Source organism: Megalops cyprinoides, chromosome 25 (assembly GCF_013368585.1).
Source record: "Megalops cyprinoides isolate fMegCyp1 chromosome 25, fMegCyp1.pri, whole genome shotgun sequence".
NCBI lineage: Eukaryota > Metazoa > Chordata > Actinopteri > Elopiformes > Megalopidae > Megalops > Megalops cyprinoides.
In genome coordinates, this window is record NC_050607.1 from 12,449,177 (window position 1) to 12,506,241 (window position 57,065).

General features: G+C 40.9%; 3 protein-coding genes across 3 annotated transcripts; all 3 read left to right on the plus strand.

The window, feature by feature from the left end:
- Positions 1 to 17,957: 17,957 nt before the first annotated feature.
- rergla (RERG/RAS-like a) lies at positions 17,958 to 21,491 on the plus strand. Its single transcript, XM_036519716.1, has 5 exons — positions 17,958 to 18,438; positions 18,560 to 18,616; positions 19,328 to 19,401; positions 19,974 to 20,122; positions 20,744 to 21,491. Exons 1-5 carry the CDS (start codon positions 18,387 to 18,389, stop codon positions 21,024 to 21,026), a joined length of 615 nt encoding a protein of 204 aa, XP_036375609.1. The 5' UTR covers positions 17,958 to 18,386; the 3' UTR covers positions 21,027 to 21,491.
- A 13,626-nt stretch (positions 21,492 to 35,117) lies between these two features.
- Positions 35,118 to 42,677, plus strand: LOC118771708 (interleukin-17 receptor A-like). The gene is made up of 12 exons (XM_036519714.1): positions 35,118 to 35,391; positions 35,950 to 35,974; positions 36,469 to 36,621; positions 37,510 to 37,634; positions 38,006 to 38,126; positions 38,630 to 38,677; positions 38,816 to 38,961; positions 39,383 to 39,457; positions 39,856 to 39,925; positions 40,698 to 40,802; positions 40,970 to 40,999; positions 41,215 to 42,677. The coding sequence occupies exons 1-12, from the start codon at positions 35,293 to 35,295 to the stop codon at positions 42,675 to 42,677; spliced, it is 2,460 nt and encodes an 819-aa protein (XP_036375607.1). The 5' UTR covers positions 35,118 to 35,292.
- Positions 42,678 to 45,033: 2,356 nt separating this feature from the next.
- On the plus strand, positions 45,034 to 54,412 carry il17ra1a (interleukin 17 receptor A1a). Its single transcript, XM_036520265.1, has 12 exons — positions 45,034 to 45,392; positions 47,961 to 47,985; positions 48,362 to 48,508; positions 48,769 to 48,890; positions 49,261 to 49,387; positions 49,682 to 49,729; positions 50,221 to 50,375; positions 51,008 to 51,082; positions 51,307 to 51,373; positions 52,222 to 52,362; positions 52,735 to 52,764; positions 52,938 to 54,412. Exons 1-12 carry the CDS (start codon positions 45,294 to 45,296, stop codon positions 54,410 to 54,412), a joined length of 2,511 nt encoding a protein of 836 aa, XP_036376158.1. The 5' UTR covers positions 45,034 to 45,293.
- The last annotated feature ends 2,653 nt before the right edge of the window (positions 54,413 to 57,065 follow it).

Genomic DNA, 57,065 nt, shown 5'->3' on the forward strand with positions numbered 1-57,065 from the left:
TCAATAGTCAGTGCTCAAGACAGAAATCTCAGCAATGGTGATCCAACAGGAGTACCCCTTGAGTAACCCCTTGTTATGGAGCTGGACCTTGTAGTTGTAGTCAGTTTGCTGTACCACTGAGCAAGGCACTTCAAGTCAAGTCAAAGTCAACTTTATTGTCAATTCTCCAACATGCACAGGACTAACAGAGGATTGAAATTGCATTTCTCTCAGGCCCACGGTGACAATACAACAGTTCGACATAACACAATGACACGGAGAGACAAGAACAAGAATTTTCACAGAAAACAAGCTACAAATAGACAGAGAGGAGCCGCTGTGTCTGTGTCCATCTTAGATGCATAGATCTTAATCCACTTAATGTGGACTGAGGATAAATATTAGACTGAATAAATAGGCTGTATGTAAAATGTGAGCTATGTAACCTGCCCTGGGTGAGGACACATACTAAGCAGAATATTACTGCAAATATCACATTAGGTGCACATCTGTAAATTTTATGGTTCTGAAAACACTCAGAGAGGTGTGTTGCTTGTGAACATTCTGATCGGCCGCTGGTTGCTCTCCTCCACGTGTTCTGGCCCGCAGTTTGAACAGGGGGCCTTGAATAAACCCAAAGGCAAATAGGATAGGCCAGGATAACTAAAACAGACACACACATGCACATGCGATAAAAGAGGTTTAGTCCTTTATTAGTCCTTTACCGTGGATCAACGTCTGTTGCATAATGTCTCTCCTGCACACCATCACTGTCGGTAAGCGGGGGGGAAAATGAAGGCACCAGAAGTAATTTCCACAATGAGTGTTTTAACTACGTCATGAACAGGGCTCCATTCGGAGTGGTACATCACTGCGGTCCGCTTCCCTGTTTTCTCCATGGGTGTGCAGAGGAGGCTCTCGGACCAGCGGCAATTGCTTTTATCGGGGCGATTGCTTTTATCACTGCTATTCACATGCAAAGAGAACGCGTGCGTCCAGCATCGAGCCCCGTGTCACGTCCGCCTTCCTCTCTCCCATACAGCGCACAGCGCTTCCATTTGCAATCCTGCATTGTGACCAAGCGTTTGAACAGGTCCGCGCTCAGGGGTGTGCTCAGAACAGAAGGAATATTAATTTGTCCTCGGGTAAGCTGAGGACAGCTGATGTGTTTTAACATGGCACTTCCTGCTGGGCTTTGACACCCAAGACCAGTTCAGCTCCAATTAGAGGAACATTTTGTTCTCTCGGTTTGAGCAATACTGGGAAGTGGCCTATGTTTGAGGAACTTGACAAAGAACGAGAGCTCAACCCATTCGTGACGTTTTTAATGTCCTATTTTAAATTGCAGTGAACCCAGTCATCAGGGTGAACTCAACCAAACCCTCAGAGGTGGAATGGAAACAGCCGTCACAGTTCACGCTTTAATTTGTCAATAACATAGGTACTGGCATGTCAACAGAACATGAGAGAGTGGACATGCTGTGCACAGTAAGGAAGACAGAGGCCCTGAAGGAAGGAGGATTGTGGGAAAGAGAGGAAGGGAGGGGTTATTGTGAGAGGGGAGGGGGATTAAAAGAGCTAGAAATGAAAGGGTGTGTCTATGCTCACGCAAACATTATATTTACTGAAGTTCTGAGGAAGATTTGAGAGGAGAATTCAGAGACAATCGCTACGCAATTAACCAAACCTAGATAAAGTGGTCCTGTCCATTAACACAAAAACCCCATTTACCACCTCCTTTCTGCGTGAGCCGTTCATGGCATCTCTCATCCACCCCATCTCCAGCCTTTCTTTTCCCTGTTCATGATGCTCAGATGGTGGGGTCAACAACCTGGGCCCATGGCCAAGGGCAAGTCCATCAAAGTCCAAGCAAAATATAAATACCACTGTACCCACATCAACTGCAAATTTTTCACTTTGATTACATGGAAATTCATATCCACTGAATGTTCCTATATCACTAGAGCAGCATTATCACACTCTCAAATACCACTGGAACGTGATGTGAATGCTATGTGCTGAGTCGGGAATGTACACCTGTATCAGTAATACAGTAAGCGAGGTTTAGATTCAACACTTGAATATAGGTCACCTGCACAGAGCTTACCTGGGTGATTATGACCTTTGGTGTTGTTCAAAGCTCTCTGCCCAGCACGACAAGGCCACGTGCAGCACCAGCTGCTTCTAACCTCCCATTGAAGTCCTGAGTTCAGTTCTCCACTCCCCCAGGAGCCTAGCCCTGAACCCCATGGAGCGCTTGTGTAGTACATGTATCCTCCACAAGATGGCAGCACCCCCAGACTCAACCACTACCACCAGTAGAAATAACATTGCAGACATCTGATGGGTTTGTATCTTTACGAGATCAAAGCATTCCAGCTCACAATAGTTTTGACCCTAGCGATGAGCCAGGATTAGCTGACCCAATGCCAATACATTGTTTGAAAAATATTAAACTGATCTAAGGTCAGGGCTATGGTGCAGACTATTGACATCCATCCCACGTCCATTCCCTGTGGATTCGGCATTCATATTTACTCCTTACTGAAGGTAAATCCTGATGTGCACTATCTTGATTTAGGTTGAATAGCATATTTATTTTCCCCTTTTATATAAACTCATTGGTATTTCAGTGGTGGATGAATACATTGAACTCTGTTCTCTCAATTTCCCAGGTAATCTGCCTTCCTCTCCTGAAACAAGAACAATCATGAAAGGTCATTCATCTGCATTCTAATACTATAAAAAATGCACAACGGCAGCGTGCATTGGACATTCAGGCCCCTTGTAAATTGCGAACCGAGTATTCATCACAGATTCCTTGTGGGATTGCAGCAAACAGACCACAGTGAATTCCAAGTCTGTCATTTTCCTGAGGTGGGTGAGTGAATATTTTATGAGGCACAAATAGAGAGCTCTGTATTTGTCTTGCTTTCCAGACACGTTTGCAGATCTTCGCTTTGTGACGTGGCCACTGGGGGGCAGTGAAGAGCTCCATTCATTACCACCAGAACATGGTTTCTTCTACGTTAGTCACTGCTAAGAACAAACTTAAGGTTCCTTCATTTTTCCGCTATGACTGAATGCAGTCTACTCCATACTAAGTCTTACTAGCCATGTTAGTTTCCAGCGTTCACGTCAATGATCATTTTTTAAATTTTCATCTTGAAATTTCAGCATCAATCTCTGAGAGAATTAACCTTATTAGTGAAGCATTAAAGACGTCCTTTCCAAAGACATCTGCGGCAGATATACAATCTACATTCAAAGAGAATCCTTTCAGAGTGGTTATAAACAAACTGCCCATCTGACAAAGGACTCTTTTACTGGTACCTCTATCATATTTTTAGGTTTCTGGCCAATAGGCTGATAACATAGTGGATCCATGACCTAGTGAGCCCAATTGTTCCAAGGGCCCATATACCCAGAGAGCCGGCTTGAGGACAGTATTAGGATGGTCACAAGATACAGGTAAGCTAAATTTGAAATCCTTTCATTGGCAGACATGTAGAGGGGAATGGGCTGAGCTTGTGTTTGTCTGACCTGACTGGGCAGTCACATTCTGGACCGCTCGGGGCAGTTATGGCCTCCCCGCTGAGGAGTGAGATCATTCTGCGGGAACAGGACTGTTCTTGACCCAAATGGCCCAAGCTTGTTTTTGTATGGCTTCTCATTAAAGTAGAAACGTGGAAACATGTACGGGTGCAGAGAAAAATGTAAGAGTAGTAATGTTTTAATGAGTTTTCTTAAGATAGAGCAATGGCTAGGGGGAAGAGGGTAAGATGAGACAGTTTTTAATTTCTTTGTTTGTTTAGTCATGGCTGCCAGGGGAACAGATCATTCTTTCTGGGGATGAGGTTTAGGTGTACTTCACATAGCTATGCATCAAGGGACCCAAAAATATTCCACAGTTTACAGCTGATTGACTTATTGATTTTTTTTTTGGGGGGGGGGGGGGGGGGGGGCTTAAGATAAATTGAGGATTGAGGCAGGCCTTTGTTTTCAGTGCATTGACAAAGGCAAAGACTTCCAAAATACACAAGCCCAGTGTGGTTTCAGCCCACACATTTGAGCTGAGAAACTCAACCTCATGGACTTGCTGTCTGAAACCAGCCTACACACACACACACACACACACAAGTACATACATGCGTGTACAAGCATGTACATGCACATATATGCATCTGCCTAACGATATATGTCAGGAAGCAGAAACTGCCATCTGTAGTCCTCATTGCTCGATTAATGCCTGTGACAAACAGAAACATTTAAAGCATTAGCATGTCCATCACATTTCAAACTATCACAGCCACTATTAAACTGAAACAAAAAATTAAGTAGAATTCAGATGATTTTGCCAGAAAACATTTGCTCCTCTCAGGCAGACACATCGTGTACCCTCTCCCGCAACATCTGATCAACACAGATAACAGAGCTACCCTCGCATAGCCCTCATATAGAGTACACCAACCTGACACAAAATATGTTTTATTCCACTGACTTTATCTCCACTGGGCTGTTTGGACGGGAGCCACCAAACACACTACATCAAAATAAAATATGATATTGCTGTCCAAACCATCCATCCCACTCATCCCTCACTCACGGCCAGGCTTCTTCTTTTATTCTCTGTTATCAGGCTGCAGAACACAAAGTCAGTACAGCATCGGTCTTAGTCACAGCGGTTGTGAGTCTGCATTTGGACGTGTGCTCTCTCAGCCAGTCTGAAACACGGCAGAGGAAGGCAGCATTAATGAAGCCCTTTCAAAACAATCCTAAAAACAAGGGCGAAAGATGGTTCCATGCCATGTCCTGTCATTACCCCCACTTTTTCATCCACTCTAAGTTCTCAGCAGCTTGTTAAATGGCAGTTTTGGGGGTATTCAAGATTTATCCCCTGACCCCCCTCAAAAGAAAAAAAAAATTCCATTATTGAAAGACTCACTGCCAGCACCCACCTTACCTTCAAAGTATTTGCATGCACAAAATGCAACGAATGTCAAACTTCATCCCCACCCACCAGATGCATCTTCTTGTATGTCATTTATGGAATCACCTAAGGGAACAAACCGGAACCTAGAAGTTAAATTCACAAAGACCTTGATGAAAATGTTGATACAATGAGCGACCATCCATTTGTTATTTTTCTAATGTTTGAGATGGCGAAGTATACAGCCAAACACCATACACTGCATGCTGAAGCTGATGTTTTAGATACAGTATTTTTCTGATCAAGATGGTGGAAAAAAATTGGGTGAAATGGAGTCGGGTTCATTTTTTTTCCTCATAGAACACAAACAAACGCAGTATTCACATTCTCGCTCAATTTACCATGAGAACACGAGCTCCCAATCTATTGCTCAAACGATAAGTAGGGCTTTGCATGGCTGCAATCAAACTGTAAACCACCTTTCGTATCAGAGAAAATTGCCCAGTAGATGCTGTTATGATATGCCAAGGGGTTCAAGACAAGAGACCAGTCAATGGTCCCCTAGTTATCTTACACAAGGAATGAAAAGTAGTACCCCACAGAGATCAACTTTTCTGATAAGGAGTCCCCCAAATATTGTTCCGGTCTGTAATGTCCAAGGCACTCTGTTTCACAGTGGTATTCCACACCAAGGACATTTCTAATGGTGGTGAAGATGTAAATATGTGAGTTGCATAACTGTACAGATCGAACATGAGTGATGAGTGATATCACCATCATTAAATACACATGTTGCATATTTGGGAATGAAGCCAAACAATTCAGGCAAAATAGCCATATGGAATAAATCGTACATATCAAGATGTTGTACTGTATGACTAATGATGTCTCTAGAAAGTAAGTTCATGTCTTGGCTAATTGCACTCAATGAATGCCTGTCTCTCGCGATCATTTTCAGGGTTTTTTGAGGCAACTGAAATTACAGGGGGCCAGTGGGAAGAAATATGATGTGCATCAGTATAAAATGGCACTTATTTCACATTGTAGCATTGAAACATCTGAGGACTCTCTGGAATCATTTTCTTTTAGTGCCTGGCAAAGCTACTGAGTCATCATATCACGGCAATGATTCAACTGCAGAAATGAAGAATATTCATTCGCTTGTGAGCAAATAAGTGAATTATGAACTTACTTGTCACTTACAGTGACAGCTGGGTGAGACGGGGTGGGTGCGGACTGAATGGGATTGTGTAGCTAACCAACCAAAGGAGAATTGAATCGGCGGCCATTTTGGGATTTACAACTGGTCACCAGGGTTAACAGACACCCCTGCTGGTAACTGCAATGTGATCTTCAATGACAGCAATGAGCAAGGACCTCAGTTTGCATCCCAGTGTCTGCACCTCCTCCAGCACAGTGTCCCTGTGACTGCGCTGGGGAATCCGGAACACTGCCCGCTGCTGGCTCATCACCACTCCCAGCAGCAATCTGGAATTCCCACCAGGTCTCCCATCCAAGTACTTACCAGGCCTCGCCCCATTTACAGTAGCATCCACAATCAGGCAGAGGAAATTTACAGTACATCTTGGCGTGGCCACTGGAAACCAGAAGGCAAAGTTAATGTGGTATTTTACGTCAATGTTGTATCCAATCCAGAAAGCAACACTTCAAACTACTACACACTGTTATCCATGGCTACTTTCAATGACTAGAATACGTGCAGCAGCATCCCAGTTGGGATTTGAATCCAGGCTAAGATTCCTGGTCTCTAACTGTCCTGATCTCCCCTAATGGTTCTTATCTCCGTGCCATACAGACAGCACAATTGGGTGCCCACGTGCTGAAATGGAATTTTTCGGAGCCTGCTGGAATCAGATCAAAGTAGAGATATAATTGCCCTTGAAAATGTTTACCCTTTTTCTTTGCTTCTGATTGGCTATGAGCTCATTAACACATTTTTTGAGGGCGATCTCATTCTCCGGATCCCCAGAGAACAGCCTCTAACTAGTAATGAGGAAAGTTACAATACATGAACCCCAAAACAGGTGGGTGGAGTCATCCTGTTATTAGTGACTCACTTACCGACATGAAGGAATTGTGTGGTTTTGCTGGGGGGGAGCCTTGATTTGCTGATACAGTCAGTGACTGTTGGATCTGGTAGCTCTGCCCATTACAGGGTTTATGAAGCCTTGCTCTTGCACTACCCTGCAAACATTCCTCGGTGAGAATGGAGGCCGGAGGAGGATGTTCCTGTCAGGCTGAACAGGGCGACCAACACCTCACCGCAACTCTGAACCACCTGATGCCGCATTTCTGCTCTAGATCAACCTCCTTACTTCAGCACTGGATGTTCTCAGTCATGAAACAGGCTGAGAGCTCATTGCCACTTCTGGTTTACATCTCAAGTTATCACCTTTGGCATTTAGCATGAAGTCTTTTTGATTTTTACCAAGGGGCTATTTTCAGTGCTAAGAGTGGGCGCTCTGAGCTGTATGATCACAAGATTCATAGCATCTCCTGAACGGCCTGTGAGCCGAAAAAAGCATGAGTGTACCACTCTTGCTGTCTTCGATGACCCAATCAATTGATTCTTTGTGCGCTACAACGTGTTGAAGAACTACATCCGACTGACGTGTGACACTCTCCCAACATTCCTTGTGCATCGTGGTAATGCTATCATCGAACAAATCTCTTTGAGCTCGTGTTCTTGTGACGGACTTGGAGAGCCTGTGGATAAATAAACCCTGAGTTTACATTGTGTTAGAAACCCTTGGGGGGTCACAAGTTCAAGCAGATTATGCAACGCTCTAAAGGCGATGGAGAGGCCGGTAGCGGCCAGGACATTGTCTTAGGTGCAGAATGCTGCAGGCAGCGACTAAATCACTCTGTTCCATCACAGCTTTGTGATTTAAAGTCCACAGGCGGAGAAAAAGCTCATACAGCGTCGCTCTTGTGGCTATAAAGCCTCCACTTAACTCTGAACTGCAATGTTCTTCATGAATTTACCCCTTTCATTTTGTAATGTGTACCAACATATAAATTATTTTGACACAGGTGACATTTATCCCCTGGCATTTAACAATGTCAAGTGTTACATAAAGAAAATGAAAGGGAAAATGTGACCATGAATTACTGACCTCTCTTAGTTATTCGGCAGATACATATTTCCACTCAATCAAAGCATGAAGGTCGGGTTTGATGTGGTTACAGTGGTAGTATTATTTGGCTTGGAGCTCAACGAAGACATCGCACCTGGCTGTAGGCCGAGGTTGTTGACCCCCCCCATTTGGACAGCATAAACAGGGAAAAGAAAAGGGGAGATGGGGTGGAGGAGGAGTGCCGTGAACAGCTGATGCAGAAAGGAAATGGCAATTGCAATTTTTGTAGTCCGGTTTGTCTCGGTTTGGTTAATTGCATAGGGATTGTCTGTAAATTCTCCTGAATCTTCATTTGCTACTTCAGTTCAAGGAGGATAACTGCAATTCCCAGTTTAACATATTTTACATAATGACACTGATTGTAATTGGTGTTATTAACTTTACGATTATTACTGTAGTTGTCATTATTGAAGAATACATACTGTTTTGTCTGAAAATGAAACTAAGAGCGAGAATCTGTAGTTCAGCTGCTGCACTAAAGAACGACAGTGTTTTGTGTAGGAAGAATGTAAATATGTCAAAGGAAGAAGCAGTACAGACCTGTTTCAGATATGTGCGAACCTGTTCACCTCTTCAGCCCCAGTCTTGTGGGTATTTATCTCCTAAGCTACCCTTTCCAAAGGGAATATCGCTAACTCAATTTAACGCTGGCCTACATCTGCCTGCCAACTATTCAGGTCCTTTATAAAAGAATAACGGAGTGGATAAACGGGTTGATTCAGTCGGAGGACGAAGGTGGTGGAAGCAAGCGAGATGAATCAAATCTCAATTATGAATTCACTGCAATGTTTTCTGTGACATCATTTTCATTATTTTCATTTTTCTAAGCAGCATGCCTCATAGACTGTCAAATGGTTATCCCTGTTTGAAACAAGATGTTATCCTTTATTTCTGTCTTTGCATTTAATTTAGAGATTTGAAGATCCAGTTCCATTGATGAAACAAGCTTGTAAACTTAGATATTTTAAGAGCTTATGGGTTTGATACTATGGGTGGTGCTGCATTTCCTGCCTGTAATCCTATTAGGCTGCTTAAAATGCATATTTTAAGTTAAAACCATGGAGACATATACATAGCACACCTCTTGTGCATTTTAACACATCAAACAAACACAGTACAGTCCAGCAACAGTTCATAGTGCAGTCATTGATGGCCTACATATTCTAGGTTTACCTAACCATTAGCAATCGATAAGCAATCATACACAGAGTAAATATGAGGTCTGCTTATGGTCTTATCAGACCATACTGCAACAGAGAAGCATCCTTCCGTTTATCTGGATCAGAATTATTGGCAACTCAAATCTACTTACTGGAATCACCTCTAGGGGGCAACCCATCTTACACCCCTTTCCTCTTTACCAGTTTCCAGGTGGTGATGGAGCAGCTCATGGCTGTGCAGCCCTTGGCCTGTCTCTTGTCTCGGTTCTGTCTACGCTGTTTATTTCACAGCTCAGTTGCTGGTTTATTCAGATGTGCTATACCCCATTGCTATTTCAGCGTTATAAGCACAAGAGGAGATCCAGTTACATAATCAGTTTTGATAAGGCCCCTGCTAGCAGGCAGCGCTTATTTTATTTTATTTACTCTGTAATAAATTGTTTCCATAACCAGACATGACCCTAAAACAGTTCCATTTATAGCCACGGAGCCGCTGATACGAAGGCAGGCGATTAATCAAAGGTGACCTACTTCAACTGCCCCCTGCCGGCTTCATTCATCTTCGTTGAGGCCGGCTATCACCTGCCACCGAGGCCCATTTGTTTCCATTTCTGGGGGAGCTGGGGGGGGTGCCGAATCTCCAGCACAAGACCAACAGCATGCATGCTCAGACTGAACCAACCACGGCCCAACAGCGCCAAGCTCAGCTTCAACGCAAACCAGACGACCAAGAATACACTGGGGAGATCGAAACCGCTGTAGGAGTGCGCACAGCTGATTGTGAACACGACAGGTGAAACCGTATTGACTTGGGGGTAAATATTTTGATTACTTGATTAATTGGCTCCAGTTTGGATTGTGACATCATGACCATCAGTGGCCATCAGTCAAACTTAAAATAACAGGGACATATGCATAGAATAGTGATCACTTAAAACAAATCAACAAACTCCGTGTCTACATTCTTAACAATCTGATTGAGACATGCTGGATACATATTGACTTATCCATCATTCAAAGGCTTCATGGTACTCAAATATAAACTCACAAGCATTTGATTTCATTTTTTTGCATTAAAATAAATATCTGTTCCGAGGATAATACATTCACCAACAAACCACTGATACGTCTGAGCAGCTGCACTTTCTACAGCAAAGATCCCTACCATCTCATATGAATGATGACTCCAGTCATCCAAACCATCAACTTGATCTTAAGATATGCATTTGAGACAGGTAAATGATAAATGTTTTCCAGGGTACATTATGTACGGTATATTCACCACCCACTACTCTGACAGATCTTTGACAGGTACGCCTTTGATACCATCAGGTATTAATTACAATTGGAAGGGAACAAACGTTTCTCATCTAAAGCATTTGAGCAAAACCAAATGCATCCAGTTGAAAGGTCTGGGATTTATCTATCCATTGGGTTTTTTATTGTTTTATTTAATTTTTTCTACACCTGGAACCAAGGATTCTGTTCCTATTGCATTTTCAATAACCATACTTGAAATACAGAGGCTGCAAATTGCTTTTAATTTTTGTTAATTTGCAATAACACAGTCACAAAAGTATAATCAGTCAGTACCTTGCAACAACAGCTAAGATTTTTCTGCAGGCAAGTTCATTCCTCATTCTCACAAGTATAAATGCACAAGGCAGAAATTAACAGGTTATTTTTTCCACAGCATCTTTTTAATATGTAAGAATGGTTAAATTTGAATGTAATATTACATGTTGTCCTGTCTCTGAAGTGTTGTTATTGTGTCCTGCTGTGTTGCTTTGCTCACATGCTACTGTACTGTGGGGAGCAGTCGACCACCCATTGACCTTCGCACCAACTGACCTTTCTGTTGATGCGCTTGCTGACGTCAGATGCTCCCAAATGCAGACTGAAGCCCGATCAAGCGCTGAGCAGATCAAACACTGCTGTCAGATCGAGCCACTGACAGCCAGGGAGCCCTTCAATCCAACCGCTATGGTGCTTTATCCCCGACCTCATGAGTAACGTCACTCAAAGTACATGAGAGTAAGTAAAGTAATGAATTTAACTTTTTTTTTTTATTTTGTACCTCAAAGTTCAGGATAAAGCACTACGCCAGTTAGGCTGAATTTCCCCAGAGTAGTCAATTAATTTCAGCCTTAGTCATCTCACCAGAATAGCAGAGACGTCTTGATGATATCTACTTCCTTGTCTCATTCAGTCACTGTGTTTATACTTGATGGCTTTTACATAATGCTTGTTTGGCTTGGCTTGGCTGATGTAGTGTGTGTTTAATGTTTGGATGGTCACATAGTTCCGATGCATTACACTTAATATGGTCTTTCAATTTTCTGAATGCATGTGTCTACAGTATAAGATTAGATAGTACCGGATAAATTTTAATGTTCATGGAATTCCTCAAGAAAACATACAGTATGTGTGTGTATGTAAATAACTTAAGCCAAGTCATATTAAATAAAAGTGTCTGTTTTACAATACCTTAAAGAAACTCCAAAGTGCATCACGTGTCATTCTGTGCTGACTTCCTTGTGTTGGAATATGTCTCCTCTATGAATGGGTCTGTGGAATTTCTACATGACAGCAGACATGGCTAACGATAGCTCGGATGATATGGATTCCCTGCTTCTCATAATTATGAACAAGATGGCTCACTGAACCCAATGAAGCAGCTCTTCACCGTAGCCAACGAGGCATGAAGCATGCATACAGTGTTATGCTAGTTACACTGGACTTCACATGCTCGTCCAGTCAAACTCCTAATTTCCGTCAGTACTTTTTACAGCAAATACAAATACCATTGGTTTATTTCTGAAAAGGCTGCCTTTTTATGCCACAGCGTCACAATCGCATCTAACCATTCACAACCATGACCTCCCACCAGCCATCTGTGGTACTTTTATGAACAGGAATAACAGAGAACAGCAGGAGGAAAAAAATTCACTGCCTCCCAATTACAGTGCTAAGCTAAGCAGGGAAAGACAGATGAAGTAAAGTTCAGCAGAGAAATAAAACAACTAGACTCACGACTGTAAAATCTGGGATAAGGCTACCAAGCCTGTTTGGTTTCAGTCACTTTCAACCCATCATCCAGTTTGGAAGATTATTACAGTAAGGAACTGCCTAATTGCACCATGCAGTACTCAAAACAAGATGATGGTAGCACTGGTGATCTGTGTAATAACTTGTTGTCTGGAGCTTCGCTGGCCCGGTATAGCATCACTGGGAGTGTTTACTGGGAAAGAAACTCAATGACAGCATGATGTCACTAAGTTCCAGTCACTGACTGCATCGTCATCAACAACAACTGAAAGTTGCTTTATCCTTGTTACAATTCCCTATCATGCCGCATACAAGAGAAAGTGTATTAAAGCCTGCAAAATACAGCACTTAGGTAAACGCATGCTGCCAGCAACACACCTCAGCAAGCTCTATTTTAGTGTAATGCAGTCATTCTATTTGAAAAAAACTGATACATTTGATAAATGGTTAAACATGCCTTATCTGAATATAGTGGTGGCGCGTACAACACCAACAGAGATGGTGTTTTGTTGTTGCTGCTGTTGTTTCAGTGAAATCTCTGCATCTACAAGTTCCTTTACATTGATCATCAAATTTCACACACTGCGCAGTCGAACTGAGCCTTCTGTCCAACAGAAGTATGGTCAGTCTCCATTGAGAAGTCTTACCCCCACATACGACACCCCCCCCCCCCCCCATCTTAGAATAAACACGTGCTGCTGTTTCAATTAGGGTGACTAAAACACAGCCAGGGCTGGATGAAAATAGAAGCCTGACATTTTGCTTAATGGATTCAAGCATCTCTGAGTGGCTCTCTGCGCAGTAAAGGGAGTACTGAGAGTAGCGGCACAGCGCTTGGCATTTGGCTGGTTCTTTTTCTTCCTGCCATGGAAGAGGAAAAAAAAAAACATGTGGTGCTCTTGTGCTGCTGTGTGCTGTGTGACTCTCAATGTCGTCCTGTCAGAAGCAGGGTGACAAAACATGATTATAAGGTATACCAGTGGAGCTGCTGGTGGGTTATTGGCCTCTGCTAACCACCCTCACAAAGGCAGACTGATTGAAAACAATGCAGAGACACTTCAATGTGAAACATGGCAGGAGGAATACAGAGGTTGCCGGGGGGGGCGTATGAGGGAAAGTACGAAATGTGCGACTGCCTATGAAAAATCACAAGGAGCAAATAAGACTTCATTGGTAACTCTGAGAGCGGAGCAGTCTCAAGGGCCGCCATCAAACTTTATTACTTCATTTCATTTCATATTTCAAGGCTGCACTTCCTGCAAATGGCAAGCGGGACCCGAACGGTAGTTTTTTATGATTAATGGGGGTAAGAAATGGGGCCGGATGAATCGGCCGTGAAATGGAAGCGAGCTGACCCCGTTCTGGAAAAGGCAAAAACCTCATTACTGCAAAAAGGCCTCCACAGCCTGATCAAAGTAATGAAAATGAAAGGCTTGCCATTTAACTGGAGCTATTTTTTGCTGTGTCAGAGCTGCCAGAGCCTGGCCCATCAGACCACTCAGAATTCTTCAGTGAGCAAACCCTGTTTACATTACAATGACCTATATTTACCAGTCCTGCTCCAATATCCAAGGCATTGAGAAAATTAGATGTGGTAAACCCGAATTGAAACAGCAAATGTTAAACAAAACATTGATTAAATAAGTAATATTTATCAGTTATTACCACGCAGAAAGTAAGAAAATGTACTGCACAAATGCAACAGTATTCCAATTCCAACAGTAATTTTTATGACTCTAAAATCCGTCCAGATGGATGTGGGAAGCACTTGTAAGATCATTCACTTCAATGTGATAATATACTGATAAACATACTGATATAAATGAGGTTTACCCTCTGAACATTTATTAAAAATTCAGATCTACCCATGCAAATTATTCTGTTGCTATGGACTGCAGCCCTTGAGAATGTATTCATTGGATGAGTGTTACCATTTGATGCTTGTTGCTTGTCCAATAAATGTCTGACCCAGTTTTGCTTCACTTCAACTCTATTGAATTTAGCAGCAGACATATTTACTTAGACTTAGATATCTGTTGGAAGTGAGATTTCACACCTTTGTAATTCATATTATTAGATATTAGTAATGCTCCCATTTTTTTCTTCATGCGTCATCCATCTTGTACTTCCTTTCAAGATGTTGCCCATACAAATTAACCCTCTATAGGCTAGGATCTAAAAGGACTGGTCATTCCAAAGTTTTCTCAAAACTTTTTTTCAGATTGCCCAATGCCTTCTTCCATTTTCTCCCAACAGCTGCAACCCTCACTGAAAATCCCAGACGTTACAAATACATGCCCTTATCCAAAACACAGATACACACCACTTCTCTGCACACCACCATCCCCATGCCAAGCTTTCCCAGTTCACTTTGGAAGACTACATGCAGGCGGCACATGGGTGCCCAATCCGGGGTCGCTTATGGGCGAGAGGGCAGATAAGCCCCTGGCCAGCCTATACACCACTATATCCCATATGGAATGAAGCCAGTTTGTTCAGCCACTGTGGGCTTCCAGTCAATGTCAGCAGACGACATGGCCAGGACTGAAGCCGTGCTGTAGGGTTCAGTCTGCGCTCAGAAGAGTTGCTATTACTGTCTGTCCGAAGCCCCCATCACTGTCTCATCACTGAACAAATTCTCTCCTCTCAATAGAGAAATGAGCAGTGCGTGTTACTTGTCTTTTATTTGGCTCTGCTTTTGATATCAGCTTTAGACTTCTGTGTACACTGAGCCTCAGAAATAAGCATGGAGCCTTCATGAGCAGCCTTCAGCAAAGGGAAAAGTGAAACAGAGTGCCAAGACAACCATAATAATGACCCACTCACCTGTGATCTGAAACTATAATAAATCAATACTGTCCCTGCATTAACACAGACTTCATGCCAGGCAATGAAATTGATTCTTTTTTAAGTAAAAAACAATTTATTTATGTAATTTCAGCAGAGATGAAAGCCCACTGTCCTTCTCCATAGAGTCTATTCTTCTCTGTGCTCTGTGTGATTCTTCCCATTTTATTGCTACCAGCACTCAGAATATTGCAGTCTGTGTAGATTAAAATGAGAAACATTCTCAGAGGAATAACCATCCCAGCTGTCTCATGTACCATCATTCTTAATAATGGTTTCAGCTGTGCTTTAAAAACAGAGCCTGGTAGGGATAAGGAAATGCGATATAGATGAGATAGACAGAGCCAAATTTTGTTTCATCAGTAAATGTGCACCTGCAGCTGTCTGTTAAACACCCAAAGGTGACTCAAATCTGAAAGCATCAACATAACCTTCGCAACCACGATCCTTTGTTTTTTAAACAGCCAAAGGCAAATTTAACTGTAAAAAAAAAAAAAAAAAAAACAGTGGGAGCACTACAAATGATTTCATAAGCTCATCATTAAACTTTCAGCTGCTTGTATGTCATAGATTAATACCATTCCTCACAGCAGGGAAGTTGGCTGAGGTGCATTGGATAAACTAGACTGTTGGTGGCTACCCCGGCCTGTCATGCGCGTGTGGACACCAGATGACGCCTCACAGCCTAAACCCTCTGATGGGAAGCACGCTGTGTTTGAAACCCTGGAGGACGGGCTACGGCTGCCCTGTAACCTCTACACATGCGAAGCTGGGGCAACCGCGGAGAGAAGGGGGCCTTTGTTTTTCATTGTCAAATGCACTGCAGCAGATCTGTATGCTCTGATTCCAAGTCAAGGGGCCTATGATTACCTTTTCAAGTGTATGGGGGTTCTTCTCCAGCATTACAGGAAATATGTAACATGCTTATGGTGCCTTCTCATTTTCCAATGATGGCATCTATTTAGATTGTAAGGAAGATGGCCAAAGAAGCACAAGGAATGAATCCACACTAGGAATGATTAGTGGAGATTTTGGACTCTGCTAAAAGCAAACAAGTTGTAGGTCTGGGTGACCCCAAGAGTGATTTCAGGGTGTGCCCATCGTCATAATGCTCAGTAGTGATATTGTCCACTCCTCTAATTTCCTGTGGGTGTAGAGTTGTATACAAGCCTTTATCACAGAGACCTCCGCCTAATACACACATGAAACATTCTCCAGGAAAGTGCATGAAATGTCACACATACACATTTTCCTGTCTTACAGGTATTTCATTATGTATTTATTTGACCTGTGCTATACCCAATAACTTGGACCTGACAGGGTTAAGCACCAGTGACATATTATTGACATGTTTAAAGGCAAAAATCTGTTTTAGAAAATAAATCAATAATGGTTAGCCTTATTCCCCGATTATCATTCCTTGGAAACAGCAACACTGTCCTTTCAAAGCAACAAATACTGTAGATAAATGCATTTGTGCACTTGCTTTTCAGACATCCAGTGTTTTCCAGGTCAATGTCCATGAACCAAGTTCACATAAACAGTTGCGGGGGGGAGACTTAGCTGTACTTTTCAGATAAACCACGCTGATTGACACGATGGAGAAAATGTTCGCTGGCAACTTACACAGTCTTCGCCAAAACACGCACAGCACACAGCAGGTGTCCGAGAGAGAAAGGAGAAAGCTCCACAATTCACAATGCAGTGTCCCAGGAGGTTGACTTTTAAGGATTTAAGTGGAGGAAACTAGGTTTACCCTTAATCCCACCATAAAGCTGTCACATTTTCAAAAGCCTCTCACTTGATTAGAGCGGAATCATCCCAGATCAGATGTTCCTGAATCACTTGTATTCACAGCTGGGCAAAAGGTGTAAACGTTCAGTTATGTAACACTCAGATTTATAAAACAATGTTGTGTCCTGAAGCTCTTTTAAGGAGCGCCGGGGATTTATCAGATTCTCTGTATTTATAGCTGTCTGTTAATATGCTTCATTTAAAACAACAACAGTTCAGGTAAAAGGTCAGTTAATTGTTAAAAAAAGCATTTTTATGCTCACAAAAACATTTTTCCAATACTACTAACAATATAGAGAAACTTACCTGAAAACTAAAAATGATTAACTTCATTTTAATCCTGCACATATTTATGAAAAGTTGTTGTCTTGAAAGTTGGTGTCTTGATAAATAGGTACATTTAAAACTGAAACACCTTACATAAACAAAGGGTTAAAGGACACCTGAACTGTGCAATTACCTTTGAATGTATGACTCAACCTGAACCAAAATAACAACAGCAGCAACAACAAAAAAAAAAATTCTATTTGAAAAGGCAGGGAGTCATTATTTCAAAAAGAAAACCAAGAATAGCATTTGGTTGAGCACACCAAGCACACCGTGTACCACTCCATACATTCCCTTAGATCATTATACCCATTAGCATTGGAATCCCTCATTCCAGGGCTGCTAGGCAGATGCACTAAACCACTATTCTGGAATACATTTTAAGAGACGGCAGCACGCGCAATTTGCATTCAGACTGTGGCCAGGTTAGCATGTATTTTTATATAAGAAAATACAGACTGTAGTGAAAAACCAGTGCACTTCATACTGATGGCATGATGGGCAGTCAGTGTTATAAATAAGTGCATCGTTACTGTATGTTTACAGATGTTTGAAGTGATGTAGCGAACCACTCAAAATAACGTTTTAAGTTTTAGATTATGAAGTCACACAATGTTAACAACGGCCAATTACGCTAATTACGCTGTAAAAATACAAACAGCCTTATTAGTCTGGGGTAAGGGTATTAAGAAGGCGTATTAAGAGCCACGAAAAGAAACGGTAGCTACTTAAGACACGGAGGCTGGCCGCCACTCCGCATATCGATGAAAATAGAACACTTTCTCATCTTCAAGAGATAGTGATGCATGCGGTCTCTTCACCTGACCAGACATGTTCGTCATTGTGACGCCATGAGCCAGCCGTTCACAAGTGGCGCCGGTCCATAACACAGCCCACAGATATGCAACTGCGCTTTTCCCTGCGAGGTTTTACTGGCAGCAGCCCGTTGCACACGGACGCGACAAAACAGGCATGCATCATCAGCAGAACACCGTTAATCTCTGCCTTTTCTTCCTAAACAGATTTGTTGCAAGATAGACTGAACGAAATACAGCCGTTAAAAAGATTTTTTGTTGTTGAAACGTAAGAAAGACAAGAAGGGATTTTACCTTAACTGGTGCGGTCACTGGAAAACCTGCGAGGATGAACGACATAAAACTTGCAGTGCTGGGGAGTGAAGGGGTCGGAAAATCAGGTAAATATGTGATAAGATTATCTCACATTCTCTTGAAATACAGCTATAACAGCATGTACAATTTGATCGAGACATATATATGTAATCTAAAATAAATATTTCTGCGTTCCCTCCAACACAGCCCTCATCGTGCGATTCCTTACAAGGCGCTTTATTGGGGAATATGCATCATCTTCAGGTAAATTGCGAAACGTGCTCAAATTGCCAAAATCCGTCTGTTAGTTTTCAAGCCAATACAAACTCAATGTATGAACTCAGTCGAAATGCGTCCCAACGGCATTGCCAAGTTACAGTTGAACGCACACCGCACCTAACACGGAGTCGACTGTTCAAATCGTGTGTGAGTTAATTTATGGAATTCTTTTGGAACTTGGTCCGCGGAGGTTATGCAACGATTGATTAATTATTAATTACTAGCAAATTAACAGCGTATAGACTAATACTTGTATAAGTTAGGGTATGAGTAGGCTACTTTCATTGATAAAGATTTGAATAATGTTTAAAATAAGTGTCAGGGTCTAGCTATATGTTTGCCAAAGTTGTGAGCAAGTATCATTACGTGTTCATGGCAGTGGAATCTTAAGATGTGTATTTCGTCGTCTTATTGACGTGAGTGATGGTGGTGCGGTGTCGCATTTCATTTGGCGTTATCGAGTTTCACGAGAATTTCCTACCGCAAACATTCGCAGGCCATTGAATCTAATTGTGGCTCAAGGTTCCAAACTTTAGAACTTTAGAACCTTGAGCCACAATTACATGCAATGGCCTGCGAATGCTTGCTTTAGAATCTAAAGCATGCCGATGGGAGATAGCGGCAAGAAGCGAAGGCGCTGGGCAGAAGGATAAAGTTGAAATTTGCCTAATCATTGCTATCTGTTCTCTTTCACAGAGTGCATATACAGAAAACGGCTGTCTATTGATGGAAGGCAGCTGAATATCGAGCTGTATGATCCCTGCTCACAGGTAAAGATCAAAAGAAAAAAAAAACGGTGATGATGATGATTATAATGATGCGATAGGAATACCTTTAGGGACAGATAGGAATGGATGGATTGTGTAATTGCTGTCACCAACGTAATGCTTGTTTGTTGCATTTAGCCATCTCAGATGTTCAGATATTTGTCAAAGTCAACCCCCCTCCTACTCCACCCCCCACCAAAAATGTTGATGACCTTCAGACAATTTAGTGGTATACAGCAGACAGCAGGTTCAATCTGTCTGGGGAACAGCTACCCCCTGCTGCACCATTACAGTGCTGTTACATAATCTCGAATGCGAGTGGATGCCGTGCCAGCAAACGCACAGTGTTCTCAGAATGTTGATGTAATGTTGCAGCCAAGCTGTAGGTTAATATTGCTGCGTTATTTCTGCCATGTGAGAACTTGTGTGCCCTGGGGGTGCTTGGTTGGGGGAAAAGCATGGCTTGGTACAGGCAGTGATATTGTGTGTGGGATAAAGTGAGGCATTGCCTTTGGGACTGAGATGCATTTCATTGTTCTATTAGAATTAATCATCTTTTGTAATTTTCTGCCCAGCCATGTGACGGGAAGTCCTCTCTGAATGACCAGATACACTGGGCAGATGGCTTTGTGGTGGTCTATGACATCAGCGACAGGTCATCTTTCCTCACCGCAAAAGCCATTGTGCACCTCATCCGGGAGCTGCACCTAGGAGTTGCCAAAAGGTGATTGCTCAAAATATTACAGCAAACCGCTGCTCCCTCCCAAGACACGCCACACGCTTATCAGCCCAAATGCTTTTTCTAACTCCATGTTCACAGCTTGAAACACTGTAGGAGGCGTAGGAGTTTTCTCCTAAAGAGTGTCAAATCTTCCATGTGTTTCCAAATAGACAGCGAGGACAGAGTGGGTTGTTTTTGAATAGGAGCCCAAAATTGCTCAGTGATTTTCATGCCAGTAGCTCCAAATAGCTCTGTAATGCTGTCTTCAGTGAACCTGGGCGTCCACATGTATGTCTTCTCATTATGGCTTGTGGGAGACGTGCTTCTCTTAACAGAGGATTGGAGGAGGCTTCAGGTCAAAGGTGTTTCTTGTCTGTGCCTCAGTTTAGGATTACCTCATACATTTCAGTGATATCAGAGGTAAAGCAGTTGCACGTTTAACCAGAAGGTTACAGGTTTTATTCTCAGGTGGATGCACTGCCATTTTGCACTTGAACAAGGTACACAACCTCAGTGAATATCCAGCTGTGTAAATGGAAAACATGGCAAAATGTAACCTATTTGACTAGTCCTCTTCTAATCGAATCATACAATGATCTAATCTCCTCTCCTATGTGACTGCAGGGATGGGGACTCGGTGGTGTTTCTGGTGGGGAACAAGCAGGACCTGTGCCACATGAGGGAGGTCAGCAGGGAGGAGGGCCAGCGGCTGGCGGCTGAGAGCAAGTGCCAGTTCTACGAGCTGTCCGCCGCCGAGCACTACCAGGAGGTGGCGCTCATGTTCTCCAAGGTCGTCCGCAATGCCAGCCTCAACGGCAAGACCAAGGACCGACGGAGGCCAAGCGGGTCCAAGTCCATGGCCAAGCTGATCAACAATGTCTTTGGGAAAAGGAGGAAGTCCGTGTAGGCCCACACCTGTGTAGCCCAGCATGTTACCGATTTTGGCAACATCAAAGCATATGTATGAACTTGCACAGACTGAATGTAACCTTGTGGTTACCTTGCCTTCAAGTTGTTCTTGCAGGAAGCACGTTGCTTTGTGACGCATGATCTCCCAGAACATACCACAACAAAAATAATGTTGAATAAAGTAACAAAAGTATCGCATTAATGCACCATATATACTTTCTGTCAGTTCAAAGTATGGTACTGTATAGTATGGTACAATATATAGTAAGATAGTAAGGTACTGCATTAATGGTAACAGTATAGCACTTGTTGAATAAGACCGATCTTGTATTATAACTTCGTATGAATGACCTTGTATTTTAACGTCTTATGAATGGCCTTGTATTTTAGTGTGTTATCTATTGCGTAAGTGAATGATTTGAGTTTCAGCAGAAATACTCAACAGGTACGAAATGTAATTTGAGGAAAAAAAAAAAAACAGACACCCTCAGGCCATGAGGTTTAAAACAATAGAGAAATGATTAGAAGAAATTTAAACATGAGAGAACATTAAGATGAACAAGTCTGAACATGAACCTTTTCTCTTATCAAGCTAATGAAATTGCTTCATTGTAATGCAGTTGCAGAAGAAGACTGTGTGTATATATATGCTGTATTTCAAAGGTGACAATCTACTAATATGTCAAATGTTTTTTGTTTCCATCTAGCTGAATGAATGTGTTGTGATGTATCTCGCCAACTGGCAACAACAAAGAGTATGCTCTTGGACTCAACCTTCAAGATGTGTTGCTGTGTTTTTTATGACTTGAAGATGTAACCTATATCTCCAGTACCTCCTACCATGCATATGGCATACAGCCATAAAATGTACACTTAGATCAGAGCTCTGTGTACATACCACTTCATTGTATACGTGCAAATCCCATAGTATGTCCTGATTTGGCAAAAGGTATTTAAAGAGGAACAGACAACTCCCATGCGAAAGGAATGTTTCAGATAACTTATTTGTTGCATTTCTACACGCTGCAGTCATAAAAAAATGAGTTAAATGGCTATGCCATGCCTTGGCATTGGAATCCACTTGGTTAAAGACTGCTGACCTGACTGGAAGACCAGCTAGGTCAAAACCTATGCAGTGGAGAGCATGTGGAAGGAGGGGAGAAAACGCAAGAGACAGGAGGGAGAGGTAAAGAGCAACCTCAAAGACAATGTAATAGAGATATGCCTTTAATGTCCCCAAACTGTAAAAGCCAAACTGCTGATAACCACTCCAGAACTGTCATTCCTTTCTGGGCAGCAACTACGACATTCTAGAATTACATCTGACTTGAAATTCTAACACAAGCAAAATATTAGTTTATCCATTGAATGCAGAATATATATATTATATAAGTCACCTAGCCTTTAAACTGCTTTAATGATAATGTTATTTACAACCTCCAGCAAGCCCATCACACAGACACATTGGGTGTGAATGTGAATGGAAGTAATGCATACTGATGGAACCCAGAAGTCCACAGGGCATAAAGTGTAAACTGTACACATGCAAATTCATCAGATCAAATGTACATCTGGAAAGGAGTTTCATTTTAAAATCTGTCTGTGTAGTGTACACCATACAACTAAATATCCACTCTTAATAAGTAATGACATAATGGCATCTGAGATGGGTTGGGTCATGATGGTCATAGTAAAGGGTGTCGTATTTGGTTCACAGTACACAGGTACACAGATCCATGTTGGCCAAGAGTAAAAATGTCTTCATTCATCCTACTGACCAAGTGTAGAGGGACAGTGACCACACAGGGGTGCAGAGAGGATGGGTAGATCTCTAGTGAGGGGTCAAAGGTTATCAGCTCTGCAGTTCATTCACAAAATCTTGCCTTCATCAGAGGACATAGTGGCTCCATACACATGTATACTTCAGGGCCAAATACCATTTTATCTGAACATACACACCACAGCTCTATGATGGTATGTGTGTATGTATGCTGAGTATCCTCTTGAGTGCCCATTTATTCAAACGCAGTGCTGTGGATGTCTCTCTCACTAAGAGTATATGAACCTTCCAGCTATCCATAAGCCTTTTGCACAGGAATGCCCACAAATATCTGACATGAAGCTCCACTAAAACCGGACATCACTATCATATCATACACATCATCACTGCAGCACACTTTAACTATAAAACATTGTGTGTGCATCCGTCCATATGTGCAAGTAAAATTTCAGGTGCAAAAATTAAAAATTAAATTAAATTAAAACCGCATGCAACCCTGCAGCACTGTTTTGCTGAGCAGGGATTACATGTAGGAACCGTTTCAAGAAATTCCTTCAAAGCTACCTTCCCCCAATCAAATGTTTCCGCTGAAAAATCCAGCTCTCACAACTTTGTCTTATTACATTAATAGCGAAAACTTTTTTTTTCCCCCCACAGCCCGGCATTAATCCCCTCCTGCCACCCTACCTCCCCTCTGGTCCAGTAACAAGAGAGAACTTCTTTCACTGGAATACGATGCGGTGTTTACCTCATTTTTTGGCAGAAGCCGGGCGAAGCAAAACAAAGCTGTCACAGTGCTGCGGGTCCATTGGGCCGGCGGTGGTCCGGTTCAGAGCAGCCATGAGGGAGGTGGGAGAGGAGGGAGACTGGCCCGGCTCCGCTGCTGTTGGCCACGCTCTGGGGCCTGGCGCCGTTCCAGCCTCTATGTCTGAATGGGACATGCCAGCCAAATCTCTCCATCTGCGGGGAGAAATCAGCTTCTGATGTACTGTATGCTGCAGGAGATAAGAAACTCACCTGGACCAGAGATGGGGGTGTTGTCAGCATGTTTTGTACTGAGGGGAACACCACTGTCAGCATAACTTGTGTTGGTCTGTCACAGGTGAAAGCAGCGTTGCCCTAAATCTGTAAACATAGTACACCCCATGGTGTTTGCTGATGACTGAAAGATGACTCAACTGTGTTTGCATACCTTCACTGTGCTTGTGGTGCATACAACATATTTTATTTATCTTGTATGATCTGAATATTTAATTTACCATTTTTTGCATTAAATTTGAAAGTTGAATTATGTAGTGATTTTTTTTCTTGCAAAGGAAACTAATAGTTTAAGAAACATATCAAAATGTATTCCTGTCAGTCTACTCTACTGTGGATGTTTTTTAAAGAAACAGATTTCCATCACTTCTCTGACATATTAGTTAGGATGTCTGAAGCTAGCCTAAAAGTCACGGCTGCAGTGCTGAACATGTGACAAGGGGATCGAAATGAGGCCTCTTTCTAAACAGCACCCTAAGTGAAAGATGGTGAGATCTCAATGGGATTATGGTAGGAAACTGGTCTCCTTGGTAATAACAAACACAGTGTCAAGCTTGTTTTTTCATTAGCAAAAGCCTTCTCAGCACTAACAAAGACTTCCCAATGATAAAAAAAATACCTCTGTGGCAGACTGCAAATGAAGGCTTGTATTTCATGGTTTCTCATGCTGAGCTTAAAATAGCTCACTGATGGGTATTTTCAACACCTTTCCTGTGGTTTCCAAGTCACAGGAGTGTTGCTCAGAGTGGACATCAAAACAGCGGCATGCAAAACTGAGGGTGCTCTGTTCTGCCCGACTGGCACACCCATCCCTCGTTAGCAGCCCCACAGGCTTTAAATCTCGACATGACACAGTATGAATAATGCCGTTTATCACGCTCTATTTATAGCTGATCTCCCCAGAAGGCGCTGAAAAACACCTGGCCAAGGGGAGCATTGTTCAAGCACGGCGGAGAGGTGTCACTGAAATGCAAACAAACAAAAGACTGTGAAGTGCAGATATTCAGCAGGGCTAGATGCTGACTCCTCTCAGCTCTCACCGTGCTCTGGGCAACCCAGGGGCTGCATCTTCACGAGGAGACCAGACCCGGGCCAATAATGTGGCCACCTGCTCTCCTCACCTAGAGGATTAACCTCAGAACAGCAACACTGTCATTGTGCAATTCCTGAAAGTCCCTTTCCCTCCCTCATGCACCAGGGTACTGTGGATTTTGTCTCTTACCTAGTAGGTCCATTGCCCAAGTGTGGTACTGCACAACAGACGCTAAGAAGGACCTGTCGTTTTGCAATGACATTAACTCCCATGATACACATTACCTTATATACACATACCTTTACCGTCTATTGATTTTAAGTAGAAGCAAATGTTCAATTTACTGTTCCTAACTCTTGCTGGCAAGTTTAGAGGGGCACACTCACTCTTGTTACTTAAGTTTACTGCCAAATTTAAATAAATGAAATGGCCAGTAGAAATGTAAACAGATGTGCTCAGTTAATCAATGTATGCATTCCTTTGCGTCCATTCAGAATGGTCTCTGATTTCATGTAGAGGTTAAAACCATCTAAAAAGAATTAGCACCAGCATTCAAAGTCAGTATAACTCGAGAGAAACATGCATTAGTAAGATTTTTTAAAAGACTCAGCCACAGGCACAATGATTACACAATATTTTAAGCTATATAAAAGTTACATTCTGCAAGTGATTTAGATTGTTGTTACTGAGCCTTATATTGGACATTTATTGGTATTTTGTTTAACACAGAGATGAACTTCAAGAAAATGTCATGCCAGGATGTACATTTAATTCAAACATTCATCAAGCCATTAAGCAATCAGGCAGTAGAGTAAAACAGAGCTTTTGCCAACTGATAAGCTAAAGAACATTGACTTAATCTACTCTCAAGACCACTTGTAGCACGTAGCCAATAATGATGCTGGTGAGGAACTGGCGGTAAATGACATACCAATCAATCAACAATAATATACAATATCTAAACTCACTGATACATTGGCATTACCGATGAAAAGTCAGTTATAGATAGATGCAGGAGGGCAAACTATGAAAATATACACGGTGCTGTATTTCCACTGACTACAATGTGAATATTACTCACTTGTTTATTGAGGTTGCTGCATGTACAGACATAACAAAGTTTGACTGGCCTCAGACTGGGGTCAGGAGTGCCATGCAGCCCCAGAAACCTGAAATCTGTTTGATGAAGAGGTACAAACACAGAACATGTGGGATTTATTATGGCAAGCGGGCTGGACGTGCACTGTGTTCTGTGCCTGCTTCTACTGTCATTAGTTATGAGCGATGCTGCCATTAATCTTTATGACACAGAAGTGTTAAAATGGTCACATTCATTAGAGAGTGCTCCCTTCTTTCTGCTGGGCAGATGTCTTCTGCAGAATAATTGCAAAAGCTAGTACAGAACAAAGGAGGAAGGCCGCTAGCGCCAAAGACACTTCAAAGACCCAGATTGTGTCTTGTTGTCTATGCATTTCAGTGTGTGTGTGTCTGTGTGTGTGTGAGAGAAAGAGATTATACAGTACCAATAAAAAGTTTGGACACACCTGATTAAGATAATGGAAAACATGCATTTAAAGACTATTGAAGTTGATGCATATGTATGAACTTCTTTCCAAAAAATGTAATTTTAAAAAATATTTAATAGTTTTGATTACTTAACTATTATTCTACAATTTGGAAAATAGTAAAAATAAAGAGAAGTGTGTCCAAACTTGACTGGTACTGTATATTTATATTACAGTGTATTCTTTCACTGCATTTTATAGGACACAACAATAATATAGCTTTACTGCACTCAACTCTTGCTTCCTACAATCAAACATTTAAAAAGTGAGTTAAACATTGTTTGCAGGTAACAGAAGCAGAACTTAAAAGAGGAGATATGGTTGTAATTATCACACCTCTGAAAAAAGGAATTCTGGGGTAAGTGGAGCTTTGCTGATGATATCATCGCAACATGACCTACACAGTAATGACCCCGCTGTAACAAAGGAGTTTTGACATTCCATTGTTGGGAAAAATCTCTCAGAGGTCTGAACCTAACATCCTTATCAACATGCACAAATGAAGACAAAATTCGTTTGATGATAAAAATAGCTCTACATAGTTTACAATGCATAAACAGGCTATTTGTGCAATTTACGTGAATCATGGCCCTGCTAACAGATTACAAGTTACACACGCCTTTCCTTCAGGGACAAGATGACGTCCCTCTCTAGGTATAGGTTGTTTTCCCCTTTTATATATCACCAGTCTCACTCTAAGGATGCCCGCATTGGCTGTTCTGCAGGGCAAGCCACTTTAGATTGTCCACTTCTTGTTAAATTGACAACAGAACGACTGCAGTTCCATGGGAAATATGTCGGCAAAAAGGGACAACTGTTGACCTTTCAGTCTCCCTGCAACTTTACTGTGGCAGTCAACTCTAGTTCATGCTGTCTTGTGCAAAAAAATGCAATTCTTTCTTGTTAACCCCATTCTGACATCATGAGAGCCAAATAAATCACCTTCAGGTGACTGCCCTCACTCTAACAATGCCCTAAGACAGAGGTGAAGGTATGGCCCATGCTCATTTTAAATGGAGGTTTATTCAGATTTCCACAGAGAACATCTTAATTCTTCATGAATAAACATAATGCTGATTATCGTCTTTTCTTGGAAAGCCCTAAAATACAAATAGGTGAAGTAAGGAGAGAGAGGAGATTGAGTAGAATCTGTTATTCTCTTGCCAAGACAGACTCAACACCTGTGGCTCAAGACTTGGGCATGAAAACTATTCCTTTTGAAACAGCTTTTAGAATTAGTCTATGTTTTTACCTGGTACGTTTCCCACCAAAAGAAACCAGTGAGTTGAGCTCAAAGATAACCTTCATGATCTAAAATGGGTGAAATGGTGTGAGCTAAGCATACCAGCATGCCATTCAGGCCGGCCAAGGTATTTCCTTGTGATAAGCAGCCGTGCCGATGTGTTTGCCATTCTTTTCATGCGCATTTTGGTCAAAAAAAATGCTCCAAAGGAATGCTGGGGATATGTTGTAAAGTAATGTAATGAAGCAGCCAGGAACACTGCCAAAAAGACACCTCGACGGGGTAGTGATTGGCCATTGACAGCCAACACACGATGCTCTCAAATGTTACAGTATGCTCCTGGTCATACAGGTTACATCAGCCAGGGGAATCACACACACAGCACCAAAGGACTCCCCATACAAAAATTGTATTTTTAAATATATATTTTGAGAACATCTTTTACAGCCCAAGCAATATATTTAATATGTAAAGTACTGCCATTTTGGTATATTGCAAAATATTTCTGCTCTGCATTCATATATTTTTATTGTATTTGCAACATATTCTTGGGCTGAACAACATTTTTCTCGATATTATATCATTTTTGTATGGGTCTGTTCCCAGACTTTGACAGGAGTGACAAATTCCCTTTGTTATGTATTGCATTTAACATTTAGGTTGGACAGGAAATACCACAAGCAATCAGCATCTGGCCGTTACATTCCATAAAATTACAGAACCTTCCAAGGCCCCGTGATCTAGATCTTTCGGAACGTCCTCCCCTCTGTCGGAATGGCACTGCAGCGGGTGAGCTGAATTGTTCGCCTCTCAACCTGGTTAAAGCCCTACATCGGATTGGGTTTCAGGAGGGGGACTGCATAATTAAATCCATCTTATGCAACTCCTAAAAAAAAGAGAGTAAAAAAAGGTTTGTTTGCACTAAAACTTCGCTGTCCTATCCGATTTAGCCTCTCTTGCCAGCACTCCACTCGAAGGCAAGATTCGCTTTCAGGGATAATGCGGATAGTTTTCTTCGCCTGGAACATCTGCCAGAAAAGCTTACCGATACTATGACAAACAACTACCATACGTGTAAAAATACCTCTCACGGCCCTGGATTCAATGAGGTGACCGATAATTGAATTGAAACTATCTCAGATCTGAAGTACACAAAATGAATGAACAAAGGCGGCACATGATACAGTTACAGCGTCATTTTGGCGCAGGAGGAACAGTACCATACACTGTCACTGCAATTACCCTGCATTTTCACGTCGCCGCCTGAAAGCACCGTTGCAGCCAACCGATGGTTATCAATCGACGCGGGACCTCAATGACCGTCCTGGGAACCATAGTTTTGTTGTTGTCGTTGTCTGCAGTTCCAGTTGCATAAGTGAATGACCTCTACGCCTCACTGAACCATCACTCTCTGACATCTATCAATATCATAGACTTTGCTCCCTCCAGCCTGGAATAGACCAGCCCTCCACAGAGCATAATGTTGTTCATTTGGCACAACTGACCTTTATCATTTCTTCTTTTATTTTTTTTTAGAAAGAGACAGTCAAAATGGTTACATAACAAATCAGGAACTGTGTGTGGCCTGATTTTTTTTTCCCAGTAAGCATTTATCTTATTTTCTGCCTCCTTCCAAGACTTAAACCGGTTAGCTCCTGAAAGAAATAAATAAATGATAACAAATGCCACAGCAATTGGATGCTAATAATAACAAAGCACTACAGTTAACATTATTCTAATGCTCCAATCAGGAGCTAGGAGCAAAGATGTGATTAGAAAGCATGCTATTTGTACAGCATCAAATTATTTCAGTCATGTTTCTTTTTGGTATTTATCCTGAGAACAGATTATTTCAAAAATAGTGAGTGCCCATTTTTGGGAGATTATTTTTTTAAGACAGCAATAATTTTAATCGTTTTTACCCGTCAATAAGAACTGCAAGCTGACTGGACCCGTTACGACTTGGATCCCAAATAGAGGAAGTGGGATGATAGCATGCAAATCATACTGCATCCTGCTTGTCAGCTAAAAAAGCATTTTCACTGCAAAGGGGTTTAAATGGTCATCTGCTCCCGCAAATGTCCATTTAAACATATAGACTATTGCAAATCGCTACTTGACAGCTGAGCTCCTCTCTTTTTTCATTATTTTAGTGCTTCCAGGTAATTGAATTTTTACACACATGTATGAGTGATGAAGGTATATTGTGAGGTATAGTGATCTAAAGTAGGTACGGTGTAAAAAAAAAAAAAAAAAAAAGATGCTGGTGTCTTCACAGCCAGATTTATGTAAATTTATCAGAGTTGTCTTGAACCAGAATTAGTGAGAAAGTGGCTTAAATTTCTCAATTTTCACACAACTGCTTTGGTTGCCCATGTTTTTCCATTTTAATTTCAAACTGCATGGCAGTAAGTGTAATTCTGCCTGGAAACCAATCGTGTAATGCTACGAAACACCAGCTTTACAAGTGTGCTGCCTTGTCCACTGAATATGTGCTATGAGCTATAGTATTTCAAGTAAGAATATCTGATGCATATTTCATTGGCATTTACTGTGACCACTGCATTTGTTCTCTTGCTGACTGTGATTGTGAGGAAGCTTCTCACAAAACAGAGCAGAAGGAACAACTTACACAAAAAAAAAAAAATTAAATGTAAAGCAAAGAAACTGAGCCTCAGCCACAAGCTGCTCACAAGAGTCTCCTAGCAGCACCCACATACCTGTATTTAATGTGCCGCGGATTAGGCAGGTGTGGTCCATTAACCAATGGCTGCACACAGATAATTACAATGATGACTAGTCACACAATTAACAGTTAACAGATCTGGATGCACTTGATAAAAAGATCCGCTATTACTAGGTTTGAATGAAGACAAAACGCCCTTGAACATTTAACATTAATGCAAAAACTAACAAGCAACAAGCATTCAGGTTCTAAGGGACAGGTGAAGGTTCTCCTTCACAGTGATGAATGTCCACCCAGTGTACCCACTTTTGTATTTTATGTTTTATGTATTTATGGATTTATTCACTTGCAGATACCTGTATCATGACAAATCATTAGTGACTCTGATGTAAAGGGCACACACTGAAAATAGTACCTACACAAAACATTGCACAAACATTCAATTTTTAAGAACATACCTGTGAATATACTTTGACAGAACTTCAATAATATGATTACCTTAAAACACCAACTCCAAATTTAATCTAAAAAGAGGAATTCTGAAATGTGCAAAGCCCCCAAAGCGTATGATATGCCCACTAATGAGCTTCAGTACATTAGAAGTTTCCTCTGGCTAATGGCCACCTTTGAAGTCTAAAAATATGTTTCTTATCAAATCCAACCGATTACTAATTAGCCATAATCTGATTACACAGAATGCTCAGATTTTCTTTCAGAAGATTGTATAGCTTTCATTTGAAAATATCAAAGGGCAAGTCCTGGGTCTGATGTCTAAGAAATGAAAATAGTCAAAAATGGAGGAAAGTCAGGTGATGCTATAATTCATGTCTGTGCATTGGGAGTGGTCTGAGCCTTGGGCTGGTTCCTGGGAATTCATTGCTGCTAGGTAGTATGGCAAACATTATCCAGACTTTTACATATGACATAGGGATGTGAATACCTTCATTTATTCCTTTTAAATTCACGATCTATGATCAAATGTTTGAGTCATCCTTGAGAGGGAATCCAAACCCATGTAATTGGGACAAATATTCCCCTAACTGAAAAAAAGACATCAAAACCACATAATACAAATCTAACATAGAAATTAATTGGTTTCATAAGTATTTAAATTGGCCTTGGCTGGCCTCTGCAATGATTTAAATTATTATGATTTAAAACTCTAATCGTAGTCAAACTTAAAATGCACTCTATTGATGTAAGTTATTTGTATTCCTGCATAATTTCACAGTTATGCAATTCTTAATTTAATTAATTCATAAGCCAGGTGATGAGTATGTGCTGTTAAAGAAGTTTGTCTGACTACCTATCCCACCTAAAGCTTGTGCATAAAAGAAGTTCAGGGTTCAGGGTTCAGGGTTCAGGATAATTTCAGAAGAACATCTGGCTTCAAATGGCAATAGTATTGAAGATGGTAACAATACCCATTTCAGCTTATTTCATTTCATGCCAAGTTTCATAACCTGTCTATCTGCAATTTTGCAAGTAATACCTAGATCTGAGTTATTATGTACCTCTAAAAGGAAAGGTATCAGGTGGCTTCCACTAAGCCACCAAAGGAGAGGGGCTTCCACCAAGTTGGAATTTTTGGTAAATGAGTGAAGTTCGATATGGTCTGCATTGTGGGAATGGAATGGTGGTGCCACACAGACAGATGGCATTTAAAGGGACCCCCAAGGTTATTTTTTGTCACAGTCATTTTTTTTAATTCTCTGTTTATATTTGTCTATGAACAGGTTGACTTTTTCAGTCGTTTTTAATCACGATCATTTCCAAGCTTAGCCGGCTCAGAGACCCAGAGGTGAATCTTTCTGGCAAAATCTGAGACAGAATGACAATGAGACTGATGTACTTGGCATGAAATGTCCTAAGCTGCAACTCTGAGCTAAAGACGTTAACACCTTAAAATCGTGTGCTGTCCAAACAACTCAACTTTCAATTCAACACTACACTGTATATGGAGATCAAACACAACTCGTCTGTGAAAACTGTGCTAAAAACCACAACATCTGGACATCTTTGTGTGAGTAACCCCCATTCAGATTTCAACATAAATTTCAGTATTTCATGTCAAGTAATCCTGTATTATGCTGCTTCATTGAAGCAGCACAATATTTCTTTTTCATAGCACCTGACTGTTACTGTAGACTTTCACAGGTGAGCTGTCTGTTTTGCTTAAGATAGTAATCTATATGTCAGTAGATTCCAGCTGCAGGCCTTTTATTGAGACTTGTTAGAAATGATTATTGTACAACATATGCACAATACAGAATTATGAATATGTGTAATGAAAACAAAGCATGTTGATAGAGGATATTAAGGACATATTGTAAGAACCAAGAAATGGTAAGAACATCTCTTCTACATTACCAGGCATCCTACCAAATGATTGTAAGGAAGTAACATATCGTTAGTAATGGAGTATTGCAGTGATGTTTTTATACTTGCTGCCTTGCAGTTTTGTACTTTATTTGTTAGTCAATTTTACATAATTCTGCACACAACTGGGTAATGCATCCTATTCTTGATCCCTGCAGAAACTCAGTAGCCTACACTTCCAACGCACTGATGTATGGTAAAATGCTGCCATCTACAGGTGAGTTGCTTAACCCAGCATGCAGAGCTCGGGTGTAGAGTCCATTTGTGTGCAGGTGACCCACAGCAGGACTACCAAACATTTGAGGGCCAGGTGGTGATCAGGTGTCATCGTCACAGAGCAAGGCTCCCTCTGTTAGTGGGAGTCGGTTTTTAATAAGAAATGTTACCATGGCAGGACAATAAGTATCTCAGCATAAGCAGTGAGGTGTTTATTTGGCCCTTCAGTAGACAGGAATTTCCATACAATCAAATTGTAAAGGTTGCAAGTGATGTGGGTGTAGTGGTACTCTTATTTGTCTTGGAGTCCAATAAAGGAATCACACCTGTGCATGGGCAAAAGTTATTAACACCCACCATTCTGGCTACTTGGAACACCCCTCATGAACAAGGAAAGAAAAGAAAGATATGGGGTGGAGGTGAACAGCTGACATGGAAAGGAAGTAGCAAGTGGGATTTTTATATTTGTGAATGGAACCGGTTTGCCTAGGTCTGGTTAAAGTTCTGCACACGGAATGTCTGAAAATACTCCTCCCAAATTTCCGCTTTTAACGTAGCATCATTTTTGCATTGGTTTCAGGGTTCTTGAAATAACGACAGTCGCATGCTGTGCTGACGACAAACACACTTGAAGTGTAAGACTGTGAGCAAACATGACACATGCCGCAGCTAGGCTTCTGAAGACACAGAGAGTCAGAGCGGTCACACAACATGCATTACGAAATCAGGATTTCTCAGAGCCATACAGTGGCAACCACCAGTCAGCGGTGCTGCCCTATAAGGTTATAAAGCCCAACTCAAGGGCTCACATCGACTGTTTCCATCAGACACCCCAGCTATTTCTCTACTGTCTGATGCACCGGTTGTTTGTCATGGAAGGGGCTGGCAGATGAGCAAAAATAAAATCTCGTGCTCTCCCCACAGCGCAATAAATTCCTCATCATCCTCTTCTGCCAAGTATATATTTTTCAGTTTGGCAGTGATTTATTTTGGATGCTTTTCTCACAGATCTCTGGCTGTTTTTTTTTTTCTTTTTTTCAGTGATTCTATAGGAAACAGCTTACAGAAAACAGCAGTTTCTTGTTGGCACCTTATTTTTAATGGATATTTTTCACTCAGTTTAACATTACTGTGCCACTTGTGAAATCCGTCACTGACCAGGAATCAGGGGAAATTCATTTGAAATTTATTTTTGATATTTATTTTTATTTTTTATTATATATTTATTCATTTTCAGTTTGTCACAATATGAGATATTTTTGCTCATACATACATTACACATTTCATAATCTAAGATGTTCAGCAGAGGTACAGCACACGCATATCTAAGTAACAATTATGGCTGACGCAAACTCATAACAACAATTAAGAGAGCTAAGCTAGGGTTAACAATGGTAATTAGTTTAGGAGGGTTTAAGGACTGTTTGTCAAAGCTGGGTCTGCCATAGTCCCACTGATCTTTAAATCATATGAACGGCTCCATTATCGAGGTCTCGGTTTCTGCCAATCCACATGCTGTGGTGATCAGTGTATCTGCACTTATGTGTTTCAGATGCCCACCTTGTTTCTTGGGCTTCAAAGCCTGGGATTCACAGAGGGCTGTGCCTATCCAGATCCTGATCACAACCAATGCACCAGTGTGAGAGACATACTGTACTTTCCTGTTTTCAGAAGAATAACTGCAAATCTGTTCAGATTTCTTTTTGAATTCAACACAACTTTGGCAGGCAGGAAATTGGTAAATTGTGTAGATCTCATGAGGACATAAACTCTAGGTCTTATCCTGTCTCCCCACCCTACCCTCTATACCTTCAAATTAGGCATAATTCTTATTCTGACAGATCAGTCAAATCTGAAATATATCAACTGAAAGCGATGAAAACACAGTGCGGCCACAAACCTTACTCAATTCTCCATTTTATTCAGCAGAAGTCCCCAGTTCAAAGTGAGTAGCTGGGTCACCCCGACCCACATAAGCGGTATCAACAAACAAATCAAGAGAGACGGGAAATAACACACGCAGCCTACTTTCCTTTCTTATTCCCCGTGATAAACTGTCATTTCCTGTTAAGTCAGATAAGTATCTAAGCAAACTCGCCAATGGAGTAGCTACATGTGACAGTTTCATTTTTACCTGCGTCTCCTCGCGTAAACTCTTCCAGGTGAAATGGATTCAATTTGGCCGATTCAGCTCGTGTTTTTGAGACCTGAGATGAAAATCACATAACATGATTCTCCAGCTGTAACTTTATGATACTAAGAGCTAAGGATCATCGTAACAAATGTTAAAGTGACTCAATGTTTTAATACCGGAAGAAGAGAAGATGAAATTGTTGCTTTTTGTTTTCGGGCTGGTTTCTGCGTTATTGACCGTGTCATCTCTTCGGATAATCGAATGGCCACCGCTGAATTGTACTCAAGAGGTAAAATAAATAAATGAATGAACTCATTTTTAAAAATTCTTACCTTCCTGCTTTTAGCGAAAGACTTATCTTTTTTCCAGGGAAGCGTGTTCGTAAGCAGTTCGGCCGCCTCTCTGGGATAAGAAACATCAATTAACGAATCTCCATATAACCTAAAAAAAAAAAGAAAATTATATATTTATATTATATATATATATATATTTGAAACTGTATTTTTAAAAAACCATAAACGGTTATCCTTGAAGTGATGTAGCAGTAGAGAGAGCTCAGCATATGTCAGATTTTCTTCTTGGCAACGCTGACAAGCAAATAAGCAAGCTATTGGTTTCTTCTTTCAAAAAAGGTTTTTTTTTTTTTGACAACTAGCCTAGTATAACAAATACAGAAGCAGTACACCTGCACCTGTGAAACTTACCTTACTTTAATGAATTTATGGTGAATAGTTTAAGAGGCACGAAAGCATATTTTAGATGCTTCATTTACGTGGTGAGTCCTGTGGCATGTGATTCTAAAACAATTAATTATCATCCCAATTTTTTTTTCTTTCTTTCAATGCAGGATCTCAGATGCAGTGCTCAAATAGGTAAGCTTCTACAATGGTCCTGCTACCAAGTTTGCCTTTATAGGTGAATGACATGGGTTAAGGGAAAATCCTACATTACAAATAAGGCATAGGTTGGATTAATGAAACGTAATATTACTCTAGCACACCCACATTTGTCATTCATTAATCCTTTACATCTAGCCCATTCTGCCCGAGATTGCCGAAAGCATCCAAATCTTTTTTTGTCTTGGTCAAAACTGTGTAAATTACCTTTGTCAGAACTAGCTGTTAATATCAAATAAAAAAAGATGTATAAGATACAGTATCCTACTCATCAGTCAAGAGAAACTGGCCCTATGTTTTAACCACAAACAAGACTGGCAAGCAGAGCCTTTAGCAACAACTGAGACTAGAATGGAAATTGCATAAAAATGTTATGATGTGGTGTGACAGAAGGGTGTGATCATTTCTGAGAGGGAGTAGTCTGTGTGGCATGAGAAGGGACTAGTTTTACATCCCTCACCGTCTGCCAGGTGACTGCTCTGATGAAGGGTGGGTGCAGCACAGGCAAAAAACCCCAACCAGCCCAGCCTGGAAATCAAATGGAATCACAGTGACGACGAGGAGGGACGAGAGAGACCACCTGGTGCCAGCCATCTCGGTGACCTGGAAAGCACGTGCTGATGGTGGGAGACCAATTACTGCTTGGTATAGGCCTACACTTAAACATAGCAACTGCAGACACAGCCGAGCATCACAGCGATCTGATTTTTAAGGACAGTTTTCCCGTTGAAGTATTCCCTGAGGCGTAACATTGTCTTTGGCAAAGTCCAGCAATCTCAAACTGAATAAATCTGCAAGTACCAGTTAAGACTGGCAAAGGTACTGCCCCATTTACCTCATGTCACATTTGAAATTTCCTGTTTGCTACATTACATTATTGTCATTTAGCAGACGCTCTTTTGGAGAGAAACTTAGATAGGTTACAACTTTATACAGCTAGATATTTACTGAGGCAGTTAAGTAGTGTTAAGTACTTTACCCAAGGGTGCAATGGCAGTGCCCCAGCAGAGAATTCAACCAACAGCCTTTTGGTTATGAGCCCTGTTCCTTACCACTATACCACACTGCTGCTACACTGGGCCTTTAACTCTACAGAGGCCTGACATGTTTGAACCTATGAACATTTCTGAATCCTAGCCTACAAAAGCACTTATATAAGGCCATTGTCTGCTCATTTATTTTTGGGTCATGTTTGGAGTGAGTTAGTCATATCCGTCACTGATGATAATAATCACTCTGAACATTTAAAGACAGAAGCAGAGGGTGCTTTCACATGTAGCTAAAAACATGAAAATAGTTCAAATGCTGGTGCAATTTCAGATGAATTATTCTGAATATAAAATTGATAAAAACTGATTATGCAAGTCAGGCACTTGTAAGACACACCTCTGTGTCTTCTCCAAGTTTTGAGCCAGCACAGTATTTGAAATACTACCCAGGAAAAAAAAAAAACCTCAAAAATAATTTAATGCAAACCTGTCTTTGACATGATTTTATTTTTTTCCCTGCAGGAAGCATAGAAGCCCTACAAGGAACTGAGGTCCGAGTGCTGAAACAATCTAGCAAACAAAGTCTTTGTGTCCGATACATCTTCCATAACAAAATAATGCAGATGATGAACCCGAGAAGAGAACCGGTGAGACTGTAACCCCAAACCACTTAATGTTAAAGGGTCTTTTATCCTGTAACACACAATCACCCAAGTTAGATCTCACTAAACACCCTAGATGGTGTCCTCATTTTCAGATGCTAATATTATGCACCAGTCAAATCTGGAAAGGGTTGACAAATACACTGTACATTGTATGCATTTTAACCATGGAATAAGTCAGTCATATATTATACATTATACATATAATATTTTACCTTGTTAATGTTTTCCATTTTTGACTTTTGCTAAGTTTAACAATCATGAAAGTGTATTTCTGTTATATATTTATTATCATTATTGCTATACAATTTTGTAAGCTGAATTTAAATTTTAAAAGGTGCATTTTTTGTTTTTAGTGGACATTTTCATTGGACAGAGTGGTGGTGGAACCTGGACAGGCATATATAGTTTCCATTTCTAACCTGCCAAAACCAGATGTAGGGCACAACATGATTAACAAAACAGTTACCATCCCAGGTAAGATACGGAAAAAATTCCTGAATATTCAAATATGAAATTGAATGCGTCATTGTCCTTCCTATGATAAATGCCAGGACAACCAAATACACAACACGGTAACCAGTTGTCTCCTAGTCAGGTTGGCTGGTTGTGAATTCTCACCGGGTTAGAAATTTCTGGCAGCAATAACCTCAGACAGCAAGGCACAGTGTGTTGATTTAGTTCGGCGTATATCTGACACAAAGCACTTGATGTCTTGATAAGTGGGGCATGTCGTTTCCTTTCTGTGTTTCTCATCCTCGAGCTTCACAGTGCTTGACATTTAACAGGTTAAAATGACCTTATCGTCAATGCCAAATAATCTGACAAAAGCATACATGCGTAACTCGTGTTACTGTTTGGATATATAATGCACATTCTGTAACATAGGAGCTGATTACACATTCGAGGGCACATTTTTCCTTGCAAGAGCCTCACAGAGATTGTGTATACAATTGTTTTTGTCTTTTTGTTCCATGCAGAGTGCAGAGATTCAAGGATACGAGGGGCCAAAATGTGCCGGGAGAACGGTGAGCCTAACAACTGAGTTTCCTGATTCACAAACAACACACTCAGTGTGAATGTATTTCTGTTCTTATTTCCATCTCTAAGACAGAGCAACATAGGTTGGAAAAGCAAAGTATTCTTAGGGTGTCACTTTATTTCAGGAAGCCTGTGGAAACCTAACATTATCCACAATGTATCAACTGAGCAAGCAGTGATCACTGTGAGCTTTAATAGTGGGGAGTTCTCTGAGAAGTATATGGTGTCTGTCCAGTGCCCTGACTTCAGCAACTCCCAAATCGTGTGGAAGGTAACACACCCCACTACACTATACATGCACTGAGTTAAAAAAAGAACTGAAACTCCAAACTCCTTATAAACCTCTATAATGGAAGCACATAATTTGTGTACTTTTATGTACTTTCCAGTTGAATGGACCTCTGTTTTTTTTTTTCTTCAAAGAACAAATAGACACATCATTCTGTGAATGGTTAATATTTAATATTTAAGCACATTTCTCAAGTTAAAGTATTACCTTGTAGTCCAGTTCAGATAAGGAACACAGACTCCTTTGTGACACTGAAGATTAAAATGACCACATGTATGGTTATTCATAATTTAGGTTATCCATCATTTTGAAATGGTATAAGTCCTATAAACTGCCAAAAATAACTAGTCTCTCACAAGAAAAAAAAAAAAATCTGTCAACCCTTTCCTTTCCAATGTTGCAGGAGAATCAGACATGGCTCAATGTGTCTTTTGCAACACATCAATGGCCCCGAACATGTTGCAGACATGACATTGTGGTAAGCGTGCTTAACGTGTACCATTAGACTCATCAGAGACAGGAGGATGTAGCAGGAAGGGCGGGCACTTCTCTTCTCTTTCCTATACATCTGAAACTCCTTCCTGTCTTACTCCACAACAGCAGAATAAATTCTGCCAGACATCACTCACACCCACACCCACACCCACACCACTACTGCAAAAAAATCACTGTTGCCATATTGTATGTCTATGTTTTTTTTTTTTTTTTTTTTTTGCTGTTGACAGCACTCAAAAGGGATCAAAGATGAAATCTATTAATAGTTTCCTTTTTCTTTTACTATCTACATGGGTTGATTATGAACAAATGACCAGACAGACTTGATCTCTCTTTGAGTGCATGACAGGCTTTGACTGCTTTAATGGGTCTCTCTCACAGATCGTGCCATTTTTTATCCAGTGTAACAATGACTGTGCTCCTCACCAGGAGAGATTTGATCACTGTGTTGGTACGTAAAAGCCAATCCATACATCAAACACACCCAGACATAAGTGTAAGCAATTTTTACATGTTTATGATCATTACAAATTTGGCACTGACAGAAATGAATGAAGAATATGTAATACTAGCTAAGATTTGTCACTCAAAAGTTAAAGATCCACAGAACATAATTTTAATAAACAAGGAGGAATGAAGTCAATCAATTCAGGGTAAAGCGAAGGGGTTCACCCATCAACTGAAACTCCTTTTCCTTGTCATTATGTACAGGACAGGTAATATTCATTCATCTCTTCAGCCTCTAGCACAAGAATTCGAAAACACGTATGAATTTCACAGTGAAAGATTTTTTTCAGTCAAATTTTTCACAGTGAAACCCGATTTTTATCATTTATAAATATGATCTGAATACACTTTTTGTCTCAAGGTGTTAAGTACGTTAAATACGTTTGCACTGAAATTTCAGCTGAGAAGTTCAAAATGGGTTTATACCATTTTATTAATACAGCTGTATTCATTAAATAAATAAAGTTCATTAGGAGTTTTGTTGGCTGTACACAACACATAAAATATTGTTCACCCTTCATAATGGTACAATAAAATGACCTCAGGAAGCCTTACAATGTAGCAGACGTCACACTCTTTCTCACTCACATTACTTTAAACTACTTGTTAAACAACAGGGGCACCAGTTAAAATAAGAATCATCCATAATAATCACATTGCTGTAGACAGTGCAAGAATATGCGTTTTCCATAAATTTTGTTTTTCTTCCTTTACAGATGACCCTAGTAAAAATGACAAACATGTTCTGCTCATCTTCATCCTGGGGTTGATCTTGGTTTGTGGATGTTTCCTGTTTTTACTGTGTAGGAAGTTACAGAAAGGTTGGTCAATATTTCAGTATGTAACAGTTTTTTAATATGAGTAAAAAGAAACTACTGAACTTTCTATCAGTGTGTGAAGTTGAAGCATGTGGCTTTAAACAGAAACTGCAAAACCTTTGTGAGCATGAAAACCATTTTCTCTCTGACATTTTTAAAAATATTTTCAGGTGCTGGTGAAGGGAAAAACAAACCACCAGGTAAATGGTCCGTCAGATCACTTAAACAAGACACACACACAAATCTAGGTATTTTAATATAGGATTTTAATATAAACGTATTATATTTTTATATCACATTTGGAAAGCTTAACATTTTTATCTGAGGATAATGCTGAAATGAGATTTTTTTTTTTTTTTTTTTTACATAAGCCTTTTAACGACCTCCAATTTACTGACCCATTTCCCTTCTTCAGATTCCTCTTGCAACACCTCTGCCCCGCTCGTGGGACAGCCAGAGCCTCTCCAGGCCAGAGGCCCGAGGAAAGTGCTCATCATCTACTCTCTGGACCATCCTCTGTACAAAGACGTCGTGCTCAAGCTGTGTGCCTTCCTGCGGGCCAAGTGCGGCACCGACGTGGTCCTGGACCTGCTGGACACCGCGTGGCTGGGCACCGTGGGCCGCATGCAGTGGCTGGACTGGCAGAAGCAGCAGATCGAGAAATCGTCCGACAAGATCCTGATCCTCTGCTCGCGGGGCGTGCGGGCCAAGTGGAGGGCCATGTGCGGGGCCAGCAAGGTGACCCTGAAGGAGGACGCCCGCTCCCCCATGGGGGACATGCTCACCCCAGCCCTGAGCCTGATCATCCCGGACTTTGTGCACTCTACATCCTTCCAGAAGTACATGGTGGCTTACTTTGATGACGTGAGTTGTGAGGATGATGTCCCTGCCCCGTTCAACGTCACCATCAAGTACAAGCTGATGAAGCACTTTGAGGAGCTCTACTTCAGAATTGTGGACATGGAAAAACATGAGCCGGGAAAGGTGAACCGCATCGAAGGCATAAGTGAGGATGAGTATTTCAACTGTCCCTCGGGCAAAGCCCTGAGGAATGCCATTGAGGCTTTGCAGGCCTACCAGCTAGAGAATCCAGACTGGTTTGAAAAGGAGTGTGTGGAGAGCGAGGACGAAGCAGCCGAGTCTGAGACACAGAACCCTCTTCTTGCACTGAAGCCCAGCAGCCCTATCCTTCAGTGTGTGCCAGAGTGCAGAGAGGGACCTCCCGTCTTAGTCAGTGAAGTTGAAATTGTTGAAGACGCCCAACGGACACAGTCAGTTATCCCCGTATTGAATCAGGGTGGAGAGAGGCTTCCGATCCATGAGTTTCACCCAGCTGTCCAGCCATACGAGCACAAGCTCTGTTCTTCACACCCAGTAATTCACAGTGACCCATCCGTCTGGAGAGCGGCTGTCCACCCCTCAGTGTCTGAGGGCCAGCCTTGCTTGACAAGCATCTCACCTATGCAGGAACCACCAACACAAAGGAGGAATACTGTTCACCTGCAGGAGGGGTCTGCCAAAGAGAGCTCGCCAGTGGAGGACCATGAGGAGGTTCCCATGTTGTCCAGTCACCTCTCGCCGAGCGTGCTGGACCGCCTGCAGGCTCTCCAGTGGGCTCTGGGTCCTGAGGAGGCGATCTCCTCCACACCTGAGGAGGTGGCGGACCGCAGAAAGAGACCTACGAGTGGATCGGACCAGGGTTACATCTCCAGGTCCTCCCTCCAGCATGGCTCCACACTCGGAGATGACTCCCAGGACCCACTGGTGGCTCTCTCTAGACTGCAGGAGGCATGCTTCCTTAACAGCCTCAAACCCTCAGGACCCACTGCAGTGCAGAGTAGAGACCATTTTGGACAACCGAATGCAGAAGCCCTATAGCGCTGCACACAGGATGGCCCTTTTGTATGCTAGCTGTATCCTGTGTATGCTGAACAAGCATAACTTCAGACTTGCAGTAAACACTTGGTTTGCTTTGGGTTAGCTTTTCTTTTAAAGTGTTTTGTGGCAAAGTCCAAAAAATAGTTATGTCAAAACACAAGTTTATTCAGTAGCTCATTGTTACTAAACTTAGATATGACATGACACAGCTGTGAAATGGCAGATTGGGACAAAATTGACTGTTGTGCATCTACATGAAAGATATGTGCTGCTTTTTCCCTCTTGTATCATATATGGCATCTTAGCCAATCACGCTAGCTCATGCTGTCATTTAGGTATTTTCAAAAGGGTAAAGGTGTTCCAAGTGATTCATAGTGTCTTTCATCTCATTTAAGTGTGATAACATGAAACCACTTTTAACCACTACATTAATTCATGAAATGAGAATTTCGTCCAGCGTCAGTCTTCAATGTAAGGAAGGGGGCCATAAATACCTTTATGAAACCGATGCATATGTTTAGTATTCCACAACTGCTGACTAGACTGTAAAATCTTTTATGCGATTAAACATGACACTTCAGTTCTGTATGTAGAGTCACCTTCAGTTTTTTCTGCATACTTCCTGTATTTTTTTACATTCAGTTTTTCATGTGCATGACTGACAGAGTGGTTTTCAAATGCTTTTTAACCAAGGATATCAATGATATACTCTTGACATTAACCATAGCAGCCCAACTCATGCACTATTCCTGTGGCTCCTGGAAGTAGGGGTTTTGCCCAATTTGCTATATGTAATTTGCAGTTTTATTTGTTCTTGGCTACATGTCCTCATACAGATTTTTAATACTGCTGTCTCATCTGCCTTGCTGGGTGATATAGTCAGGCTAGTTACTGTGGGTGAAAAATGGAAAACCAGTAGTTCGACCCAGGCTGAACCTGTGTTCAGGATTAAAATTGACAGGTTAACCCCCTGCATTTCATAAACTTAATGCCCCTGTATAACAGAGAAACCATATGAAACATTTAATAATACAGTCTTCTAAAACATCTCTTCCTCTGGCAATATTCATGTAACATGAGTCCTTTCTCTAAAAGCAATATTCAAGCCGTCTGTACTGCAACTGTGGAAGAACTTTTGATTTTAGGTGCTGCAAGTTTTAGCATGCTGTTCAAATTACCACCCTGCAGGTTTGCAGTGTCCTTTATTCCAACAGCAGCCAAATTAAAGACAAATACCACAAATGTGTTTGCACACATTGCACTGCACTGTGAAGGTGGTGGCTTCATTCATTTCATTACTAAACACTATAAATATTTGTCAAGCAAATGTTAGGGATAATATTTAGCATGCTTCTCAAACATACTTATAACCAAGGGCGGTGCATTGCTTGTGTATTATATCCATTCTTTCAGCTGAATATTTCATTGATGTAAATCAGGTATGGGGTATTTTGGTCAGGAGAGGAACAACAGTTTTCCACCCAGGGTTTGAATCTGTAACCTACTTAACTGTCATTGTACCTGGAAAATGTGTAATACCAGTCTTAACAGAGACAACCAGCATTAATACCTGACATGTCTTGTACATTTTCAGTCCAAATACAAATGTATGTAGATATCTACGTTTAAATCTTTTTTTGTTTTTCGTCTTTTGGTGTGTACCAACTCAGAAAAATAAAAATAATACATTTGCACGCGTTAATGCAATTCTGTGAGATACTGTGGTACACTCATTTTGTAAAGAATTTAACAATCAACATTAAGAGATTATTTGTAACGGTGTTACCGAATGACACCCCTGTGGCAGGATATTGCCACATCTGAAAGGCTGCAAAAGACAATGACACACCAGAGAAGCACTATCTGTAGGTCTACCTTAAACACTACTAGTACCTGGCATGCTTTGGATAATGCTTCCTCAATAACAACACGCCTTGCAATGAAACAAAAATGCCCGGTTAAATCTAAATGTCAACCACGACAGTGAATGTCATTATGACGGTAGCTTGCGTATTTATTATTTCACATGAAACAAAGTTGAACTGGTTTAAAAAGTGTGTGTGTAGATTTGTGATTTTTAATATAATTTTCAACCATCCGGATGTCATTGTCAAAAGAATAAAACGTCCGCCGACAGTGCACAAATCTTTTAAAAATGTTTCCTTTAAGAAGCGTGTAACTTTTCTTGTAGCACTAAATGGCTTTGGAGTCATCGGTATGGACGCCTCCTTGTGTTTGATGGAAAAATATGACATTTCCAGTAAGTCTAGTGTTACGGCAATGGCCTAGATACTGTATTTGCATACACTCACCAGGAAGTTTGACTCTAACTTCACCTTTGCCTTGCCCCAACGGAAAGTCCCTCCGAGAGCAGTCAAATGCACAAGGAAAGTCGCGTAACGACATTTAAATGTTTACTTAAAATAATATCTGGCAAAACAATCTCTTAATGTGTTCTAAATTCTTATTATATGTCGCTGTGACACTGAGGGAGTTGCGAGCGAGACTGTGCCAGTGAAATGGCATTAGTACTTACATGAACGGGATCTCTCGACAGCTGCGCTTCGTCGGTCAGTAAGCGTGCTTCAACGCTGTTCAAGCCGAAGGTTGACGAAAATGAATTTGTTTCTTTTCGGTACTCTGTTGTCCGTTCATTGGATTCTGACATCAGCTCTTGAGATATTAGACTGGCCGCCTCTAAACTGTACACAAGAGGTAAGAGTGAAATCTCTTATTTTTTCACGTATTTCTGCGTAAATTGTTTGAGCACAACTGAACAACGTAATAAGCTAGTTTGTCCAACTTGATTCCTGTGAATTGTAACTATGAGAAAATGACAATGGAGATATCTGATTACAAACAGCTGCTGGAAGTTAAGTGAGCGCTCGCAGGCGGTTGACTTAAATAGGTTAATTCGGAGCAGATGATAATAATTAAAGTAATCGTCATCAAAGGTACAGAGGTAGTCGGAATCCAGCTGCGCAAATGTGCAAAACGATGCCCAAACGGCGCCTGCCTAATATTCTGTTTATCTTCAGGTAATTATTAAAGACGGTTAAAGCAAAATAGTGGCCGTTGCTCCACTGCTGCAATAGATCTGAGTCTTGAGATGTAGCCTAGGCTACTTTGGCAATGTATAAAAAAAAAGAAAATTGAAAACATTTCAGCCACAAGGAAATAAATCTGAGCAAATTACCTCAAATCTGGCCGCTATAGGTTTCATTCTCACAATGAACAGGCAGACCCCATTTTGGCCCCGCCGTTCTGCCCTTCACTGACTGGTACACCGCGACATAATCAGACGTTATAATATTTTTTCAAAACTGTCCTCTGTGGCAGTGTTTCACAGTCCTGATCCTGCCGACACACTACGGTTGCTTTTCCTTCCAGCTGAGTTCTCTTAATTTGGAGTGATTATGATGTTAATTGAATACCAAGATGTGAGATTGTTTAACTCATCCCTAGTCTTGGCGACACACAGTGTGTGCTGTTTTCCTTCCAGCTGTATCAGGAATATCTGATAAATAAAAATAACTTTTGTTTATTCAAAATTATTTAGTCAAAATACAGGCCAGCTGTCTCAGTTAAGTTTAATTAGTTGTTAAATTTGTTCAATTAATGTTTAGAGGGACCCTTGAATTAATTTAAGGGAAGTAGGTCTACTCTCAATCAAGAGTTATATACCTTTCTTTTTGACAATAATTTAGCCTTCATCAAAAAAATTGAATACCTGTCTGTGTGACCAATTTAATTAAGGGGCTTGAGAAAATATGAATTACTTCCAGAGACACTTTTACTTGTAATACTCTGTTACTAGAACAAACGTCAGTTCAACTACCCATGGCTGTAAAAACAAGCTCAGAGTGGATACAGATCGGTAGCTAATCAATTTACATCTTAGTCAACTCAGATGGATGTAAAACCAACATACACAGTGGGTCCTCTGGTGCAGGGTTGAGAATCACACTGCTCTATGGTGAATGACCATTCACATAATTACCCAAAATATGTTTAAAAACAGTATTTTCTTGTTTGTTTTCTTTTAATCACTTCCACATAAAGGATGTTGATCTCACAAAAGCTAAACCAAATTGGTGCTACACCTTATTTGTGCCATTGTTTTCAAGTAACATTCTCATTTCAATAAGAACAAACTCAAGTCCAAATAATTGCTAGATAATTAAACAAATCCTAATATGAAAGAACTGAGTGTAGGTATCTTAACAGCCGAATTTCTAGCAAATATTACAGCTCAAGTTTGCCGTTTGGTTGGGGAATGACCATAAGGGACAAATACTGTCACTACACTAAGCAAAGCGGGTCAACTAATTAGAGGCTAATGAGAGAACTTGCTGCCTAACTTTATTTTTGTTACTTAGGAAGATAGCTAGCTAGTTAATGAGCTATTCAATCAATTATTCATTCTTATTTTTGTCCCAGATAGCTATCACAAGGAAACAAGTCTAGCCATGAAGTCATTTCTAGCTTTTTTGGTGGCTGTGGGCCTCAAAATTTGTCACAAAATCGACTTGCTGTTTGTATAGCTAGCAAGCTATACTAGTTTACCCTTCACCCAGAAGTTTATAAAGAGGCTATGCTCTTTGCCTGCCTAGAGAGCTGATAATGAAATATGCCATCATTTGCTAGGTAGTGAAACAGGAACACACTTTCAGGGCAGGTTTATCGACTCAAACATGTTAATGCGCAGTTATCCAGACGTATATACTTTTGAAATCTCAATAGATAGAACATATCCACATTTAATCATCAAACTAAAACTACATAAAGGGTGATTGATTACTCTTTGCCCTTGATTTAACAAATGTTAAGGAAGTTGGCGCAGCGAGACTCAGCCGCATAGTTAAAGAATGTGTAGATACCTCCACCAGCTGGCAAAAAATCACAACTGCAAGTTGGACAGTATTACCAAAATCTAAATTTATCAGTTTACAAGGCTGTTTGGGGGTCTCCTGTTTTCAGCATATCTGAAGCACACATAGAGCCCATACTAAATATTAATAATTATAAAGGGAATTATTGCTAAATATGACTTATTCATTTCGGCAGGACACTTGACCCTGCTTAGTCTTCATAACCCATGACTGTAAATGTGAAGATTCAGCTTGGAACTTTGCACAGCAGTGTTATGTAGAGTTTGGTGAGGAATTTGAGTGTGTTAAAATGTTTAAATGTTAGTAAGAACATGCACATCATGTCATCTATACGCTCTCCCTACTCAAAATGGATGTCTTTTACAGTGAGCTCTGTTCTTTTGTTCTACAGGGTCTGAGATGCAGCGCAAATATAAGTAAGAACCACAGTTTTCTACTTACATGGTCATTTTGGTATACAGTAGTGTGTTCCAACATGCTTAGAAGCAGCCATGACAGAATATGACGACAATTTAGAACTCTTCAGACCTGATTGTAACTAGTGTATACAAATGTCAGTGTGTACATTGTCATCCAGGCCTTTTTTTTGGGGAGATCTTTGAAAGCCAATCAGGATACCACTCAGAAAATGAATTAAGGAGCTATAGGCTCTGTTGCTTCTGTTCAATTCAAATCTAATGTGCTTTGCTTGTGACTTAATTGTTGGTTTTCACATAAATGTTGCACTGACTAGGTTAGCATCCTCTAGCCAGAAGGACCCTCCTTTCACTGTTCCCCTTTTACTCCCCACAGATAATTGCTTGGAAAAGGGCTGGTTAAAGCCCAGGCAGTACACCCCTACAGGTCCAAAGGACCTTAAGGTTCAAGTGAAGCTCAGAGAAGATGAGAACAGGAACCTGGTGCCAGTGATTGCGGTGAACTGGACTGCACAGGCTGATGGTGGGTGACTAACAAGCAATGCAAGTCGATCTATTGACAAGCAGGCCGACTCGAAGGATTTATGATTTTGATTTGGCATATAGGAAATTGTTGTCAGATTATTTGTGGTTTGGTTTTTAGCTGACTATGGTTAAATAATTTGCATCATTTCCTGTATCTTGGCTTTGTCTTATTTTCTCGTAGCGTGTTGCATCTTTTGAAATACTGCAGTCAACAAAGAAGAAGCAGATTTAAACAAAATCACTTTTTTTGTCCTTTAGGAAGCATTAAATTCATGAGCGGCACAGAGGTACACGTGTTGAAAATGTCTTCCAACCAGTACCTTTGTGTTCATTACATTTTTCACAACAAAATGCCTATGAAGAAATCGATGGATGAATGGGTAAGGACATGATTGTCTTGCGTATAGAATTATTAGCACAGGCTGCCTGTTTACAGTCTATATGCATGAGTTAAATGTTCGCAAGAGAGCATAGGCCATTCCGTCTTCCTCCTTACTTCTCAATTTCCTGCCTGCAAGTCAGAATATGGTGTATTTTTACTGAGCTATCTTAAGTAGTTTCAATGAATGTCTGCCAAACAGAGAAAAATACATTAGGTAAAAATGTCTAAGATGCACATAAGGCATTAAACAGAGATGTGTGCAGAGGCCTTTTCTTGCCTCCAGAGTTTTGTTGTTTTCTGGTCATTTCTTGTAATTATTCCTGACCTGTGACTATCTGTATGCTAAAATTTTATATCTGTGTTTTCAGTGGTCATTTTTTCTGGACAGAGTGGTGGTGGACCCTGGGCAGAAATATGTGGTCTCTGTCTATAACCTGCCCAAACCAAATATAGGGCATGACACTTACCATGTTTCTGAATCTATCACCATTCCAGGTAAGACTGACACTGCTCACTTAACTGTAATAAAAATGAAAGCTGTGGCTTAGGAAGATCTGTACTTTCAGAATTAATTTGCATGACTCTTTAATGGTGGCGACGTCATTTCACCAAAAGCAAAAGGAAATGGATTGTCACAATAGTTTTATACTTCCATTACAGTTTTATAATTGCACACAAACTGAACAAGTGAATTGTTATTGTTATCCTGTAACTGTAAATTAATTGTGTGTATGAAATTTTATAACAGCAGGGGTGTTTAAATGGAACTGTATTGATGTCTTTGTTCAGGGTGTGAAGATGCAATGGTACAGAGAACCACAGGGTGTATAAAGACTGGTGAGTGATCTCCTCTGTCTCGGGAAGTGAGCTTATTCACTTTGTTGTTATTTATACATTTCAATGACTCAGCGACTTGAAATTCTATGTTGTAATTTGTATGCTCCTCACACCTTATTTTTCTGATGTCTGTGTTGTTAATACTATTCCTGTTTACATTCAGGTAAATTTACAAGGGTTTATTCGCTGAAATAGAGGTGAAATAGAGGTTCTTTCTGCCTGAACGATGGAAGTCAATGCCTTGACCTAAAGATGCCCCATCTCAACAGTTTTCAGATTGAACTGGCCAATTGAACTGTCTTCAGTAATGAGAATGTTTAAAGAGAGCTTTGAGCCCTGCTAGACTCCTGCACATCTAAGGCAACCCTGACACCAGTAGCCTCATATTCACAATCTCAGTGAACACAGCACAACCAATGTGAACTGTGCACTACTTCTCAGACATACCACCATTATGATAAGTGTTTTAAACCTACTGTGTCATGATTTAGGATCTCAGTGGAAGTCCAACATTAGCTTGGAGAGATCCAAAGGACAAGATGGTAAAGCAGCAATCACTGTGGGCTTCAACACGGATGAGTTCTCTGAGGACTACAGAGTTTCTGCCCGGTGCGACGGTGACAAAGAGTTCCTGCTCATCTCCAAGGTATTCTCCTCTGTTATGCTGCACTGTATGATGCCATGTCAGAAGAGCAACCTCTTCACTACAGATACCTTTCAACATCTGTGTGGAGAGCAGTATGGCATAGTGACTATACAGCTGGACTTAAATCCAGATAGGTACAGCAGTGACCAGGACAGGCATGGCTGGACCCCATGCCAGACATTTAACCTCAACTGCACCAGTAAATATCCAGTTGTCTAAATGGATAATAAGCAAGCTAGGTTACCTTGGATTACCTTGGATAAAGGCATCTGATAAGCACATGTCCTTGTAACACTAATGTTTAATTTTGTTTTAATGTTTATATCAGCTGGAAAATATTCCCATTTTGGGCACTTATTCTATACTATGGGTCTTCAGCCCCAGTCCTTTCAAGTTTCAAGTTTTACAGTATGTCCAGCTAAGGGCCAGAGTTCTGTGCTACACTGAATACTCATGCTTCTAAACCACATCTTAACTTAACTTGAGGATGCCCAAATGCAGTTAACATAGCAGTTATCCAACCATGGGTGACCTTCAAATAAACCTGCACTGAAACTTTTTTACTTCAGGTAGATTACTCTGATAAATCAAACATAACCTTTCCCCCTTTTCATTCTGTCTTGACGCTACAGCGGAATCAGACTTCACTGAAAGTGACATTCGCACTTGACAAATGGCGACGAACATGTTGCATTTTTGAAGTGGAGGTATGTACCTTCGACTTACTGAACCTCACTCAGAGCTTAGGAAAGCCTGGTCAGCCTTGCATCTCAACTGCAATTAAATGTTTCCTTTTTTTTCTGTTTAAACAGTAACATGTGAAAATGCTTTTGTCATTAAAAGTAATATTGTATTCCCCTTTTATATTTCCCAGTGTACACAGAAACTGAAAATGCTGTCAATTTCTGCATTTATCTTTTCTTCATTATAGGTCCAGCCATTTTTTGAGCTGTGCCGCAATGACTGCATCCGACACAGCAGAAAAAATATTAACATCTGTAAGTAAATACAAGCATCGAGATTTGGCCACATGCTGCAAAGGAATGACGTAGGGAGTTAGCACACCAAACAGACAGCATTGATTGGTACTGTGAGAAACTAAATAGAAATACTGAATGGACTGTAGAACCGTAAAGTGGGGATGGTGCATGTTTGTATGTTATATTCTGTGGGGAGAGAGTGGTAGTGGTACCAACTGCGGCTGCCAACAGTGAAAAACAAAAAGTGAAAAATGCCAGCTTTGAATCATATCACTTATGGTTCTGTTGCACGCTGGCTGCCGTCAGTAAAATTCAAAGCTAATGCTGAAAACATGTTTTACTGATGCTGAAAAATAATGAGCATCAAGGTTGTTGATAATGCAAGCTGCCTTGATATTCTTACAATTATTCTTCCTATTCATGTTTTTATACAGTAATTATTCTATCACAAGCCTCTTTCTAATGTCTTGCCATTAGTTAAGTCTTACTAAATTACACTAGAGACTAGATATTGATTTTGTTATTTAAAAGCAGATGTGAAGACATTTTTTCGGACAGTGGACAAATTATCCAACTATTTGCAGTGAATCGAATCATTAAAGTAAATAAAATTGTCCTGTTACATTTATCTCTTGAAGTACAATAAAATGGAGTGGAATATAAGGCTAAAATCTGTAATGCCTTAAATACTGTGCAGCAGTGAGTGAGCGGTATGTGCATTTTGCAGCTGGATTGACTGACCTCCTTACTGCGCTCTGTCAGTTATATTTCAAAAAGCTGTGCATTCTACGCTGAGACATGTCATGTGACCTCAACCCAGACATCTCATTGAATATCTTTTGAAAACATTCTTTTGCTTTTTTCAGGTGAAACCAGAGCAACAGAACCACCCAGAAGGCCCACGGACACAACAAACCTCACAGTTGGCATTATTTGTGCTCTGGGATTTTTGCTGGGTTGTGGTGTGGCTGGTTGTATCTGTTTACAGTACAGAAGACGGCGAAAAGGTCAGAGAAAGACTTTCAGTTCAGTATGAAACAAAAAAGTACCACTGGCTTCATTGTGATATTCAAAGCTAAGGAAAAATCACTTTGAAATTGTATTGATTCAGGTCCAAGAAAGCTGGGCGAGTCTAATTTTATAAAGAAGGCTAACATAATGGGATGCTAATCCCTTTTATTTTTCAGAATATATTTTGCAGAGAATCTTTAGCAGTACTACTGTAATGTCATTGTACTGAAATGATTTAAAAAAGGAAGTAGTCATTTAAAAGATAAATGATTCCTCTTGAAGGTCCTTAAATCACATTATTTAGGCAACAGAAAAATACAATGAAAATAGTATCATACCCCTCACTGGACTACTGTTTACTTTTTCAGATCCCATTGTGGCAAAAATATCCCCACAAGGTAAATAAGTGGACTTCTTTTCCTGCTCATTATACTCTAGGGATTTTTTATACTCCATGCCAAAACCTTGGTATCAAGCTGAACTATTAGATAGGCCTGCATGCATCCTATTAAAATGAACCTTAAAGAACCTTAAAACAGCTCTTGTTTACATCGCCTCTTCTTTTCTGCAGATCAAAAAGACCAACCAGACGAACCCCATGGCCCGAGGAAAGTGCTCATCATCTACTCTCTGGACCATCCTCTGCACAAAGACGTCGTGCTCAAGCTGTGTGCCTTCCTGCGGGCCAAGTGCGGCACCGACGTGGTCCTGGACCTGCTGGACACCGCGTGGCTGGGCACCCTGGGCCGCATGCAGTGGCTGGACTGGCAGAAGCAGCAGATCGAGAAATCGTCCGACAAGATCCTGATCCTCTGCTCGCGGGGCGTGCGGGCCAAGTGGAGGGCCATGTGCGGGGCCAGCAAGGTGACCCTGAAGGAGGACGCCCGCTCCCCCATGGGGGACATGCTCACCCCAGCCCTGAGCCTGATCATCCCGGACTTACTGCACGCAGCAGCATTCGAAAAATACATGGTGGCTTACTTTGATGACGTGAGTTGTGAGGATGATGTCCCTGCCCCGTTCAACATCACCATCAAGTACAAGCTGATGAAGCACTTTGAGGAGCTCTACTTCCGAATCATTGACAAAGAAAAACATGAACCATGGAGAATAAACCACGTTGAAGGCATAGCTGAGGATGAATACTTCAAATGTCCCTCGGGCAAAGCCCTGAGGGACGCTGTTGAAGCTTTCCACGCCTATCAGTTGGAGAATCAAGACTGGTTTGAAAAGGAGTGTGTGGACAGCGAAGAGGAAGTGGCAGAACCTGACTTGCAGCACCCTCTTCTTTCAGACACGTCCCGCATCCCTGTTCTACAGTACGTGCCTGAGTGCAGGGAAGGACCCCCAGTCCTCGTCAGTGGGATCGAAGTCAATGACGACTCCAAGCATGTTCAGTCATTAATCCCCCTTCTGAACAGCGGAGGGGAGAGGGTTTCCACCCATGAAATTCTTCCAGGGGTTCACCCGGAGCAGAGCCAGGTGCACTGCTTACATCCAGAAGTGAGGGTCACCCCGGGTGCCCCAAATGCTGCTGTCCATCTCTCAGCAATTCAAGGGCACCGGTGTGTCAATACAGAACCTGTCCTGCAGTACTCGCCAGCCGAGAAGGGGAGCAGGCTGTGTCCGCTGGAGGAACCAGCAGGGGAGAGCTGCCCGGTGGAAGATGAGGAGGAGCCCCACACCTCCTGCAGCCCACCTTCACTGGAAGCTCTTGAGCGCCTGAGGGCCCTCCAGCAATCCCTGGTTCCTGTCATTCAACCCGCCTCAGAGTGCGTGGAGGATGAGTTCATTCAGTACAACACGCAGGCGAATACTGAATGGGCGCAGAAGGTGGAGGTACGCCAGAAAAGAGAATCCAGTGGATCAGACCAGGGTTACATCTCCAGGTCCTCCCTCCAGCATGGCTCCACACTCGGAGATGACTCCCAGGACCCACTGGTGGCTCTCTCTAGACTGCAGGAGGCATGCTTCCTTAACAGCCTCAGACCCTCTGGCTGCTTTCCTAATAAGCCAGGACCTGAACATAAGGGGGAGTCGCTATAGCCAGGAGAAGAACTCCAGAGTGTTCATTGTTAATGTTTGTCTATCGTTGGCTTAAAACTTTATGTCTTTGTATTATTTTTAATCTTTATAAAATGTCCATTAAAATAAATATATGTAAATAAATCTGCCATGAATGGAAATACTTCATATTTCCTATACATTTATTTCTTTGATACTTGATTACATAGGTTCCATTTACTCACATTATTATACATCTACAGTCTTAAAAAGGCAATTCAGGTTCATGACAATGTTTTAAAGTACACGATGCACATTTTTACACATATGATTGATTAAATGACTAAATGTAAACAAAGGTTTATAGTCAAAATTGTAAGTTAGAAATTTGTAATACAAATCATCACAGCAGTTGAACACAATGTAAAGATTGTATCACAGCAGAATGTATACAGACTCCTTTATTCAGTGGAAGCTTAGTTTATAATGTATAGTGTTTCATGTTTTTCCATCCTATCTCAAATAGATAAAAAATTAAAAGCATCACCTTTGATTTCATCTGATCATATTTGTGCCATTCTAAGTCCTTTGTTCAAATCCACACCTCCACACTCCAAATTTTAAAATGCAATAACCTTCAGTAGTCAGTAGTTGCATAATAGTGTGTGCTGTCTATTGCAGTCTCTCATTTAATGTAGTTGAAAAAAGACATTAGTTTTTCCAAAGTCATGTCCATGCATTTGTTATTCTGTGTTACCAGCGTCCACAAAGTTTATTGTAGGTTAGTAAAATAAATCAATCAATTAATTAGTATCAAACAGTTTGGCAGAAAGGATAAAGTCTTCATCTACGTCATTGGCCATGAATGACATTACAGTACATTTAAATATAAAGAAATTTAAATACTTTGGCATTATACAATAGCAACAGAGATACAGTCAAAGCCACTGGATAGATGTCTTGCCATGTCTAACTGCGTAAAGTAGTGGGCAAAAATGGTCAATTTACATAGTATGTTTTAGAAAAAGTATCACTGTAGAAATGTTGACTGACTTAGAAATCAACAGAAAACATAACAGAATATAAAATTGTATATTCCCTTTCCGTCTGCGATTAGTGCACTTCAAGAGGCATATAACCATTAGTTGTATCTCACAATAAGGAACACTCTTTCACTGTTTCATGTCTTTCATAGTGTGTGGATCATTACTGCACAAGACTGCCTGCATATTTAGTCTAAGCAAGCCATAGCTGGACTTCTATTAAACTGAAAACTCAGTATAACATGGCTAAAACCTAAAGAGTAGCCTTACTTTGCAAAAAAAAATTACAAAGATCACACACCAATTTAATAAATGCTGCTTGAGCAATGTACATTTAATATCCACAGATGTGATTCCAGCTTTAAGAAAAACAGTAAATGTTTATTTAAATAAATTTAGTCCTCTTGCTATGTAATATGGTGTGTACCTGTAATAAGAACTTGGAGGCCAAACTATCACACATCCTCACTGTTTTTTAGATATCTTTATGCAGATTTGTGAAACAATGACTTTAAGTTATTCATTGGGCCAGCTTTGAAAGTCTGAGGATTTCCTAAATTATGGTAAGTTGATATTTCTATGCCTCGGTTTCTGCAATTTTATTTGTTATTTGGTTCACAGATGATACCGTTACCTTTAAAAGTTAGGCTATGCTATGTAATTTTGGCACATTCCTGAGTGGAATAAAAAGTGGGAAAAAAAAACTGTTTTCTTCACTCACTGCTTATCAGCTGAAATCACCATTTCAAGCTTATTCCAAGTGTTTTCATGTGCCATCTTACTTTGCTTGTTGACCCTATGGCACAGCATACAGTAATAGAGTAGGATATACAGTTTGTTATCCAGGAAGTGCGTGTGCATTGTCACATCATCATTGTGTGCTTGTCTTTCCAAAGAACCATGATGTCAACAGACAACATCAATGGCAAATAGGCATCAGAAATAACTATGACCTTAGCAACACAGTAACCACGGAAGGTCACACAGGGTTGTAATAGATGATGGGGTAAGATGAGTGCCAGAATTGGAATTGCTTTTACCTGGTGGTGGAAAATGACAGAAATGTTTTCAACTCTACGACAGATTAAATACATAAATACCCCCGTTACAATTTTAACCGGCCAAGGTCACTAAACCAAACGTATCTGTTGTCATCAGTAATTGCAGGTGTCCATATACAATGCGACCCTTATTAATAGCACCAAGGTTCAGATTGTCTTTTATTTTTTTCTAGACCAGTGTTTCTCAAACCTCTCCTGGAGTACCACTTGTCCTGCATGTTTTAGATCTCTCCCTGCTCCAACACAGCTGATTCAAATGATCAACTCGTTATGAACTCCTGAAGCTGCCTAATAACAAACTGATCATTTAAATCATCTCTGTTGGAGCAGGGAGAGATCTAAAACATGCAGAACAAGCGGTACTCCAGGAGAGGTTTGAGAAACGCTGTTCTAGACGATAGCCTATACGATAGCAAAATATTTCTGAACTTCACGCTTGAATGTCTGAATGCTGAATAATTCACGTAGACTATGCCTAATTGAATCAAATGCGGGAGAATCAAGGCAGAATTAATGTAGGATGTATTAAAATAAATAGCCGCATGCACACTGTTTTCCATGCGAGAGAATGAAAATGAATGATAGAATCAG

Coding starts and splice junctions, on each gene's coding strand:
- LOC118771708 (XM_036519714.1), top strand. CDS start 35,293: ATGAAATTGTTGCTTTTTGTTTTCGGGCTGGTTTCTGCGTTATTGACC. Junction 38,962..39,382: donor ACTCCCAAATCGTGTGGAAG/GTAACACACCCC, acceptor CCAATGTTGCAG/GAGAATCAGACATGGCTCAA. Junction 39,926..40,697: donor GAGATTTGATCACTGTGTTG/GTACGTAAAAGC, acceptor CTTCCTTTACAG/ATGACCCTAGTAAAAATGAC.
- rergla (XM_036519716.1), top strand. CDS start 18,387: ATGAACGACATAAAACTTGCAGTGCTGGGGAGTGAAGGGGTCGGAAAA. Junction 18,439..18,559: donor TGAAGGGGTCGGAAAATCAG/GTAAATATGTGA, acceptor CCTCCAACACAG/CCCTCATCGTGCGATTCCTT. Junction 18,617..19,327: donor GGAATATGCATCATCTTCAG/GTAAATTGCGAA, acceptor TCTCTTTCACAG/AGTGCATATACAGAAAACGG.
- il17ra1a (XM_036520265.1), top strand. CDS start 45,294: ATGAATTTGTTTCTTTTCGGTACTCTGTTGTCCGTTCATTGGATTCTG. Junction 48,891..49,260: donor AGAAATCGATGGATGAATGG/GTAAGGACATGA, acceptor CTGTGTTTTCAG/TGGTCATTTTTTCTGGACAG. Junction 49,730..50,220: donor CACAGGGTGTATAAAGACTG/GTGAGTGATCTC, acceptor GTCATGATTTAG/GATCTCAGTGGAAGTCCAAC.